Here is a 71382-nt window from a genome sequence, read left to right on the forward strand (position 1 = left end):
CGTTCTTTCGAAATTGATCTCCACCTAGAATAAAAAAATCCAAAAGTCTTCAAACTTGAAATTTCCTCCTTCGCGTTCTCCAACAAATTCCATTACGGAAACTAACAAATACAAAACAAAATCCAAGCAAAAGCTTGAACATACGAACAAAAAGTTCGAATTGCACTCCACCCAAAGAGATTGAGTACCAAGCTCCACTGCCTCACATAACCTTTAGAGGAGTTCAGAACAACGATCTTCTGCAATCTACTTTCCAATGACCTTCCTTATAACAATAGCTACAAGTGTTCTTTCCAAGTTTGCTCCTTTCCTTATTCCTTCCTTGAATTATCAAAGCTCCATCTTATGTGTTAGACACTTTATTCTTTAGCTCTTTAGAATTCAAAGCGACTTTAACATCTTCCAAACTAAGACTTTCTCTACCAAATAGCATGGTATCAACAAAGTGTTCATACGAAGGAGATAAAGAACACAACAAAATTATCACATAATCCTCATCACTAATTTGGTCGTCCACACTTTTCAAATCCATCATAAGTTTATTGAATTCATCAACATGCTTATGAATTGATGTACCTTCATCCATACAAAGAGTATGCAAACTTTTCTTCAAATACAACCGTTTAGCAAGGGATTTGGTCATATACAAGCTCTCCAATTTTAGCCACAACTCCAGTGCAGATTTGATGCTACCAACTTCACGTAAGACTTCATTCGATAAAGTCAGCAGGATTGCTCCAAGTGCCCACTTCATAACGTCTTCTTTTTCTTCATCAGTCCACGAATTCGACAAAGCCTTCACATCCTTTAGCATTTTTAAAAGCCCTTGTAAAACTAACAAAGCACATATCTTCAATTGCCAAATACCAAAGTCATTGCCGGCGAACTTTTCAATATCAACTTTCACCGACGACACAGAAGGCTTCATAGTGACTGCCAAGCAAAGCCCAAGCTGAAACTTGGCTCTGATACCACTTGTTGTACTTTTATGCGCAAACGGAAGGAAATTCTAACAAAGTACCAATATCAACGTCGTAGGTGAAAACTAAAACAAACAATCTCAAACTAACGCAAGAGATTTACATGGTTCGGCGTAAAGTCTACGTCCACGAGCAAAGCACGACGAGAAATTTCACTAAACAAACAGAGATTACAAAAGAGTATTTAAACTATCACAACCCAAATCCCACAAATTACAAACCCTAAACCAAATGAGCAGAGAACCCCAAAACTAACGGAGAAGATTCTCCCAAATTGCTCTCTAACTCACAAACTCACAAATTGACTCTCACTAAATTGCCACACGAATGAGCCACACAAAATACACTAACCCTAAGGTCCTATTTATAGTGCATAGGACTTAGGTTACAATAAAAATCCTAATAGGAAGTAAATACAAATCCTAATCAAATAGGTAATTAGCAAAATCTCTCCACCAAGGAAGCCAACTAAGAAGTCAAAATCCAAACCCAAATAGGACACCAAAACCAAATAGGTAACACAAACTTAATTTTTTTTCATCATCTTAATTTTGAGCCATAAAACCCAACAATGTTGGAGTACTAGTGCGGACTACTTGTCGTATGGAGTGGGAGTCTTGGAAACTAGGACCATAGGAGCTGAAAAAGTATTTGCGGGATGAGTTAGTAGTAAGTGTGAATTAGTAAATTAATATTTTTTTTTTGTTAAATAGCGAATGATTGATTAATAATTAATTTTGTTTTCCATAATAGGGTAATTATGTTATTGATGAAACTGATCCAAAGCTGATAAAGTTGATCAACAACATGTGCAGTGTTTTCAGGAGTGGAAGTATGATGTCGACCGACATGCAGAGTTAGAGAGAATTCTTGACATACCACTGTAGTAGACGTGTTATTTTATTTTGGGGTTTTTGAACATTAGTCCTTGCAAAAGATTAAAATTTAAAAAAAAAACCTGATGCTAGATTAAATATTCAATTTAATCCCTTGAGTGTACTTTTATCAAAATTTACATTCAATTTTTCTTATTTAATGTGTATTTTTATTTAATCTCTCCATATTAAATTTTAATTTTATTAATATGCACATATTTAATTTTTTTTAATTAGAAATGAACGTAAATGAGAAAATATTAAAAAAAAAATTGTGATACAAAAATATATAGATACATAAGTGTACAAAAATGATTGTGCCAAAATATATAAAATTGACTTTTTTGTACCAAAATATTTGTACCTACATGATTGTACCGAAATATATTATAATGAACCTAAATGTATGTACTGAAATGTATTATATTGAATTAATGTACCTAAAAGTCAATACCGAAATGTATGTACCAAAATGTACGAACCTAAATGTCAATACCGAAAATGTATGTACCTAAATATCAATACCAAAATGTATGTACCTAAATGTATTTACCGAAATAATAATTGAATTAATGTACCTAAAAGTCAATACTCAAATGATCAAAGTGTACGTAACGAAATGCATTATATTGATCGAAATGCATTATATTGAATCAATGTAACTACATGTTTGTACCGATAGATATACCAAAATATTCAAATGTATTAATGTACCTAAATGAAGAACATACAAAATTGTTATCGGAATATATATTATAAAAAATTTAGTTGCCTAAATGTAGACATTAAAATATATTATGGTGAATGAAATAAAAATTAAATGTAAATGTAATTAATACATTAAAATAAAAATAAAAAGATAAAATAAAACATCAAAATACAACTAATAAATGATATGATTAAATGTGCTAGGGACTAAAATTGGATTTTAATCTTACAGATGGTTATAATCTAAAACTCATCTTTTTTAGGGATTAAAATGAAGATTTCTATTTTATTTTTTGTGGACGAATATTGATGTTTGGTTAAGTATGCAATTGTGGACGATATTTTGAAGTATTTCGTCAAGGTTTTTAATTATGTATTTGTGGATGGTATTTTTAAGTATTTCGTTAATGTTTTAATTATGTTTTCTTTAAATATGTGGATTTAAAAAATTAGTGACAAGAAGTAATTAAAAAATAAAATAAAGAGATTAAGCGCGACGAGGATTGCGTAGCGCAAAATGCGGAAAGCAAAGGATTGGCGCCAAAATTTTTGAAGGCATATGTTTTGGGCGACGAAGCTGGCAAGAAAAACACGGTAAATGGTGACGGATTGATGTCAAATTCTTTGCAGGAATATGTATGCTTCGTCGCGCAAGAAGATATCATTTATGCTCAGAAACCTAGCAGCGAGAGAGGCAGAAACTGCAAAACAAATTGCAGACTGCCTATTTCCCTTCTCCCTCAGCTCTCACTGCCCTCTTTCTCCCTCTCTTGATTTCCTCTACCTCCATCTCCACCTCATATCATTTCCTCGATCTCTCCGGCTATATTTGGTAAGCGATTTGAATTTTTAAATTATGTTTTTAATTGTGAAAGTAGACTAACAAAATTAATTTTATGTTATATAGGTGTTGTTTTATACAATTACCGGTGAAAAACAAATTTGGGGCTAGATATATTTTCTTCAATAATTTAATTTCTATTAATTTAAGTTATTTAATTTGTGTTTAAGAATTTATGTGATTTAATTTATTTGTAAGCAAATACTTTTGTACGTGATGTACAAAAAATGTTCATATTATACGAAGTCCATTTGAGAATTAGTTTGATTTCGCGTAGTTGGCCGGACACCTAAACGGAATTAGACGGAACTTGGCATAATTGGGCGGGGCTGGGCGAGACTAGGAGGCGGGCATATGTGGAGAACGTCAGAATCTGGAAAAAAAAATTACAGGGTTCGCGCGATGAAGCAGACGCCTCCCTTTTTTCTCTTACTCTAACCTACGTTTTCCCTCCATTTTCTCTTTAAGATGGTTTCATTATCTTCTCTTTTCCTTCTTTTACATCATCTCCTCTTCTGACTCACTTTTCACACAAAAAAAATGCATCTTTTGACTCTTTTTAATTTTTATTTTTGTAGGTAATATTTTATGAATCTTTCTTTTTTTAGACCACACCATTCACCTTACATATATATTCTTCTTTTCAAAGTTATATATTATATATTTTATGAATATTTTATGAATCTTTCTTTTTATTTTATGTTTATTTATATATTATATAATAAATTTAATTTAACTATATAGTAGATTTACTTAAATTTTCCTAATCCACCTAAGCGCTACGTCCCAACTCACTGCCCGATTAACAATTGGCATCTTTTAGAACCTTGATATTTACGAAAAGATGTGGATTCCAATTTGCAATCTTCATCTGAGTGGAACAACTTTCAATGGCTGAAGCAAATATATCCTCATTATCAACGACTGCCACATTATTATCACTTTCGTCAGAAGAAGAATTGAGCATCAGTTGAAACAATTGTTGTTTCAAGCTCTCATCAATATTAAGATTATTAATTTTTTTTCTTTCATAGTACACTCAGTTATGTAATGTCCTATTTTTCCGCACTTGTAGCAAACCATTGGTTTCTCTTTGCTACTGCTTCTTTTTCTTTTAGAATGAATATTTTCTTTCTAAAAGTCTCATAAGGCTTTTTTGGACGACGATTATCATCATCATCCCCTCTCGTATAATGTTTTTTGTCCTTTTTGTAAGGCTTTCTTGCAGATGATTTGCAATAGGTTCAAAACCAAATTGATCGACAAAATGACGTACTTCTTTCTTTCTCTTAAGTTTCAGGCAGATGGGTCATGGGCCCACTCCAATAACATCGATATTGTCTCTACTTGGCCACCTGCTCAATCCATCAGGTGTGGAGTTTTAATACAAAAGGTTTCAGTTTTAGTTAAAGTAAGGTAATTCTATTTAAAGGGCTTGTTCTCAAGCCTTCTGGCCGATGTGGGACAGAGGAATTCTAACACTCTCCCGCACTTGAGACCCCATTTTATGGGTCACACGTGAAGTTCCACACATCGGCAACCACGTGGAGCCAAGCCGGGGCTCACCCGTTCATGCGGGGCCAATGGGGACCCGCCCATTCATGTGGCATCTCTTAGCCTACGTGGAGCCAAGTCGGGGCTCACCCATTCACATTGGGCCAAAGGGGACCCATCCATTCATGTGGCAGTACGACCTCATCCCCTGGCTCTGATACCATCTTAAGCCTTATGGCCGATGTGGGACAAAGGAATTCTAACACTTTCCTAAGGCTGTTTGCTTTTTAAGCTGTCATTTAAGCTTCATGTCATTACATAGTGCTAATTCTCTAACACAGATTTCACTGGCTAATTCACCTTAAGTATACCTATCATAAGGTATGACACCGCCAAATTTGTTCCTCATTCTATTTCTTATCGTTTCCACACAAAGAGAGGATAATCCAGAAAGAAATTTCTATTAACAATCAAGTATAGTGAAGACTTTAGCATAAAACAAACATGTTTGTACCATCTGAGACAAAGTTGGACATTTAAGATTCATTAAAAGCTCTCTAGATCAGTCTTGTTGGAGTTAAGTAGTTTTAACGAAATGAAGAGTAATGCTATAGATTAGACTATTGACTGCATCTTCTTGCAGAACAGGCTCACCATTATTATCTCCAACTACGCTTGTAGCTACAATGATTTGTTCTCTAGCTTGGTTGCTAGATGGAAATTTCACCATCCTTGAAGTTGTCTTATAAACCGGGCGACTATGGCTTGAGCAATTTCTCTATTAGAGTAGCAGTTTAATTTACTGGCGAAGGGAAACATCATCATGTGTCTCACGGTATTAATGATTTGATTTTCAGTTTGCCCATCAATATTTCATTCAACTATTGCTTTTCCATCATATTTGATGCTTTCACCCATATCATTTTCTTGCATATCAACTAATCAAAGCCAAGGATAGTAATTTTTTGTTGGGGGTGTTCTTTAAATCTTTTTCCCAAATTTTATCATATTTAGTCCTAGTTCAGGACCCGTATTAGTAAATTGTTCTTCTAAATTTGAGAGGTTAGTTTCAGTAATCAATGAAAATTTAGAGTTCTTGTCAGATATTCTTATAGAATTTATTCTCTTAGCTAAGGCATTTATAAAATCATTGTCATCTGTCAAAGTTTTTCCTAAACTTGTGATCTTTTAGGTGAAGAAGTTAAGTTGGTTTAAACATGGCTGGACTGGGCTTGTTATTTGTGTTCTTACTGTTAGAAGCCTTTCCAACTTGATGGCCTAGGTTCCCAAATTGTTGCATTTATTAAACCGTTTGTTTAAAACGAATTGTCAATTTTGGATGTCTGCTTGCCTAATAAAGGAATAGGTTGGTATAATTATTTTGTTGTAGAACAGCAGAAACTCCATTAAATAGGGAAGTGATAGTAGCTTAACTATCCTGAGCCATTTTAGGTACTTCCTTATATTGAGAGGCAAAAGTTCCTCTTTTATTCACTTGAGTACCCTTTTTTGGAGGGTGAATTAACTTTTCTGCTTTTCCCTCCTTAGTGATATAAGTTCTGAATAGATTTTCATTGACACTTATATACTCAGCATATTCAGAAAACTTCCATTTTTTGGCACACCATTCATACCAAGTAAAGAACCTTGCACTAAACTCATTTTCTTTCATGAACTGAAAATGGGCTTTCTTTAAGAAAGCTTGCTTTTCTTGATTATAAGTGTTTTCGAACCATTCTCCTTTTTTAAGTATTTTCTTCACTAAGATAGTCTAAAAGGTCGTACCCAGTGCACAAGGCTCCCGCTTTACGCAGGGTCTGGGAGAGGTGAAGGTCGTACCCAGTGCACAAGGCTCCCGCTTTACGCAGGGTTTGGGTTCGAACTTTGTTATGACAAAGATGTTAGAATCCACAACAGACCATCACGGTTTTGGTTGTGGAGGATTTCTTAAAGGGGTAGTGGCTCCAGTGTTTCAACTTTATAAAGTGAAACTTGTACTTGCTCACTAGTTTGCCTAAGACCTTCAAAAACAATTCTCTCATGATCTTGCTCATAAGAGTTTGATCTTGTTGTTGGCCTTCTAAATGAATTTGTTCGAGAAAGAAGGGGTCTTGGTGCGTCAGAGAATCAACGCTTAATTTAGAACCAACACTTAAACTAGCCATCCTATCATTAGAAAATTGTATTTCAATGTCTCCATCTTCGTATTGATTTACATGACTAAGTTCTCTATCTTGAATTGGTTGAGGCAGAGTTGCATTTTGCAATCTCCATCTTTCGAGTAAATTCATTCCACCTTATCATTTTAGGTACCACTATATGGGGTTTTCCTATGTTAGCTTGGAACATAATGGTTTGTCCCTTAGTATCCAGAATTTTTTCCTTAGGTACAATGGAATTCATCACCTTATATGAAATTCTATAGATCACAACTAAATGTTATGATCATGGTTCTAATCATACCCTTACGTAATGTTTGTGAAACAATTGAAATAGATTGGTCCTTTACTAAGAGATAACTCTAGTAATCTCAACATGGAATTAACAAAGTTTCTATGTCATTTATCTCTCCAACATAGTAGAATAGAGGTATCTAACCTTGTTTTTGTTAACGGTTTTATTGCTACTTGAATCAGACCAATATGCAAATAGTTACTTTTTCGCATATGTTGATCTAGTTGATTTTATAAAAGCAATTGAAAATCTGCACTAACACCATTGACAGAGACCCTTTTTTCAACCATCTTAGTTGACTAGTCAAATCTAAATTCATACAATCCTTTATTGTATATATCATATACACGGACTTTAGGTATGTTTCAATTTTCAAGTCATTTTTTATAAACCGTTACTTCTTCAGTATTATTTACTCTCATGGTCCTAGAGCTACCACTGTTATAAGAACCACTACTGTCTAGGTCATGTATCGACAACACTACTGCTTAAGCCTAACAAACACCTGACCTCAGCTAAATGACGATACGGCTCACTGATATAACCTAGTTTCCTAAGGGTCATATAAAAAAACCCATTTCTCACTTCAAGTTAGTTGGTAATTATTTGGTATGAAACAAGTCTGTGACAATAAACGGCGTGAGTTGCTTTATAAGTTAACACGCATTGTAACACTTGTGTTATGTTTAAGGTTTACTACATAGGACTTAAGGTTTGTTACTAAGGACAAAGGTATCAAATAGTATTACCGACATTGAAAAATCACATTCATTTTGCACATTTTCTTTTTGACCAATTATAAATGTGTGCGTATATATACATACACTTCATTGTCTCACCTCCCATATTATCTTATTTTAAGGTTCCATCACATTTCACGCGAATCATCGAGTGACTATACAATGACAATATTGGAATATTGGAACACCAAAATTACTACACCACCTTCTCTTCTGTCTGTCTTTTAGTCTTTGATCCAAAACGAAAACGTGGGCAATCAAACAACAACATACGTAGGACCCAGTATAGTCGCAAGGGAAGCTTGGCCGTCTATATCGTTGACTCCGCCCCTTCTCCGCCCTCACATGGATTGCGCCGGACCAATAGGAACGATGCATTGCATACATGGGAATAAGTCAAACTCACTTCTTTGACAAACAACACTTATCTCTATATTCTGTTTTCTTCTCCAAGAAAACTATCAAAATTTCAACCACCTCTGTTTATTCTTTTCCTTGGAATTTTTCTATGAGTTTTACCATTACTTGTAGTAAATTTCAGTAGGTGTAGTGCTACTAACTATCGTTAATTATGTACTAAATTTTTTTGGCGAAGGTCAAATCAAAGCTATATGTTAATGATGCAGTTAATTATTATTTTACGATCGCATGTTACAATTCTTTAATTAAAATCTGGAAAATCTCTACTACGTACACTTTGTTTCTCATGCAGCTTTTAACTTCTATGTATCTTTTTTTTGTTTACCTACATAATATTTTGATGAGATGATTCTAACAGACATCTCTCTCTCTCTCTCTCTCTCTCTCTCTCTCCTGAAACTGTAAAGCCACGTGGTATCTTGACGCACCACCTGACCTCACTCCTCTATTCTCTACCATACATATTATTTCATGATGTTGTTGGTACAAGATCTCACTCATTTTCTCATGGTCTTAGTCCAAACTCTTTTAAAGCCGAGTCTGTTGCATCTCCTATGACTTCAAACTTCACTACCCCCTCTCTCTTCTTGTGCTTATTCCTTTCCCCAAACCCTTTAAATATTTATGTGGACAAAGGAGGACGACGACTTGCCTGTCCATAGCTCGCTCTTGTTATTCTTCCTACCACAGTCATCGTCTTCATCTCCAACATCGTCACTCTCAGCAGACCAAACCTATAATTAATCTAAACGTTACGTGTATACAATATCCGTCATGGAATCTGCAGCTAGTGATCATTCTATTCACAACTGCAGATCAATTGAAGCACAGCATGTCGTACTTTCTCCCGAGACGGCGGATGATCACGATCATCATGGGAAGCGAGTTGTAGATGAATTAGACTTCTTTGCTCATAAGGGTCGTTTGAAAGAAGCTAAAGATCACACGGCAGAAGTTAAAGAAGAATGCGATCATCACGGGGTTGGTCAAGAAAAGCAACTACCCGACGTAAATGTGTGAAACCACTATATATAGCTGGTTACTTATTATTGACTACTTCTATATTTTGATTTTTTTTACACCATCTGACTTTTAGTGCTATTGGGTTTGTTGTTTTTTTTGTAATTTTTATAATCATAGACTGGATTGAATCTTCTTACAACATACACCAGTAGCGACAAATCATCCATGGATGTTGGAACTTCGTCGTCCCGTAATATGGAAGACAAGCATAGAACAAATGAGGTACATCTAACATAGAATATTTAGTCAGTGTTTTTGCTTCTCAGCTTTGAAAAATCGATATGATGATGCTATTCCTACTCCTATATTCTCTGATAAATTTTTTTCCGCAAGTGTTTTTAAATAATAAACTATTTTGATCCTAATTTGGATCGATATTCAAGTGAAAAGTTATAATATTTTGGGTGCAGTTGGCAGTTCTTCAAGCTGAACTAGGCCGTATGAATGTAGAAAATCAACGGTTGAGAGGTGTGATTCATCAGGTTAACACTAATTACCAGGCGTTGCAGGTGCACCTTGTGAAACTGAAAAATCAAAAGACTGATCAACAAGCTGCAGAACAACACAAGGTATATATAGAACAAATATACAAAATTATTTTTCAATTACGTTTCTTTATTAATTATGTCTTTGATTAATTTTATTAATATCATCACGTTCATGGCTTTTTTTAGATGAACTTAAATGGATCAGAGGTACTAAAAGAGAAGCAGTTGATGAACGAGTTCAATAATCTTGCTCCAAGACAATTTATGGATATGGGAAGGGCTGAGAAAGATGAGCTTTCACAGTGTTCTCATGAAGGCTGCAGATCCCAAGATTGTTCTGGGTCGTTCCCTCGAAACAACATAGTCGAGTCAATGGAGTGCTGCAAGGGTACTAGTCATGTTCACAGGGATATTAGTGGAAGAAGTAGTACTACTGGGGCAGAAGACAGCCCTGACCACGAATTTCAAGGGTGGATTCCTAATAAGGTTCCCAAGTTGATGAGCCCTCCTAGGGAAGTGGATCAAGCCTCATCCGAAACCATATCCATGATTAAAAAAGCTCGGGTTTCTGTTCGAGCACGATCTGAAGCTTCCATGGTATGAAACTCGTTACCTTGACCTCTGCTTGACTAATATGATGAGTGTGTATATGCATAAAATATTGGCTTAATAGCCAAAATGGTCTCTGAGATTTGTATAACTCATCACTTTGGTCCCTAACATTTCAAATCAATCAAAGTGGTCCCTGAGATTGTCCACTATCCATCATTTTGGTTCTTTCGTTAAAAACTTCGTTTAGTGTCCCGGAGCTCTTGGCTGGAAGTTTGGACAATTTTCAAAGTTTCGTAACTCAATCGTTTCTTAATCAAATTCGACCCATAATATATCAAAATGAAGATAGGAAAGTGTAGAACAAGATTATACATATTTGAAAGCCCAACGGTAGCTGGCGATAGCCGGAAAATAGCCTCAAAGTTGACTGGTCTGAGGAAAAACTGGAAAACTCGCACGGAAACTGGGATAAATTTTAAACATTCATAACTTCTTCAGTACTCAACGAAATCAAGTGATTCAAAAATGAAAATCATACTTTTCGACAAGAAAAAGAGAATGGTACCTTTTTAGATGGCTATATCGCCGTGGTTTGGCCGGAAAACAGCTCCAAAGTGGCTGTCCAAGGCCACTTTGAGGCTATTTACCCAGTTTCCGACGAGTTTTCCAGTTTTTTCTCAGACCAGTCAACTTTGAGGCTATTTTCCGGCAATCTCCGGCATCCATTGGGCTTTAAAATAGGTATAATATTATTCTACACTTTACTATCTTCATTTTGATATATTATGGGTCGAATTTGGTTAAGAAACGATTGAGTTACGAAGCTTTGAAAATTGCCCAAACTTCCCGCCAAGAGTTCCGGGACACTTAACGGAGTTTTTAACGGAATGACCAAAATGATGGATGGTGGACAATCGCAAGGACCACTTTGATTGATTTGAAATGTTAGGGACCAAAGTAATGAGTTATGCAAATCTCAGGGACCACTTTGATTGATTTGAAATGTTAGAGACCAAAGTGATGAGTTATGCAAATTTCAGTGACCATTTTGGCTCTTTACCCTAAAATATTACCTCACTCGTAAAATGTTCTCTCGCTAGACTATCTTTTTTTTGCTACCTAATTTGTCAAATTGTGTAATTGTTTCATTGGTCAAGTTGATTCTTATCTATACACATGGTGATCCAAATTTACAATCTAAAACATAAGTTTTTATATGACAACATTAATCTCAAAAGAATATTAATTACCCTCCCACCATGATCCACTCTCGTTGAAATTAATTTTCCTAATCAGATGCATGACAAATTATATATACCTGTATATAAACATATCCTTTTTCGAACATTTCAAAAAGACCTTGATTCCCTAAAAGATGCAGAAAATATGAACTGATGGAATATAATTCAAAGATAGAGAAACCAATAAGACCAAGAGAAGTGTACGGCTCGTTTAAGAATTTCATAATCTTTTCTCTCGATATCTACCTTAGTCTTGATTGTCTTAGCTATTTGAAGAAAGTCAAATACACAGCCTAGCAGTCATAATATTAAATTCGAACGTGCAGATATCTGATGGATGCCAATGGAGAAAGTATGGCCAGAAAATGGCTAAAGGAAATCCATGCCCTCGAGCTTATTATCGTTGCACTATGGCAACTGGTTGCCCAGTTCGCAAACAGGTACACCTTTTTTTTTTCTTTTTAGATTAACAGTCTGATAACACACAACATGTCAAAATATTAATTTGGCATGAGAAAATCAGTTTTCCTAACAAATGGACCTAATTGGGTTCCTCATTACCAGGTACAAAGATGTGCGGAAGATCGAACAATACTTATAACAACATACGAAGGTCAACACAACCATCCACTCCCTCCAGCTGCAATGGCCATGGCATCTACTACATCAGCAGCAGCATCAATGCTTCTATCAGGCTCAAATCCTAGTGCCGATGGCCTAATAAGCTCAAACACCTTCCTAGCAAGAACAGGATTGCCTAACTGCCCACCAAGCTTGGCAACACTTTCGGCTACAGCCCCATTTCCTACTGTCACCTTGGACCTCACTCGCACTCCCACTTCCTCAGAGATGCCACTTGGCCAACCAAACCAGCACCCTTCAAATTTTCCCCACAACAATCTTATGTCTGTGCCACAAATTCTAGGTCAAGCCCTTTACAACCAACCCAAATTCTCGGTTCTCAATAGCCTTCAGGGGTTGGATAGTACTACACACTCACTGGCTGACAAAGTCAGTGCAGCAACAGCAGCCATCGCAGCTGACCCTAATTTCACAACGGCTCTGGTAGCAGCCATCACCTCTATCGTTGGCAATGTTCAGTCAAACAATAACACCAACAACAATGTTTCTCCAGGAAACGATAGTGGCAACAATACATGAATAAGTCATTTTCATTGGTAATGATAAATATGGATATGAAGTCAATTCTTAGATATTTAGCTTGAGTGTAATAAAAGACTCTCATTGATTCAATGTCTTTTTATTTATTTTTAATTTTCCCCCAATTTATTTTAAATCGTACATATGGCCTTATATAGAGTTTCTATAATAAGGATGAATATCTTTCTACAACTTAAACAAGTTAAAACTACAATGCATTTTATGATGGGAATCGTTTATATTTATTAGATCTTCATTCAAAGGTCATACTTTCAAAAACTGTCTAAATTCAAAACTCGCTGATCATCTACAATATGCAAAAACGCATGGTATGGTACACAAAGCTGAAATAAAGTACAAATAATCAAATGGCTTAACAATTATTGATTTCGAAAGAGCTGCTACGATAAGTTTGGGTTTGATAATTATTGGATTGATCTAGTTATGGATTGTATATTTTCTGTTTCCTTGTCCTTCCTTATTAATGGGAAGGCTAATGGTTATATCTACCCTAGCAAAGGTATTAGACATGGAGATCCCTCCTTGCATCTATTTTATGCATGCAGTCACTTGTTAGACAGCTAATGAGATAGCAAACGCGATCAAGTAGGAATTCTTTCATCACATTTTGGTTATAAAATTGCCAACCTAATGTTTTCTAAAGCCACTACCAAAGTTGCTAGAAATGTTCTAGATATTCTTAAACTCTTTTGCTGAAGATTCTGGGAAAAAATAAACTTCTTTAAATTTCCAATTAAATTAGTAATGCTTGTAGAAATTCTATCGCAAATCTGTTACAAATACAACACAAAACTACAATAAGAAAGTACATATATAGGGATGTACAATGTATAATTTTTTTTAAAAACCTGCAAATTCGGAGTTAATTTTGAGAGGTCAAAAGAAACTAACTAGTGGAAAACCAATTCTCTTTCAAGAGCTAGTAAGCTAACCTTAATCAAATCTAATTTAACTGTATTCCTAATACGTGAAGGCAATGTCGTTAAATATGACATTGATAATCAGTTACAATATCGTCTTTCATGTTGTTCGAGTAGCTATGTGCATTGTTGCTGATCAATTTCAACTCCCTTGTACTGTACATTCACTTTAATAAGTAAACAGCTTCAACAAGAATCTAATTCTGATTCCTCCTCGTTTCAATTCCTCATCAATTCAATTCCTCTATTTTAATTATGATTACGTAAATGAGTTATTAATGTTTCAATCATCTGATTTTTAATCAGACACGGCCTAAAACAAAATACATTGTATAAGCTCCTCCATATTCAACTCAAAAGAGTGGGCCAATTTATCTTGCGCTTGAGACTTAGCATTGAGTCATTGGGCCGAAAGAATCATGGAAGTTGAGATGGGCTTGTGCCATACGGACCCAAAGCTAATCATCAGACTCTGTAGTCTTCACCACACAGGAGCACAGCTCATTTTCCTTCGTTATTCTCTCTTGCACGAAAAGAATAAAACGACTTCTGCGGACGTGATGATCAGTCATCAAGAACACGTGTACGTATGAGATTGAAAGTTGTCGGCTTTGGAAATCCAAACGGAAATATAAATATCTTGTCCAGTGGGAAGTGTATGGGGGAAAAGCGCACTCCTTTCCTTTCTCATCGTCTTCCTGCCTACATACTGTGAGTCATTTTCTTCCTGTAATTTCCTTTGTAATTATCGCTTTCAATTTATAATTTTTTTTAGGAATTCAATTCGAAACCGTAGTTTCTATCAAAGCAGTGATCAACAGGTACCATAGATTTTTGTTTTTCGGGAATTTATTTTTAATTTTTTAGAGATATGTTTTCTGTCTGTTTGCGTTATAATTTGTTCTGATAAACTTTGATTTCGTGCATAATTGATCAGTAATCGTTGTGTATTTGTTTTATTTGATATGGTTGTGGTTGATTACGAAAATTGGGTTTATTTAACTGAGCTGACCTGACTTTTTTGTAATTTGAACTCTGATTTTGTTCTTTTTATCCGAATTTTATTCATTTTCAAGGAAAATAAACGGTGGTTGAAGAAAATATTAAGTAAAAGAGTGCAGTGTTAGACAGCGATGACCTGGTTTCTGTCTGCGACGCTTTTTTGTTGAATTTTTTGATTGATGTGTTTGTGAGCAAACTCGACTGTGACTCCGGTGGAGTACTGTTGTGATTGCGTTTCACTAGTTTAAGGGCTTAGAGGTTTTTTTTTTATTTTCGTCAACAAGGGTTTAGAATGGATATGTTTTGGTGATTGATGGTTTTTTTTTTTTTTTTGGTCAATTAAGGAGACGGATTTTTTTTTTTTTTTTCTGCATGCAGTTAAACATGGAAACCAAACTCAAATCTGTTACAGCGACGCTCTTTCTGTGCTTCTTCTTGTGTCCGTTGGTTTTCTGCGAGTCCAATGATGGGTTGCTCCGGATTGGTCTCAAAAAGAGGAAACTTGATCAAAATAACAGGGTTGCTTCCCAGATTGATTCCAATGAAGGAGAGGCTCTGAGAGCTGCTCTCCAAAAGTATCGTCTGGGTGGGAATTTGGCTGATTCTGAGGACATTGATATTGTATCTCTCAAGAATTACATGGATGCTCAATACTTTGGTGAGATTGGTATTGGCACTCCCCCTCAGAAGTTCACTGTGATATTTGATACTGGTAGTTCAAATTTGTGGGTGCCTTCATCTAAGTGTTATTTCTCGGTGAGTTTCTTTGTCTTAGTTTTGTTATCCTTTATATGTTATTAATAATTTAATTTCCTCTCTTCGTGATGTTAGATTGGAGACAATGTAACTATTTTGAATATGAGTGCAGATTGCGTGCTATTTACATCCGAAATACAAGTCAAGCAGTTCGAGCACCTACAACAAAAATGGTTTGTTTCTGTCAGCATGATTGTTTATTCTATTTTATTGTTGTTAGTCCAAGGGTTAATGCATGTACTCGTTGGTGGAATTTTCCTTTTCATGACAAGAGACGATATTCTGGTTTCTTCCATTATGCAGGTAAGCCTGCAGCCATCCAGTACGGAACGGGAGCTATTTCTGGGTTCTTTAGTGAAGATCATGTAACAGTTGGTGATCTTGTGGTTAAAGATCAGGTTAGTTTAGCATTTTAGTCATACACATTGAACTTCATGTTGGTGGTTTGCCCTTACTAACACAGGCGGTTTGTTTCAGGAATTTATTGAGGCAACAAAGGAACCCGGCATCACATTCCTGGTAGCCAAATTTGATGGCATACTTGGACTTGGATTTCAAGAGATTTCAGTTGGAAATGCTGTACCTGTGTGGTACGTTGTGTCTCCTGTGTTGTTATTATGAGTTTCTGCTTTGTTTAGTCCTGAAGGTTGTGTGTCATTGACTCCCAAGGTAAGTTAACAGCACAGGTTTCATTTTCTGAGAATTCTAACTATAGGAGTTCTGCAGGTATAACATGGTCAATCAGGGTCTCCTGAAGGAACCAGTTTTCTCATTCTGGTTTAACCGTAATGCTGACGAAGAAGAAGGAGGTGAAATTGTTTTTGGTGGAGTGGACCCCAATCACTACAAGGGAAAGCACACATATGTTCCTGTTACACAGAAAGGCTATTGGCAGGTTGGTGTTCTGAACGTTCATTGTGTGATAAAAATCGAGTTTGTGAAAAAATTCTAATATTGCCCACTCTATTGCTCTTGTTGGCAGTTTGACATGGGTGATGTTATGATTGATGGTCAAACTACTGGTAAGTGAAAGATATTTTATATTTGCTTTCTTCTTTCTTATACATGATATTTGTTTAGTACGATTTTATTGACTTCTAGCTGATGTAAACATACCTATTTCAGGATTTTGTGCTGATGGCTGTTCGGCAATTGCTGATTCTGGAACTTCTTTGTTGGTTGGCCCAACGGTGCGTATTTGTGTGTTATTATGTGTTTTTTTTGTTCTGGAGTCGAACAGTCTCCGTTTTACTTAAGAAGATAGTTCAGAATTTGTTAAGGGTGGCCTTAATGCATCTCCTCTAAGAGGAATTCTATTCATTTTCGTGGTGTTATTGTGTTGCACATCATATATGGGGATGCAGTCCTTTTCTTTCTGGTTTTTTTTTTTTTTTTTAAAATGTTGTTTTCAATTGTGGGTTTCTCATCAATCCATGCAAATTTTATTCTCTAATTTTTCTATTTTATAGTGGAAACATACGGTGCCCTTGGATTTTGAGCTGGTACTTCAGCTGTTATTGCTTTCCTATTGATTGATTATTCTTTAGACGAGGAAAATCAATTATTTTTTACAACATATTTTGTTGTAACTTTGAGTCTGTTCCTGGTTTGAGGGTTAACGTATTTGCGTGTGGATGTGCATGTTTACGTGTTTATTGTTTGTTTTTTATTTGTTGTGCGTTGTTTCTCATTTACAGACTATTATCACTGAACTTAATCATGCCATTGGAGCCTCTGGGATTGTAAGTCAAGAGTGCAAGACTGTAGTTGCACAATATGGGGAAACCATAATTGAGAGAATTTTAGCAAAGGTACAATTTCTATGCTCCCATTGTTATGTAAAATCAATCAAAAGCTTGGTTTGGGGAACTCGAGGAGATTTATATACGTACTTGTTGATTTCTAAGTAACTGTATTTATTACCTTTATTTTGGCAGGATCAACCAGCGAAAATCTGCTCTAAGATTGGTTTGTGCTCATTCGATGGGACTCGTGGTGTTAGGTTAGACTCACTTTGGTTTGAGGGATATGATAGAAATATGTTTGCTTTGAACTATCTTAACAATAACAAGGCTACTTATGATACATGTATTTGTTTCTTCAATCAGTTTGTCATCTATATAATTTATTGTATTTCCAGTGCACTCTGTTTATTTATTTTTGCCAATTTGACTGGTCAGTATTGGAATCAAGAGTGTTGTGGAGGAGAACGCTCACAAGGTTTCTGGTGGCTTATCTGATGCGACGTGTTCTGCTTGTGAGATGACGGTTGTATGGATGCAAAACCAGCTCAAGCAGAATCAGACACAGGAACGAATTCTTGACTATGTGAATCAGGTGAAGTTACCCTTTCTCGGATATGTTTCTCTAGGTTGCTATTTTGTGGTTTGCTCATAATCTGGTTTGTAAATGCAGCTCTGCGAACGGTTGCCTAGCCCAATGGGAGAATCTGCAGTTGATTGTGGTGGTTTGTCTTCCATGCCCAATGTTTCCTTTACAATTGGTGGAAGAACATTTGATCTCACCCCTGAGCAGGTGCCATATAATGTTTAGATATGCTTTCATTGTTCTGACACTTAAAGTTATGTTTGACGGTGTATCTTGTGTTATCTCTTCCAGCCACTGACCTGTCTGTACATGCACAGTATTAACGGTGGCTTACTTGATTGCATTACTAATATATTTCTTTCATGTTTTTTTTTTTATGGAAATCAGTATGTGCTCAAGGTAGGCGAGGGAGATGTAGCACAATGCATTAGTGGATTTACTGCTTTGGATGTCCCACCTCCCCGCGGACCTCTCTGGTACAATCTGCCATCTATTATAGACTTCTATTTAGGAATTTTGTTTGGGTCAATAAATATTTCATATGTTGGTATAATTTGATGGACATCTCAATTCTAATATCGTCGATGGAAAACAATCTTCCTCTTCAACTAAGGTCAATAAAACAATTTTCTTCTCCAACTAAAGTAAATATCGCTCGCTAAAATTTCTCTTCATTGACCTAATCCTAACATTGAAATATCTTTGTGACCGCAAACAAATTACCCCTCAGTTTTACGATCCTCTTGCTTTTGTCAAGATAATTGTGGTGATATACTTTTGTTTCTCCAATGGAAGTTGTGAAGTTCGTTGGTTGCATGATCCTTTCTTTCTTGTTGGCAAGAGAGCGACTCGAAAGGAAATTACTAATGTTTTGTTTTTTGTGACAGGATCTTGGGAGATGTATTCATGGGTCGCTATCATACTGTGTTTGACTATGGCAATGAGAGAATCGGTTTTGCGGAAGCTGCATAGATAAATATTAGCTTCGCATGTGCAGCTTGTGCTCCTCGCTTATTCTCACTTTTACATATTGGAGTTTCAGAGTATCCTATCTAGTACTGGGTCTGGGAGTAACCAGTGAATCATAATTGCATGTAAATATACCAGTGTGTGGCCTTTATTCCGATGTATTTTCAACGTTGCTCTGAGACTGAGAAAGTGGATACTTTCCGACACTCTTTTCATATGCGATACATTTGATCGATCGTTTATATACATGTACTTACGTTTGTGCCACTGTACTATGTAAGCTTTGTTGCCCCCTTGAAACGTCTTGTCGTTAGTCTAATGGGGAACTTGATTTCCTGCCCTGTAACTTACTGAATGCTCAAGATTTATATAGGTCTTATGGTCGACTTCTCGTGGATGCATACGTGATACACTTCTGTTAGGCTGTTTCTCATTGCCTTGCCCTGGCTGTTCAATTTTGGCGTTCTACGTGTGCCCTTGAGGATTAGTTGAGTTGATATCCCGGGATTCCCCGAGTTTCAAATTTTAGATTCTAAAACCCTATGGAGCGATTTAACGATTAAAAATTAGGAAAACTAATGAAAAAGGCTTGAAAACTTTGAGTTTGAATGATAAGGACAAAATAAAGGGTAAAGTGAATAGTATCAGGATTGACTTTTTAGTGTAAAAATGTGGTTTTTCGTTAAAGTGAACAGTACCGGGTGCTTTTCGTTAAAGTTCCCTTAAAAATTTCAGAATATATAGTTACCCTGAAAACTGATTTATTATTCCTGTGCAATCGTCTGTTTTGTAGATCTAGTTTCGTATGTTATCGTTTTGGTTCTTTCGGTTTGCCGCTGACTAAAGAGTTTCCTTCATAAGAAAAGAAACAATAAAAAGGGGCAATGCATAAAGCATAAACAAATTTTAGTTGGCAAGGGATGCATCTTCTAACCAAGTTATGAAAGCATCAAGCTCATGGATTGGGATTGATGGGGGCAGAGATTAGAAACCAATTAAAATTAAGACGATTGAGAGGATCCTATTTTTTTTGCAAGAGATGAGATCGCTTGTGGATTCGCTCTATAACGTTGTTTAATTAAAGAGTTAATAGCATTTCAAGATGCAGTTAGGATCATTTTATCCCTATATAGGCCCGAGATTGAGTCATGCGGGAGCGTGGTGAATGATAACGACAAGACTAAACATGATGAGTAGAGACGAGCAAACGAGGAATCGTGAAATTTTATTTGATGTAAAGTGAAGATCTTATCTAGAATAGTGTTGGGTGTGATGTAAGATAGACAAAAAGGGAAAACTTCTCCCTTATCTTTAGATCTAACATAAAGTAGCAAGAGAGTAGCCCCTCAAGAAATTCACATTTCCTGCTTAAAAAAATATTGGGAATAGTTCATTAAAACCCATGCGTTGTGAATGTGATTAAAATTCGAATGGAGATTGAAGGAGAGTAGATTTTCACATGGGATGTCTGAATTTCCAGCAGTATGTAGTGAAGGCAATACAGTAAGGCCAAAGCCTCATAGCATTCATTTCATTTGTAGTTGTAAATGTGACCTCATCACATGGTAACGTTTGTTCGTAAAGCTACCTAGCTACTTAGCTAAGAAACGTTTTATTCCCAAAGTAGTGAATATTTGGTTGCTTCTTGACCAGGCAAAAATGTGACCAAGATGCACTCTCCTATTTTATAGTATATCAGTATTATATCAAAACAACTTTAATTTGGATTCACTTAAAAGAATGAGGGCTCCTCTACACATCGTAGTTTAAGTAGTTCGGATCTACTGGTTATATATTTTTTGAATTTTTCAACGCACATCTAATCGTTAAATTCGGCATCGTATGTCATTGTTGTAGTCTAAAATTTTCGAAGAATGAGACGTGATTGATATGTTGATGTTAAATTTAGAGCTAGAGCTTATGGGGAATTTTCTGGTATGTATTCTTCTTTTTATGAAGGCATATATTAGCATGTGAATTTTTGAAGAATGAGATTGTACTCGTTAAATCCCTTAATTCTTTAGCGCACATCCAACCGTTAAATTCAGCAATTTATGTCACCGATGTACTCTAGAATGTGAATGCAGCTTAAAGCATGCTCATTAACTTTGCCTAAACTCGAGCTGTACTGAAAATTCAAATAAGCAAAAAAGCCAGTGCTATCCAATATGGGTTGGGCGGTTGGTCCCTTTCTTCACAAGCTGACCGGTTTGAAGAAAAAAACAGGGGGGAAAAGAAGACGGGTAAATTTGGGAAGACATAGTTTGGTAATGTGGGTCTCTCTCTCTCTCTGGTATCTCTGTGTGCTTATATAGCTGTAAAGGAGATAAGTTTTCAGTGCCTTGCCCCCTCAGACTTCTCTACGCACCGACAGATTGGATCAATTTTTTATTTTTTTTTTTAATTTCCTTCCTTCACGTTGTGATACCACTTATGCCACTTTCTTGCACCAAGAATAATTACCAGGGAGGATTCAAATTGATAATGTTGGAATCATCTAACATTGAAATTTGAAAACAAACAGTGGTCCAACGGTTAAACAATTTCTGATATTTTTGATATTTTTCGTAAATGATCTTTAAAGAGTGATATGAAAAGTAGACAGTTTTAATAATTAAGTAACATTGTAGAATGAGAATGAGAGTTGAGAAGGTAAAACGAGAAGGTTGCTAACATCACCTGTATTAGAATACTGGATTTCAAATGTATGAGCAAGTGCTGACGGCTTAAGCTACGAGTTTTTTGGATTAAAAATTTATAATTCGGTTGGATTAGAAGCTTTCTAGTTTAGTTGACCTTACCTCAAATTCTTTATGTACATTAATATAGGTTGAATATTCATATTAATGCCCCAGTACTATGAATCTTCAATTTCACATTGTCAAGTATTGTGCTGGTTTCGCTCTCAAGTTTCCACAAGCCCCAAAAAGAAATTTAATAGCGTTGACATAAGGTCACAAGATTAGAGAACAAGCCGTCACTTAAGAACACATGTCATCACATTTCACATATTTTTCACTATTATCGCAGTTTAACAGTTTGAACTCATTAAATCTTAACATCAATTGTGTACGTAAACATATATGAATTTTACGATAGATTCGATATCAGTTGAAAATTTCTTTACGTGTATGGACAACGACAAAACCGGTAGACTCGATCAACCTAATCACAAACCTAAACAACGTTATCTCATTAATCCATTTTACATAGATTCCGGAGGAGTGTGAAGGAGTGTGAACTCATTCAACCCATGTAGAGCAAGTCATAGTGCAAAAGTAAGCTCCATTCACACTGAAAGAAAAAATATTCAAAAACCGCGTTGAAAGAGAAAGACGATGCATCTAGAGGTTTGTTAAGTACTTTTTGGCGCCGCCGAAAAAAAAAAAGAATGCCGACTTCTCCAAAACGCAAAAGCACTTAAGCAGCATATTCCCCTCTTCCCCCCATAATCTCCTCTTAAGCCCGCAATCTTGGCATGTGGCTTCATGTGTCGCCATGTGGGTGGCGTTATTACAAGCCTAAGTAACTGCGCTCCAAGACGGCCAGAGCTGTCAAACGCCCCTCTCCTTTTGCCACGTGGCTCGATTACAAGAAGCTTTAACAGTTAATTATCTGGTTAATTAACATCTTATTTTATATACTTTTGGGGTTTACTTTTTGGACCCCCCAACCCCAATGTCACGTATAAATAATGAGCATTTAGCCATTCAGGCATACATTTCAAAAATCGCCACCAAACATAAAACTCAAAACTCTCACATTTTCTCTTCTGCCATGGAGCACTGGACCCGAGGACCGACCGTCGGCCGCGGCTCCACTGCCACAGTCTCCCTCGCCACCAGCACCATCTCCGGCGAACGATTTGCGGTGAAGTCTACCGAGCTCTCCAGCTCGTCTTTTTTGCAGAAGGAGCAATGTTTCTTGTCCAAGCTAAGTTGCCCCCATATAGTTAAGTACTTGGGCTGCAATGTTAGCATTGAAAACAACGAGCATATGTACAATCTCTGCATGGAGTACGTATCCGGCGGCACGCTTTTCGATGCGATTCGGAGGCGGGGAGGGCCGCTAGAGGAGGCCATGATCCAACTGTACACACATCAAATTGTGCAAGGATTGGAGTATTTGCATGAGAATAAGTTGGTACATTGTGACATCAAGAGCCAAAACATTTTGGCGACCGAAGAGAGCGCCAAAATTGCCGATTTGGGTTGTGCTAAATTGGTACAAGGAGTTGCAGAGGACGAATACTCTGTCGAGGCAAGTGCTACTATTTCGGGTACGCCGGTGTTTATGGCGCCAGAGGTTGCTCGCGGCGAGGAGCAGGGGTTTGGGGCTGACATATGGGCTCTAGGGTGCACAATTATAGAAATGGCAACCGGTGGCGGGCCTTGGCCGGAGATAAATGATCCGGTTTCAGCTATCTACCGGATTGGGTTCTCCGGTGAGGTACCGGAGATTCCAAGCCGACTTTCGAGCAAGGGTAAGGATTTCTTGAGCAAGTGTTTGATGAAAGATCCAAGAGAGAGGTGGACAGCTAAGCAGCTTCTTGAGCATCCATTTCTGGAAGAGCATTTGGGGTCCAAGTTCAATACAGAGCAAGTAATGGGGTCTCCAATTAGTGTGTTGGATCAAGGCCTTTGGGATTCATTTGAAGGATCTGAAAGTCCAACGGGATTGCAATCTGTTGAGGTTGAAGGTGTTTGTTTGAATTCTCCAACAGAAAGGATCAAGAAACTGATTGGATTTTCGACATCTTCATATGCACCCAATTGGGAATTTGACGAAAGTTGGTCAACTGTTAGAAGCAATGGCGACGAAGAACTCGAAAACTTGGATGTTGCAAACAACAATGTCGTCTCAGACGATGAAGTTTTTGCTGCAACTTCTTCAACTGTGGCTTCAATTGTTCTTGAAGAGACTGAGAGTTTAAACTCCGATGAGGATTTAGATTTTGAATTTATGATTAGTAATAGTGTGATAGAAGATTATTTTGTATCATACCATCTTGAAATTGAATCAGATAATCAGAATTATGATTTTATTCACTCCCATTGTTATCATTCGTGTCTTAGTTTTGCCTGCCAAAGTAACATTAGTGGAGTTTCTTTTCTATTTTGTTTTAGTTTTAGTAGTTCCAACTTCCAAGGGCGACAAGCCTATAGCATTGACAAATCACCGACTAGCTACCCGTTTAGCGATCCTGCTGCTCCCAATACTAGAAGAGGTCTCAAACTTGAATTGTCAAAGTTTCATAGTTGATTCAACGGCTCGCTACTAATCAAACATTAATATTGTTCATAACTTAATTATCGTTGCAGTCTAATATGCCAATGGTGTTATACAAAAGGCATCGATGCAATTTTTCATTTTAAGGAGGATTTTATTTTATCAGGTTTCGGATGTGGAGCTTTACATGTTTCGACAGGAATGCTCCCTCTACTTAAGGACCTTAGTTAGGGTACCAAACTGTGACTTTTGATTAGTTGTCACTCTGATTATTTATATATTCCTAAGCTTAATTAAGCATACACATAACCTGGATCTGCATGTATTTATTCACCCCTTTTGGCCTCTTATGCCGTCTCTATACACAAATCAAGAGGAGCTGTCTCTCGTGTTATCCAGAAGGAGAAACAAGGCCAGCTTGTTCTTTTAATTTTTTGATTTCTTTTTAATTTTTAAACATATCCCAATCATTGATCTTAGGAAGATTGCATTATTCTATTGTACACCTAAGTTTTGCAAGCTAGGCCAGCCTTTTTGTTTGCATATATTTTCTTTGAATATTCTCCTCATGACAACAATATATCATGTGGGCATTAGGCTTTTCACTGACATGCATGTGAAGGGTTAAATCCATTTACAGTCTGTGAAGAGCTAGCCATAGCCAGTGAATTGATCTCTGCTCTGATGTTCGATTTCTTCCCTTCTGCAACTACAACAGTGGCCAGCTTCGGGCAGGCGGTTAAAAGGAGGACTTTCACGGCACGACACTAGTATTATAAACCTCGCTCTCACATACTACCGGAGATTATTCAAGTCTTCATATATATTTTGGCTTGACATAGAAGTCAATTTAATTTATTGAGAGGTTGATGAAGCTTCCTGCGTGAACGAAGAAGAGAGACTTTTGTTAGACAATTGAGAGGAGTCAACAAGTTTGTTCCCACTACCTATTCTCTATCATGGCTTTGTAGCTGAATAATATTCAAATTCAAAGTTTAATTCTTTCCCCATTCTAATATCATGGGTGGGGAGGGGGGGGGTGCTCAATTCGCAAATAAATAGTACACATCCACACACTCTCTCTCTATAATATATGTATGTTATATGTATCAACTACCAACTTTTTCTCTGACTCATAATTTCATTTTGCTCTTAACCACCGACACATGTATAATTTGTATGGATAATTCTTGTATTACTTAACAAAATCAATTTCTAATTGATGCATCAACTGTCATATAATGTAATTCACCAAGAGAATCTAAATTATAACCTACTATGCATGGACACGACGGTATCCTTTCGTACTCCCGTGTCGTGTCGTATTCCTTCATGGCCATAGAACAATTCTTCTTGTGAACTTAACACACCATTCAATAGTCTTATTAAATTGGCATTACCTAACCTCCTTTGGCAATTGACATCTAGTGGAAGAAGTAAAGCGAATGTGTTCTATGGCACAGCAAGGGGATGGAAGAATTAAAAGGGTGTTTGTTTTAATAAAAGGAAAAATGCATGCAACTAGGCGTAGAGTATAAACGAAAAGAGACTTTAAACAAAGTCAACTAATTTTAAGACGTCAACTTATTAATAGATCCATCCAATCCATGATGAAAATCGACTTCTGGAAGAGTCAAACATGTTGGCTCTTCACTATTTCCCTTCATTTTCTCTTTGTGGTATTGAAAGGTCAACACAGGACTCGCAAGACCTAAAGGCTTTTAACAAACAAGCAAAATTTATGCGATCATCCTTGCGTAATTGTGACGTGTCAAATATGTCTCTACTCAACGGCAATGCTAGCTTACCATATGTTTGGTGAATTGGGAGAGATTTTTCAGATCAGCACCATCTATTCGAACACCCTATCGAAATATAAGATGCATTGTTATTTCACCTAATATTGGTATTCTCTCGTACTCATCTGTAAATGGAAAACATGTATATGTGGTTCATTTGATGATTAGGATTGAATAGCTTGATGGTACGCTCGCTTTCTGGAAGATGGAGTTATCATATCTCATCAAATTGCAGACACCAAATTAGCCTGTTCAAAGGTTTTGCATCTTCATTCTTCACACCTACCGGAGTTAAACTAGCCCATGAGAGCTCATGAGCCAATTTTACTCCCTAACTTAATTATTTTTTTTGTTAGGGTTTGAATAGGAAAATAAAAGTCACATTGAAACTTGACTTCTCATAACTTAAATTTTTGTTATCGGTTTCGTTGACCATTTGATCACTGCGGGTTTTGAATTAGTTCGCCTGGTTTGTTTTTTTGTTTTTTTTTTCATTTACTTTCCTTTATATTTCTTAATAAAATGGTGAAGGAGGGACGGAGGGTTTTTTTTGGGTGTAATGGTTCTCACCTCAATAGGGAGAGTAGGTACCTTGCACGCGACCATTGCCGAAGGGCTAATCTCGCCTAATTTTTCTTTATTGAACTTGTAAAAAAATTATGTGTTTGTGCATTGGACTTTAGCAATTAGGGTCTGATTTTTATGTAGACTCAAAGTTTGAATCTCTCTCTAAGCAATTTATACCTTTAAAGTTGATCAGTATTATTTGTATATAAAAATCGACCAACTCCCATTTATTAAATTTCAAGCCCAACTTACGCATGCTCCCAGTTTATCACATTGCGTGTTATCAATAAAAGAAATTGCACTTTGTAAGTATGTATTATATTTACATGAGACCCTAGTAGTTCATCTATTCTATGAAGCAATCTAAAATTTAGCAAGCTATGTATGCATTAATATGTCAGTGATGATCAATCCATGTTGATTTGAATTACTGTTTGGGGATTAATGAGAAACTTTGGTATTGACCAATTCTACTATTAATGTGAACTAATCAGTGAATTCATTATTGGGAGCTTTTGCTAGCTCATTTGGTTATTCTTCTTCATAAGTCAGCTTTCGGCTGCCTTATCTATCATCTGTGTTGCCTTCTTCACTTCTGCAGGAGCAGTACTTTCCCTGTGCTCTTGATCCTTTTTCAGATTCTTCACTTCTTCAACACGTTTTCGGAGCAGATAGAGCTCTTTGATATAGTAGTGTAGTCTATCTATAACCATTGCCAGGAATAAGGAAAACCCTGTGCAATGACAAACATTCCAAGTATAATTAGAGAAAAAAGGCATAATTACAACTAGCTAAATAAAAACATATAAATTATGAACAAAAGCTAGCCTCTAACTATAAACCGGTGTTTGGCATCGGCCTAGTTGTATTCGTTACCTTGCTGCAAAACCACTGAACTTATAATTAAGGCAAACTATGTATTTTTTAATTGGGACAGAAGGCAACATGGTACTTGTTGTGATTACGTGAAGAATATATTGTCCCACGTCGGAAATTTAAAAAACCTCTCAAAGGTTTATAAGGAGTTGGATGACTCCACCTATTGGATTTAGGGTGCATGGAGCCTCAACTTTCTTCACTTCCGACTAAGCTTTTTCTGCTTCGAAGAGTTATGTTTTACAAGACTTAACATGACATGAGATTGGTTACAGAATTGCCAACAGAAAAGGATTTTCATTCATCGCCCAAAAATTAGATACATGCAATCATCAAAATTGAAAACTCCAACAACTTTACCCTAGCAAGGTTACTGATATAGTTTTTCCCCAAGTAAATTTTAACGAAAAGGGTTACTATGGACATAGCTTACCAATGAGAGATGCTTCTAGGAGACGATGTGCCATAAGAACCTCATCTGTTGGATTGACAAAGCCTGTCTCTGTTAAACGATTCTGAACACTGAATACACTATATATGGTGGAGCTAAAGAAGACGAGAATGGTTCCTCCCACGCTCTTCGCCACCAAGGGCCCTCGCCCTTGCTTCGATCGATCTAACCCCACGATCACCAACTTCCTCACAGGGGTTTGGAACAAAAGGCTCAGAATCAATGCCATTTCAGCCAGCACGAGTGTAAACAAAACTTGATTCATATTGCTTCTGGTAATTAGCAACAAAGTTAATTTGTTTTTTTCAATGATTTTGCTAGCTAATTACATGAAGGTGAAGGATGTTGAAAATATAAGGTTTAAAAACCAATGGTGTAATAAATGTATAGGGTTTGTTTTGTAGGTGTCCTGTGCGATATGTTTCTTCTGAGTTACCAGGAGATTCAACAGCTTGCTTCTGCGAACTTAAAAATCAAAGAATTGTACTTTCCACGATTACATGAGGCAGGGATAGAATAATTTCATCATGTCCCCAAGGACACACTTGGTATATGTGTCTCTTAGGGATCGGACATCTTCTTGTTTCAGGAAATGAGATATTTTTTTCAAATGGTTCTTTTAAGTCATTGAGAATAAAGGGGGCTTCAGGTTAAAGTGATTAACCTCCTTTCTTTAACAAATAATTTTGTAATAACATCAAATATTCTTATAAATGGTGGATTGTCCTGGTAAATAAAGTTTTTTTTTTTTAAATTAATGTGTTTCCGTTTTTTCATTTCCCCCTTTCCTAAGGCCATCTCCAACTGAAGGGTCCAGAGGGCCGAAATAACTCAAAAACAAGCTCCAACAGAGGGCTAAGCCAGAGGGCTTGTGGGCCCCACGAAATCTGAAAGGGCCAAAGGGCCAGCCCCAGGCTGGGCTAGAAATTTGAGCATTCCTGTCGGATATAACCAACCGACAACAATATGAATATTCCTGTCGGATGCTAGGCCAAATTTTCAAATGCAACGGCTAGCTGACGTCAGCTAGCCGTTATTTTTGAATTTTTTTTATAGTTTTATTTTTTTTTTTGCAAAATCTTTTTCCTTTAAATTCTATTTTTTTTTTCTATAACTTCCTATAACTTCTATTTTACAAAATTTGTTTCATATTTTTTTTTTTAAATTTTACTTTTTTTCCTATAACTTCTATTTTACAAAATTTGTTTCATATTTTTTTTTAATTCTATTTTTTTCCTATAACTTCCTAAGCCATTATACAACATTAAATTAAATTAAGTAACATGAAACAACATTAAACAATATGAAACAACATTAAATAACATTAACCAACATAAAAATTATACAACATAAAAAAAACATTTAACAATATGAAACTTAAACAACATTTTTAAAAACATTTAACAACATAAAACCGCCTACTCCATGCTTCTTTTGGCCCAAAGATGTGCAACAAGATCCTGTTGTAGGTACTTGTTTGTGGCATGGGAACATATCATTCTATAGCGCCTCATGTACTCATTTATAGAGATACTATCAGTTCTTGGATTGAAAGGCAAATTAGACCCACCATATATTTTTGCACGAGCCCTTCTTGACCTATTTGGATCGTCTTGGTCGTCATCGGACTCTCCATCAATATACCTATCATGCTTATCCTCCACTATCATATTGTGTAATATGATGCAAGACATCATGATGGAGTCCAAATTTTCTCGACTCCACCTTCTTACCGGTTTGCTGATGATCTTCCACCGTGCTTGTAGAATACCGAAAGCTCTCTCAACATCTTTCCGGTATGCCTTTTGGTGTAAGGTAAACAACTTTTCCGCATCAATCCTAGGGTTTGGAATTTCTTGGACAAGTGTTGCCCACTTTGGGTAGATGTTATCTGCCAAGTAATACCTCATATTGTATTGACAACCGTTGATGTAGTAGTCAAGTTAAGGTGCTTTACCTTCCGTGAGGCGATTGAAGAGGTGTGAACGCCCAAGAACTGTAATTTCATTTTGGGATAACTCCAAGGAAAGCATGCCAGATCCATGTGTCATATGAGACAACTGCCTCTAACACAACAGTTGGCTTTCTCGATCTTCCGCATAAGCCTCCTTGCCATCTAGTAGGACAATTCTTCAAATCTCAATGCATGCAGTCTAATGACACTATTATGCCCGAAAACCCACGGTCTTCAGCTTTGCGAATAAGCCAATTCATATCTTCTTGATTTGGCTCGTGAAGGTACTCGTCTTTGTAAACATGAACAATTGTGTCACAAAATTGTTCAAGAGTATCAACGCATGTAGACTCAGACATACCATGGGTTTCATCCATCGAATCAACTGGGGAGCCATAAGCCATCATTCGGAGTGCAATAGTAACCTTCTGATGAGGTGAGAAACCAGAGTGGCCTGCTCTGTCCCGCTTTTGTTGAAAGTATGGATTGACCTGCTGGACATCACGAAATAAATGCTCGAAAAAATGATGCCTCATCCAGAAGCGATGTCTGAAATCATCTTCTGTGTATACCGAGTTAGGGTTGAAGTAGTTGTTCATTAGATTGGCATGCGTCATCGCTCTGTTTCGTGGTTTGTAAGAGCGACCAGCAACAGAGCCACCCCATTGAGGTTGTTCCTTAGTTGGCTGACACACCATGGCCACAATTATGGCTACTGCTCTGTTTTGTTTGTTGTGCCTTACTTGAACTTCTTCATCAGATTCCTCATCTTCTCGTCTCATTTGCGCTCATTTTTCTTCCAATTTGGAATTGGATGAGGACCGCCAGTTGGAATCCGAAAAGGATCCAAAGTTGGAATTCATTGCAAACTTGAATTGAAATAGATTAAATTGAAATAGATTGAATTCAAAGTTGTGTGAATTATAGCCCAATATCCACCCTATTTATAGCAAAAAAAATTCAAATCCAATGGTTAGCTGACGTCACTTAGCTGTTGGATTTGAATTTAAGTTGTAGTTTTAAAATAAGAAATTATGTTTGGCCCTTGGTTGGAGACTTTTTTGTGACAGGGCTAAAACGAGCCTTATGACCCTTTGGCCCTCAATTGGAGATGGAGGCAAATATGACCTTGTACTGTTCATTAATCTTGGAGGGCCAGAGTGCTAAAACGAGCCATCTAGCCAGTTTTCGGTTGGAGATGGCCTAAGTTTCCTTAGTATTTTGATTAAAGTATTAATTTTGCTATACTAAAGTGAATAAACCATCAAATATTGTTGCATTATGGAGTATGGCCTACTAATATTAAGGGTGTTAGCTTTTTAGTCAGAATTAGGGGTGGGGACGGGCCAGGCCGGGCCTAAAATTGAAGGGACCGGACCCGCTTGAAAATACAACCGGGCGGGGCGGGGCGGGTTTTACTATTTTCAAACTGAGAACCGGACCTAACCCGACTCGTATAAAACAGGCCGGTTCCTACGGGTCCAACGGGTACCCTGTTTTTTTTTTCTCTTCTAATTTCCAGTATCCAAAACCCAAATTCCTAGTCGAATTTGGACGAGTCTTTCTGGACCATGGACTCGAAATCGGAGAACACAAATAGCACCGATTCGCTGAGTTTGATGAGCAAGTTGAGCGCCTGAGAACGGACGGCAACCATGGATTCAAAGCCGAAGATGGATTCGATCTCCGGCTAGTTCTCGGAGATCGCAATGTACATGTCAAGGAGGCAGAAAATGTCGAGAGAGTTCTTCTTGCTCTTTACCGCCACTAGAACTTGCGGGAAGCTGAAGAGCAAAGTCGCCGCCTCGCGTGAAATGTCCGTGAAGCAGGACTCGCGGATCGAGGCAGAGGATGAGAACACGTGGTCGCAAAGGATTCGCTCGCCATTGAAGAGTGTGGAGATCGAGATCTTCACCACGTTCAACCAGCTCTTATATCTCAGATCCAAAACCTCCCGGTCCATCTATTTGAAGAAACAGAGGGTGTGTGGAGGAGTTAGAGGCAGAAGAGCCAATCCATGTATCGTTCGTCAGGGGAAGAATTTGTGAGGCGGCGGCATCATATCATTTATCGGTGGGGTGCTCCGGGAATGAGAGTTGCAGAGATGGGGGGAAGAAGAAACAAAGAAGATGAGTGAGGGAGAAGGTTCGAGAGATTGGGGGAAGGGGAAACACGGGGAAATGGGTGAGGTGTGTGTGTGGACTGTTCTCGAGTGAGAACTGTCACGGCCCATAGGGAGGAACAAAAAACACGTGGGCCTGGGAGACAGTAACAGTACCTAACACAGGGTATTTTTGTAAACGGGCCGGTTCGGGTACCCATTTTTCTATACTTCTGGAATCGGCCCAAACCTAAAATTTCAAAGGCCCGCCCCGCCCAGCCCCGTTTCTCTTTTTTAAAATTAGGACCCGCCCCGAACAGCTAATACCCGCCCCTACCTACTGGCCCAGGGCCCGTTTGCCCACCCCTAGTCAGAATAGTCTTTGGAATTGACATAACTTCGTACTTTAGTCATTTGACAAAGAAAATCGATAGAAGTGACCCCTAAGTTTGTCCACCGTAAAGTATTTTTGTCATTTCAAGAAAAATATGTCAATATCTTTATTAAGTGAAGGGGTTGGTTTGTAAAAAATGCCATCTAAAAAGTAGTCATGTAATTATTTACATGACAATTTTACGATAATATTGACATATAACTATGAACAAATTCATAGGCCACTACTAATATCATGACTGTTCAGGCAAAAAAAAAAACCTAAAACAAATAATGAATTCAGCGAAAATGTTGCGCTGCAGTATATTTTAAGACACATGCCAAAAACAAATAGCATTAGCCTGTAGGTCCCAACTCTACTATCGACTCTGCAGTTTGTACTTTGTACTCAGACTCAGGCGGGGAACACTATCTGCAATGGAGGCGCCACCATTCGCCTCTTCCACCAAGACGCTACCGTTCGCTCAGCCTCCCCTTCCTCCCTTCTATTCCTTCCCAATACTCGCCTCAATTTCAGACGTCCCACAAACTTCTCCGTCCGTGCCTCCGCCGCCGCAGATTCCGGTGCCCCCTCTCCTTCTCCCTCCCCTCTCTCTAATATGTGTTTTAGTAAATCATTAATTTCAATAATAATTGAGTCTGTTTGAATAATGAAACAGCGGTGACTCTGCTCGACTACGGCGCCGGCAATGTTCGCGGCGTGAGGAATGCCATTCGCCACCTTGGCTTCGACGTCAAAGATGTAATTTTTCTCTTCTTTTTTGGTCAAATATCTATCTTTTCTTGGTTTCTCTTTACCTGAACGCTGACAATTTGCTTACATTTGCATCAATGTAATATACTTGTAAATAATATCTTTTGTAATGTTGGGTAAATTGTATTCCTTTTGTGTGTTACAGATTTTATTAGAAATTTAGAATAGAAAACAAAGATGTCGGAAATCAGTTTCGTGTAAAGGATAGTAAATAATTGAGTTATGTTTTAACAGAAGTTCGAAATGTAGGTCCAAACTCCGGAAGACATTCTGAATGCGGAACGCCTAGTTTTTCCTGGTGTGGGTGCTTTCGCTGCTGCCATGGATGTGCTGAATAAGAATGGGTATGTGTTTCTTTTCTTTTATATCGGATTCTACTAGGATCAATTGTTCGTTGAGTCCGTACAAATGGATTAGTGACAAAGAAGGGATAAAGTGCATATTCGGAGAATGGGAAATGTGATTTAAGTTACTCATGATCAAAGAAGCATCGTGACAATGATTGGTAGTTAGTTTATCTCTCACTTGTAACTAACCATATAATAGTTGCTTTTTAAATGGTGGAGAAATTTCAGACCTTTAATGTTTTTTTTAGGATGGCGGAAGCAATCTGTTCGTATATGGAGAAGGATCGACCCTTTCTAGGCATTTGTCTTGGACTTCAACTCCTTTTTGAATCCAGTGAAGAGAATGGACCAGGTCAGTGCTTCATGCCTCATTTATCACCCACTTTGTTTTTCAATTTTTGTAATAAATCATCTAGATGGATCTCGTCGTGGAGTATTCACTTATAGTTAGTTGGATGGAATGATTTAAAAGACATTGGATTTCTAAATAAGGCTAACTATAAGAACACAAATATCACGTATTGAAAAGGATTTGGAATAATTTGATACAATGTATTAGAGATGGAACTCCGCCTATGTCTTACATGGCCGGTCCCAAGCCCGGATAAAGGAGGAGGGGGAGGGCGTCAGGTAGTCGACAGCCGGCACTCCATGATCACGTCGAATCCTTATGAAAATGAATCCAGAACAAAATCGCGCTAAAGCTAGGGCGTCACCCGTAAGTGGCGCGCTGTGTGGCCTGAGCACAGTGATAAGTGAGCAAGGGTCGCTGTATCTCCATCGGCACCCGGATGCAGTGTTAAATGAGCAAGGGGGCCATAGAAACTTCTTTTTGAACGACTCCACTCAAAGTTGTTTGGGAGCATATGCTCCTATCAACTTTACCCGGGACACACAAAAGAAGTACTTTGATCCTATTAGACGGGGGAGGGTGAAGAAGCTAGGACAGAAGGGTAGAGTTCAAGAGAGCAAAATGCGTTTAGGAACGTGGAATATAGGAACCTTAACGGGAAAATCTATGGAAGTAGTGGAAGTTATGGTGAGGAGAAGGATAAATATTATGTGCCTACAAGAAACTAAGTGGGTTGGTAGTAAGGCAAAGGATCTAGAAAACTCAAGGTTTAAACTTTGGTATTCGGGCACAAATAGAACGAGAAACGGTGTTGGCATCATCGTGGACAAGACCTTGGTACAAGATGTTGTAGATGTCAAGAGGGTAGGAGATAGAATCATGGCAATCAAGATTGTAATAGGACAAGAACTTATCAATGTGATTAGTGCGTACGCACCTCAAGTAGGGTTGGATACGAGTTCGAAGGAGAAATTTTGGGAAGATCTTGGAGACTTGGTGCAAGGAATTGCTCAAACGGAGAAGTTATTTATAGGAGGAGATTTAAATGGACACGTGGGCAGGGAGACAGGCAACTATGGAGGTTTTCATGGTGGCCATGGTTTTGGGGAGAGAAACGAGGATGGGGAAGCTATCTTGGATTTTGCAATGGCATATGATCTCTTCTTAGCCAACACCTTCTTTAAGAAGAGAGAAGAACATGTGATCACCTACAAGAGTGGGTCGTCAAAAACACAAATAGATTTTCTTCTAATGAGGAAAGGGGATCGTATAACTTGTAAGGATTGCAAAGTTATACCAGGAGAGAGCGTGGCTAATCAACATCGCTTGTTGGTGATGGATGTACATATCAAAAGAGTAAGACAAAAGAACAAGACTTGGAAGTGCCCAAGGACTAGATGGTGGAATCTAAAAGAAGAAAAACAAGCCATTTTCTAAGAGAAGGTAATCACCCAATGTGTGTGGGATAGAGAGGGGGAAGCTAGCCAAATGCGGGATTCCATGGCTAGTTGTATCCGAAAAGTAGCAAAAGAGGTATTAGGAGAGTCCAAGGGCTTTGCCCCACACCAAAAGGAATCTTGGTGGTGGAATGAGGAGGTACAAACGAAGGTGAAGGCTAAGAAGGAATGTTGTAAAGCCTTATACAAGGAGGGGACCGATGAAAATGGTGAAAGGTATAGAAAAGCGAAGCAAGAGGCGAAGAAAGCTGTCAGAGAAGCTAAGTTAGCGGCTTACGACGATATGTATAAACGACTAGATACCAAAGAAGGAGAGTTGGATATCTATAAACTATCTAGAGCAAGGGAAAAGAAGACAAGGGACCTAAACCAAGTGAGGTGCATCAAGGATGAGGATGGAAAGGTTCTTGCTACAGAGAACGCGGTTAAAGACAGATGGAGAGGTTATTTTCATAATCTTTTCAATGAAGGACATGAAATGAGTGCTTCTTTAGGGGAGTTGAGTAACTCAGAAGAGTGTAGAAACTACTCTTTTTATCGTCGAATCCGGAAGGAAGAAGTGATTGTAGCTTTGAAGAAGATGAAGCATAAAAAAGCAATAGGCCCAGACGATATACCAATCGAAGTGTGGAAACTTTTGGGAGAGACAGGTATAACATGGCTCACTGACCTTTTCAATAGGATTTTGAAAACGAAGAAGATGCCAAATGAGTGGCGAACGAGCACTTTGGTGCCTATCTACAAGAATAAGGGCGACGTACAAAATTGCATGAATTATAGGGGTATTAAGCTAATGAGTCATACAATGAAGCTCTGGGAGAGAGTCATTGAGCATAGATTGAGGCAAGAGACACGGGTTTCGGACAACCAATTCGGGTTCATGCCAGGGCGCTCAACCATGGAGGCAATCTATCTCTTACGAAGATTGATGGAAAGATATAGAGATGGGAAAAAGGATTTACACATGGTCTTTATAGATTTGGAAAAAGCGTATGATAGGGTCCCAAGAGACATTCTTTGGAGGATTTTACAGAAGAAAGGAGTACGAGTAGCATATATCCAAGCTATAAAGGATATGTATGAAGGAGCAAAGACTGCCGTAAGAACTCATGAAGGACAAACCGAAAGCTTTCCCATAACTGTAGGATTACATCAAGGCTCATCCTTAAGTCCTTACCTTTTTGCGTTGGTAATGGATGAGTTAACAGGACATATTCAAGATGATATTCCTTGGTGTATGCTTTTCGCAGACGATATAGTGTTGATAGATGAAACTCAGGAAGGGGTAAATGCAAAGCTTAACCTTTGGAGAGAAGTGTTGGAATCTAAAGGTCTTCGCCTAAGCCGATCAAAGACAGAATATATGGAGTGCAAGTTCAGTGCAAATGGAGGCCAAAACGAGTTAGGGGTGAGGATCGGAGATCAAGAAATGCCAAAGAGCGACCGTTTTCGTTACCTAGGATCTATCTTGCAAAAGAACGGAGAATTAGATGGAGATCTCAACCATAGAATACAAGCTGGATGGATGAAGTGGAAGAGTGCATCCGGCGTGTTGTGTGACCGCCGTATGCCACTGAAGCTCAAGGGAAAATTTTATAGGACGGCAATAAGGCCGGCGATGCTGTATGGCACAGAATGTTGGGCGGTGAAACATCAACACGTACACAAAATGGGTGTAGCGGAGATGAGGATGCTTCGTTGGATGTGTGGGCACACGAGAAAGGATAAGATTAGGAATGAGGATATCCGGGGTAAAGTAGGAGTAGCCGAAATTGAAGGAAAGATGAGAGAAAATCGGTTACGGTGGTTTGGACATGTGCAAAGAAGGCCTACTGACGCTCCGATTAGAAGATGCGACAATGGGACAGAGGTTCAGGGCCGAAGGGGTAGAGGAAGACCTAGGAAAACTTTGGAAGAGACTCTAAGAAAAGACTTAGAGTACTTGGATCTAACGAAGGACATGACACAGGATCGAGCACAATGGCGTTCTAAGATTCATATAGCCGATCCCACTCAGTGACTTGGATTTTCCAAGTCTCCAACCGAGAAGTTTTCCTCACTCGGGAAATTAAGGGAACACTACCCCAACCTACATGCTCCACTCAGAAAGCTTCAACATACAAGCTTCAACAAAAGAAAATTCAAAGAACTTAGCGAAGAAGGCTTTGGTGTATTTAACACAATACGTTGAAATGAAGGAAAGCTTATTTATTGATATCCCCGATAAGCTACAAATATGTACATATACATGAGTCAAAATAAACACACAAGAGGGAGCCTTCACAAAGGTTGCTTAGGAGAAGTCTCAGCAGTCGGTAGAGCCCCAGAAAGAGAAGGCACTGGAGGGGGATCATTTGGAGCCTCAGTACTGGACAGAACCCTAGAAGGAGGAGGCATCAGAGGTTGATCATTTGGAGCTTCATTACGCGGTACAGCCCCAGAAGACGAAGGCAATAAATGCCTTTGGAACAAACCCACAAATCTCTGATGATCAAGTAAAACCTGACCATCAGTTTCCTTCATCTGGTCAAGCTTCCTCTTCATGTTTGTAGCATAGTCATGTGCGAGCCGGTGTAACTGTTTATTCTCATGCTTGAGCCCTCTAATCTCCTGTTTGAGACTCATCACTTCAGCCGCCAATGATTCAACTTGGCGGGTTCGAGCAAATAGGCGTTGGGCCATATTAGACACAGAACCTGCACACTGAACACTGAGAGCCAGCGAATCCTTAACAGCTAACTCATCAGACCGTTTGGAAAGTAGTCTGTTATCTTTGGGAGTGAGAAGGTTCCTGGCCACCACCGCAGCGGTCATATCATTCTTCATCACGGAATCCCCAACGGTAAGAGGACCAGTAGGGGAGACGAAGGATGGGCGCCATATGTTGTCTGGAGAAGGCGGGGCTGCCTCTTCAACAAGGTTCAAGTCAAAACGACGGTCGGAGGGGCCAGACATTTTCAAAGGTGTTGAAGAGAGAAGAGGTCGGACAAATCAAGATCTTAGAAGTGCAAGAATGAAGCTTCTACTGGTGGAGATTCAAGTGTGCTTTAGAACTTAATGCCAGCCCCTATAAAAATCTGCACTCGACGGAGCTTCAGAAATCGAAGAGGCGCCTGCTCAGAAATCGAAGAGGCGTTTGCTTTCTCAAAAGCTGAGCTGCTTAGAGATCACGAGGGTTGATCTCAGAAATCGAAGAGGCTTTTGCTTTCTCAAAAGTTGGGCTGCTCAAAGACCACGAAGGCCGATCTCAGAAATCGAAGAGGTGCTCGCTTTCTCAAAAGCTGGGCTCCCCAGAGACCACGAGGGCCGATCTCAGAAATCGAAGAGGCACCTACTTTTCCAGCCTTGTCAGCACCTGTCACACGCACACTCAGCTTTGCGGAAATTATGGGCATTCTGTCGAAGACTTCTGGGGAAGTAGAAAACACATGAATCTTACTGTTCAATCACCCACTTCCCACACGCAACAATAGCTCATGGGTACCACAGATAACTTTGCCAAAGTTCTCTGCCAAAGTTGAGCACGTGAAGCTTGCAGCTCCCACTACATCGCTCTGACCAAGAAGGGTAAAAGAATAGCAAAGAAACAGCACTAACAAAGTTTAGACCCATAAATTTTGAAGGTCTAGCTACCATATTATTACCCACAAGGGTAAAGGAACAGTACCACTGCTGGATAATTGGAAAGCCCCTGTGTGTCAACCTCTGTGCTTCGTGGCAAGGTAGACTAGCAAACATGCCCAATCTTTACTCACATTCGAGAAAACACTCCCAATAAGATTGCTTGCTCCAAAATCGAAGAGGCACCGTCCTCCGAATCTCGAGAGCCAGACTCCCAACATGACTACTTTATTAAAAATCGAAGAGAGGGTAAAGGAACAGTACCATTGCTGGATAATTGGAAAGTCCCTGTGTGTCAACCTCTGTGCTTCGTGGCAAGGTAGACTAGCAAACATGCCCAACCTTTACTCACATTCGAGAAAACACTCCCAACAAGATTGCTTGCTCCGAAATCGAAGAGGCACCGCCTTCCGAATCTCGAGAGCCAGACTCCCAACATGATTACTTTCTCAAAAATCGAAGAGACACTGCTCCCCGAATCTTCGAGAGCCAAACCCCCAGCATGATTGTTTTCTCAAAAATCGATGAGGCATCGTTCTCCGAATCAATCGAAGAGGCGCTCGCTTTCTCAAAAGCTGGGCTGCTCAGAGACCACGAGGGCCGATCTCAGAAATCGAAGAGGCACCTACTTTTCTAGCCTTGTCAGCACCTGTCACACGCACACTCAGCTTTGCAGAAATTATGGGCATTCTGTCGAAGATTTCTGGTGAAGTAGAAAGCACATGAATCTTACTGTTCAATTACCCACTTCCCACACGCAACAATAGCTCATGGGTACCACAGATAACTTTGTCAAAGTTCTCTGCCAAAGTTGAGCACGTGAAGCTTGCAGCTCCCACTACATCGCTCTGACCAAGAAAGCAGCTCCCACTACATCGCTCTGACCAAGAAAGGTAAAAGAATAGCAAAGAAACAGCACTAACAAAGTTTAGACACATAAATTTTGAAGGTCTAGCTACCATATTATTACCCACAAGGGTAAAGGAACAGTACCACTGCTGGATAATTGGAAAGTCCCTATGTGTCAACCTCTGTGCTTCGTGGCAAGGTAGACTAGCAAACATGCCCAACCTTTACTCACATTCGAGAAAACACTCCCAACAAGATTGCTTGCTCCAAAATCGAAGAGGCACCGTCCTCCGAATCTCGAGAGCCAGACTCCCAACATGACTACTTTCTCAAAATCGAAGAGAGGGTAAAGGAACAGTACCATTGCTGGATAATTGGAAAGTCCGTGTGTGTCAACCTTTGTGCTTCGTGGCAAGGTAGACTAGCAAACATGCCCAACCTTTACTCAAATTTGAGACAACACTCCCAACAAGATTGCTTGCTCCAAAATCGAAGAGGCACCGCCCTCCGAATCTCGAGAGCCAGACTCCCAACATGATTACTTCCTCAAAAATCGAAGAGACACTGCTCTCCGAATCTCGAGAGCCAGACCCCCAGCATGATTGCTTTCTCAAAAATCGAAGAGGCATCGTTCTCCGAATCTCGAGAGCCAGATACCACAGACCACTTTTTCAAAGTGCTCTGACAGAGTTAAAACATGTGAAACTGACAGCTCCCACTACCGTGCTATGACCAAGCAGGGTAAAGGAATAGCATTACTACTTGTTGTTAGGGAGACGCCTATATATGTCAACCTCCATCCCCAACGGACAGGCAGACCTGCAAAAATGCTCAACCCTTCATCATATCTGAGAGGGCACTCCCAACGAAGCCTTTCGAAATATTCAGCTTTCTTTCCCCCCGATAATACCTCTGCAAACAAGCTATACTAGAGCAAGAATATCTCATATCATCAGGGTTAAAAGCAAGAGTATCCCATATCATGCTTTTTCCCTGTCTTTTCCTTTGGCCTTGTTTTTACCTGCAAGACAAGGAGAAAGAGAGCAATCAGTCAGCACTTGGAATCAAGCTTCCAGCCAGGAACTGACTGTCTGGAACCCCTTACCTGATTACTTACCTGGCATTGCTCTCGAGTACTCATCTTCAACATCTTATGTTTCCAGGGAAGATTCCGCATCTGCTTGAGGAACAGATAGGGCAAGTGCGAAGGATACAAGGAAGCATGTGGAGACAAGCGTAACAGCACACGTGCCGATACATCCATTACTCTGTCAAAAGCAAAAGTATCCCATATCAGCAGGGTGGAACGTACTCTAGATTTGATGGACTTGTTTTGACCCTCAAATTCTTCAGTCGGCCTTATACTCTGGAGGAAACCAGAAAACCCTCCAGCTCAGTTCAAGAATAAGCCTGTGGAAAGTTACTTCTTCAAAAGCAAAAGTATCTCATATCATCTCTTCTCATTTTTCTTCTCTTTATCCTTCATGCTGTTGCAAGATGGGGAGAAGGTGAACAATCAGTCGGAGCTCTGATTGCTTACCTTGTCTGTCACCTCTTTCAGCAGACCCCCTAGCTCGGCGACTTGGGGGACTCCTACTACATGGTTTGTATCGCGCTTGACCAAGCCTGAAACTACAAGTAAGCTTCAAGTGAAATTGATACATTACCTTGTGCATCTCCACCAGTTAAAGATACCACCCCTGGATGGAGGAAAAGTACTTCCAGAGAAGATGCCACATCTACCTATGAGACAGATAAGGCAAGTCAAGACGACACCACACTCCGATACTTAGAAGTTTCGTGATTACGAGATCATTCTCCCACAATATTTCCTAATGTCATTTGTACTAAATCATTCACTTGTACTCACTAAAGGAGAGCTTGAACCTATGTACTTGTGTAAACCCTTCACAATTAATGAGAACTCTTCTATTCCGTGGACGTAGCCAATCTGGGTGAACCACGTACATCTTGTGTTTGCTTTCCTATCTCTATCCATTTATATACTTATCCACACTAATGACCGGAGCAATCTAGCGAAGATCACAAAAAGCGACCGTTTTCGCTACCTAGGATCTATCTTGCAAGAGAACGGACAATTAGATGGAAATCTCAACCATAGAATACGAGCTGGATGGATGAAGTGTAAGAGCGCATCCGGCGTGTTGTGTGACCGTCGTAGGCCACTGAAGCTCAAGGGAAAATTTTATAGGATGGCAATAAGGCCAGCGATGTTGTATGGCACAGAATGTTGGGCGGTGAAGCATCAACACGTACACAAACTGGGTGTAGCGGAGATGAGGATGCTTCGTGGGATGTGTGGGCACACGAGAAAGGATAAGATTGGGAATGAGGATATCCGAGGTAAAGTAGGAGTAGCCGAAATTGTAGGAAAGATGAGAGAAAATCGGCTCCGGTGATTTGGACATGTGCAAAGAAGGCCGACTGACACTCCGGTTCGAAGATGTGACTACGGGACAGAGGTTCAGGGCCGAAGGGGTAGAGGAAGACCTAGGAAAACTTTGGAAGAGACTCTAAGAAAAGACTTAGAGTACTTGGATCTAACGGATGACATGACACAAAACCGAGCGCAATGGCGTTCTAGGATTCATATAGCCGACCCCACTTAGTGGGAAAAGGCTTTGTTGTTGTAATGTATTAGAGATGGATTTGCGGTTGCTGTATAAAATGATTCATCTGACATGAATGATTCTTTTCGTTCCATGTATTGTAAAGTCCAGTTAATGGATTTAGTTATATAATGGTACCTAAAATCCCTAGAATAGAAATCACTCTTCCGATATGATAACATTTTGCTTTTCATACTGGCATACAAGCAAATGTTGAGGATGCCGCAATCCAGTCGTGAGTTATCATGATAATGAAGGCCTCTAGTTGTTATGTGCTATCATAATTAGCGACAATTGTGGGAGAGAGCTTGGTTTAAGGAGATAGTGATAGAAACAAATTAATGTGAACTTAAATATATCTAACAACATTATAGCCTTTGTATTTTTCTCTATTTAACTTAGTTATAGTTGAACTGATGTTATACATGTCTCAGTGAAGGGTCTTGGCTTGATACCCGGAGTGGTTGGGCGTTTTGATTCATCAAATGGTTTTAGAGTTCCACACATTGGATGGAATGCTTTACAGATTGAAAAAGACTCATTAATTTTGGATGATGTTGGAAGCCATCATGTCTGTTTCGTTCATTCTTACAGAGCCATGCAAGTTTGTCTTATTCTCCTATTTTACATAAAGTAGTTTGTGTTTCATGTATCTGATACATACTTCTACTAAGAGTACATTGATTTGTACATTTACTGGGTGTGACATAACTGTGTACCAATTTTCAGTCAGATGAAAACAAAGACTGGGTTTCATCTACTTGCAACTATGGAGACAATTTTATTGCGTCTATTAGAAGGGGAAATGTGCATGCAGTTCAATTCCACCCAGAAAAGAGTGGAGGCAAGATATCATTCCTCTCTCCCGTCTGTTAGTAGATTTTAATGGTAGTCCAAAGTGTACAGGAATTGTAGGAATGTTTCATATCTTGTTTCTTTTAGTAATAAGGTAGCAGATTTTATCTCACATGACTTTCGTAACACCTATAGCGAGGAACTGAAGCAGAAAACTGAAAGTCAAAGAGGCTTTTAGTTAGAAGCCCCAAACAACATTTAATTTTAGCCAAAATTCAGAAAGACAAAATTAAATGCAAAATTTACTCAACTCTCAAAAGTAATGAAAGAAATGAAAATTAAACTCATGAAATTTTCTGTAGACTTTAAAAACTTATCATTTTCTTGCCTAGAATGAAGAGATCAAGTTCCTGTTTAAGGGTTAGGTGGTGGATCATTCTGACCTTTGCTGTGTAATTTTGGCATTCTGAGATCTATTTTATGGACTTTTGTTCCAATTCACTTTATCCATACATGAAATGTGCTTTAGATGTATTTTCATGATGTGAAGGCCTATTATTGACATCAATATTGACTGAATTTGAATGTTTAGATGTTGGTCTTTCGATATTGAGAAGATTTTTGTATCCAAGGGCAAATCTGGAAAGGGTAACCTTTGTACTTATGAGAAATATGCTTCCCATACATTGACTACGTTTAACCATCTAACAATCTGAGATGTTCTTGTGAAGACAGAAGCCCACTGAAAGGAAGGCTTTGAAACTTGCTAAGAGGGTAATTCTTATTGACTTATTTTATAGTTTATCTTTTTAGTGGTGGACCGGGGGGGTGGGGGGGGGGGGAGTGGGGGAAGGGGATTCAATTTTAATCCGACCTATAATATTGTAGTCCAACTTACAATATCATATGTTGGACTCAGATTATCACTTAGCTCGTTGTCTGTCATATGCTGACTGTTAAGGTTGTCCCTAAATTGTATTGCTTAGGTGATTGCTTGTCTTGATGTGAGGACGAATGACAGGGGAGATCTTGTTGTAACCAAAGGTGACCAATATGATGTAAGAGAGCACTCAAAAGAGAATGAGGTATTGCAACAATTCTTGACACTTATACGTTTTTGGTGATTTTTATACCTCGTTTCTGGATACAAATCGTCATGCTTACAAAAGATATTATAAATCCCATGAGTGAATAATAATTTATGTCAGTCAAAATTTATAAGATCTAGTTCAATAAGCCCCACTTATGGATCTTACTGTAGATTCTTTGCTCGTTTCAAGCACTTCTGGTTTGATAGTTGATACCATTTTTTCCCTATTTGAGCATGTGACCTGCTTTAAAAAGGATCAGAAGCAGCACCCGAAGAAAGCATATCTTTGTTTTGATGGAATATTGTTATTAGTTAAAAAGAAAAGGGTTACTTTTTCTATTCATTGGGGTTCTTGTTCTATCATGACTATTCAAGATCTTACTTGATATCTTTTCATATTCTTGATATGGTTCAAATTATTTTTGTTATATCATGCAAATTGCTTTTATGTCTGCTAATCAGAAACTTTAATAGGCGAGAGAACTTGGTAAGCCTGTGGAGCTTGCTCGACAATATTACAAAGATGGGGCTGATGAGGTATGCCTCCTTAAGTTTGAACAAAATTCACTGCTTATATATTATCAAAGAGCCATAGTAATCTGCTGAAGTCTTGGTTTTGAAATTTTCAGGTCAGCTTTCTAAATATTACTGGTTTTCGAGACTTCCCTCTGGGCGACTTGCCCATGTTACAGGTTTGCAATAGAAAATCTGTTAATGTTTGACTTGAATCTTTCAGCTGTGACACAATTGAGAGTTCTCCGATTTTAAAGCTGGATTGTTACATGTTAATTAATTTCCTATGCTTTCATGCTTTGTAGGTATTGAGATATACATCAGAAAATGTTTTTGTACCATTAACAGTCGGAGGTGGCATCAGAGATTTTACAGATGCAAATGGCAGGTATAATCTTAGGTGTAAAATTTTGATGGACCAATAATTGTCTTTTCTTGCACGTTTCATCCTTCCTGCATATGTTTTTCTCTAGAGAAACTCAATCCAATATCTTCAACTCAAATTATATATGCCAATTAAATGTATCAGTATGGAGTCTATGGACATGGATTATAGGTTCACTTTTTTATTTTTCAGGCACTATTCTAGTTTAGAAGTTGCTTCGGAATATTTCAGATGTGGGGCTGATAAGATTTCTATTGGAAGCGATGCAGTTTATGCTGCAGAAGAATATTTGAGAACTGGAGTATGCAATAACTTTCGCTGTTTCAAATTCAGATCTGTACAATCCACATCTATGCATGCCTCTCTCATGGTTGTTCAACTGACTTTTCAGGTAAAAAGTGGAAAAAGTAGCTTAGAGCAGATATCTAGAGTTTATGGAAATCAGGTAATATGTTGTCCAGTAGATGCATCCTTGCTTAACATTCTTTTGAGTTAATCTGCACAATTTGACATGGTATAAGAAGTCTCAGTATACATTTTGTTAAATTCCAATTAATAACAGCAATGCAAAGTGCCAGTCACTCCCCCAAATTTATCATTTTCCTTAGCTGGAATTGTCCCTGCATCCGTTTTTGAAGCATTTTTTTAACCCTCTGAGAATTCATTATGGTTCTTGTAGGACCATAACTTAGGAAACAAGAGTTGATAAAGAAGCTTATCTCATTTTGTTCTTTCTGCTTTTATGTGTTCTGAATTTATTGACGGTGAAGACTTTCTGTATGGAGTCTTGACTGACTAATTAGTCATGGTCACCTAGACGGTTGTAATTATGTCTGCCATTATGTCTTAGTCTTGCAGAAAGCATGGATCAATGTTTTTATTTGATGCAGGCTGTGGTCGTGAGCATTGATCCTTGCAGAGTGTATGTTAAAAATCCAAAAGATGTAGAGTTCAAGACTATAAGGGTAGCAACCCAAGGTAAGGGGCCATAACTTCAAATTTTTCTTTCCTCGTTTCTCCTACTTGGATATGCCATTGATCTTCATGTTTTATAGAGTAAAACCATGTGTTAAAATTTCTAGGAAAGTTGTAAAGAAATAAATTCTCTTATTGTTAATTTCAGGTCCAAATGGAGAAGAATTTGCATGGTACCAGTGCACAGTAAGTATTCTTTTCCTTTGCTTTCTTTACCTATGTACTACTGTTCAAAGTTAAAACATGATGCATTTCTGAAGCATGCATATTACATGGAATTGCTTCATTTAATTAAAATCCCCATAAAAAAAAAAAAAAAAGCAACAAGAATCCCATGAACCTCCGTGTCTGGGAATTTCCTTTAAAGTATGCGTAGTCTGGCATTAATTATGAGCTCTAGAGACATGATTTGGAGTATATATTGTTGATTTAAGATAGTCGCTGGTAGAGTTTTAAGTTCTTCACAAGGGAGAAAGGAACTTAGAATAACTTATGTCATTTATTTTTACCGCGCCCACATGGCTTTATCTGTTTGTGCTCCATTGAATTGTTCATTATTCTAATTTAACTTGTATTATGATACACTGTGAGACATTTCTGTGCTTCAATTGTATGTTAAATATATAATTGGCTGGACGAGAGGATGAACTTGGTTGTCAGATGCAACAATTAGAGATCCTTATAACAAGATTTTCCTGATTATATCTTGAAAATATCTGTTGTATGTTCTTCAGGTTAGCGGTGGCCGAGAAGGCCGACCAATTGGAGCGTATGAGCTTGCAAAAGCAGTTGAGGAGCTTGGAGCTGGAGAAATACTGCTAAACTGCATTGATTGTGACGGTAAAGATTACTATTGCTTTCCTCAAAACTTTTTCTGTTACAAGTTAATTTCTTTTTCGAGCATAACCCTTCTTTATAAAATGTATACATAAAGTTATTCATTTGTACAATGAATGCTATCTTTCCCCTTCTAGTTTTAGTTTCTCAAACTTCCCAAATGTTTGAAACTATATATTTTGTTCTGGAAGGCGTTGCTGTCATTTACAATTTTCTTTTACTTCATTCTCAAACTAGTTTGTTGGATTTTCACGCTTATGCTGAGTCTTCAATGCTTTCAGGTCAAAAGAAGGGATTTGATATAGATTTAATAAAGCTGATCTCAAACGCTGTGAACATTCCTGTGATTGCTAGTAGCGGTGCTGGTTCTGCTGAACACTTCTCCGAGGTGTTCAGGAAAACAAATGCATCGGCTGCCCTAGCTGCCGGCATTTTTCATCGGAAGGAGGTATAGCTTTTGAACATTTTATATGACTTGTTAGCATCTAGGTGCTGATTATCATTGTTAATACTCTGATTATAATCCTTGCAGGTGCCTATTCAGTCAGTGAAGGAACACTTGTTAAACGAACGCATAGAAGTCAGAATCTGAACCCGGCGTTGCCGAAAGATGTAGCTGACCGACTCTTTTTAATCCCAAAAAGAAAAACGTTTTAAGAGATGTTGGAGTCCGTCAGTCTGCTAAGCGGAAACATTTTAACTCTTTGACCCCGAGCATGTGCCTTCATGTTATGGCACAGGGCACCCTTAAATTTTGTGGATTTTTGCAGAACTAATCGTATGTAAATTTTGCAGTCCTGCATTTTACGGTATGATGTTATGCATTACTCGGCAAGTGAGACTTTTCAATATTTGAATTTGAACCCAAGTTTATTTGTGGCTGAGTAATTTAGCTCCTCCGGTGCATTCCTTCGCCATCTAAGGTTAAATAAAAAGAGAGAATATCATATCTCGTATTTGACCGTTAAATAGTGAATGTATTAAGTACATGCATATAACGCAACCAGTTGCAAAGTTTTGATTCAGCATTTGCAAATGGGGGCTTTAGATCGATCCAAAAAATCAACGAAGTTATTAGGTTATGTCCACTGTTATCTTTCCTCCACTTTTATTTCTTTTATACTCATTAGATATATATTTTTTAAATATTAGAGATAAATAAAAATCTTCTAATTTCATGCATAACATATGACCGTAACTTAAGTAATAAATATATGAATTATTTATACCTATAAGTAAGATATAAAACTTAACTAAAATGTACAAATACATAATATACTTACAAGCAAGATACATTAATTTGTGTTACATCCCATTTATAGGGTTTTTTTTTTAATTTTATAATCTACCTCTGTAAGCAAGACACATTATTTAACGGATTGTCTGGAATTGGCTAACGGATGTAAACACAATGACCAATTTGGCCAAATTGAAAACACAGAGACTAAATTGGCTGATAGAGTAAAACACAAAGGACCATTTTGCCTTTTTTTTTTTTTTTTTTTTTCTGAGACAGGTTGATTATAAAAAGAACTATCATATAAGAAGATAAATACAATTAACCTATGATATAAGTTGATTATAAAAATTAAAAATAAAATCTATAAATAGAGTTTAGAGCAGTGAGAAGAACGAGAAATTTATTTTTTATAATAAATTTTATCATTAAAGAGATAATTATTGATAATAAAATTCTAAAATATGGGATTTGACTCGTTTTAATAAAATGAACTATTCCTAATAAACTAAATAAATTGATCTTGCAAGTATAATTCTTCATTGAATAAAGACTTGTATTTTATCAAAAAGAAGAAAGACTGTAATTTGTCCAATTTCCAATTGTGTTCTAGCTAAATATACAAAACCAAAATTAATTAAAAGAGCTTGCTTGCAAACTCCTCTTTGACCTGCTTCAATCTGGAAGCCAAAGACTCAGAACTCGCCAGATCTCTGAGCTCCGAAATGCTCCTTCCGAGCTGAAGCGCCACTTTCACTTCGAACACCTCCCCATTCTCCCTCTTTCCCCCAACCTCCCCTTCCTTCAACGCCGACTCTATCGTCTCCTCCATCAGCTTAAAAAACCCAGCAGAACTCCTATACATCTCAAACACCATCCCCACCTGCCCGCCGTGCTCCAAACTATTCACCACCACACCCAAGCCCCCACACACCACAGCCAGCACCGCACCCCACCACCCGACGAACCCATCACACCCTACAACCCCCGCCCCAGCCGCCGCAAACACGGTCAGCATTGGCCCACACATTGCCAGAACCTTGTTCACCTTCAGCACCACATTGCTCAGCCTCACGTATTCCGCACCATCTTTTCCTCTCACCACACCCAACACGCCCTTCATTTCCTCCTCCAACTTCTCATCCCAGCCGTTCCTCTCTACCTCCTCCTCGCCCGCCTTCTCATGCCCAGTCCCGTGCTCCTCCGGCCACCACACAGCGGGCTCCACGTGGGACGGGAACTTCTCGATCATGGTTCCCAAAAGAGGAAGTGGGTAGGCCTTGTCCAATGCCAGCACCTTCTCCATTGCAAGTTTCACGTCCTTTGAAGTCGGAGTTTTCAGAAACAGCGTCGTTTTGATCTCTTGGTGAAGCCGTTTGAACAGCCTGGAAGCGTTTCTCTGTTCTTCCGCCAGCTGGGAAGGCTGGATTTTGTTCATCACCAGCAGAATCCCGGTGACGGAAATGTAGAGGAGGCCAGCAGAGAGCTTGAGGGGCAGAATGGACGCTCCGGATCCTGCTGCTGATGCGAGTCCGGCCATGATCGCCGCCGTGGCTGTCATTCCGTTCACGGAGTTCAAAAGTAGGGCGTTCCAGTTGTCCCTCTGAGCACATATGTTCTTATGCATTTCTGCTCTGTCAGACACAATCTCCATTACTGCGTACAACTCTTGCACCAAATTCGAATCCGAATTTGGTTCGTTACGATTTGATTTTTTCTTGTTTCCGAATTTTGGGTTGTGTTCTAAATCAGTTGAAGTGGCTGCTAGATTTAATTCATTCAAAAGGAGCTGTCTAGGAACTGAAAGAGAGGATGATTTTTGGAATTTTGGTATGTGAAGAGTGGCTTTTGTGTTTCTAAACGTAGCTGAAGAAAAACGAGAAGAAGAACAAAAAGAAGATTGAAGCGTAGCCATCGAGAAATGCTGCAAAATTGGTAGGATTTGCCACTCTGCTATCAAACTTGAGATTGATGGTGTTTTTGGTGAGGAATTGGTTGAAATTTTATAGAGAGGGAATTGAGAGAGTACCACGAAATAGGCGTAGGGTCTTGTTTTGTGTTTGACTCATGTTTGCACCTTTTTCCGGACCCTTGAGCAGATCCACGTTGTGAGGATTTCGGATTATGTAAATCGTGTCCGTTCAGTTTACATCGTGCGGTAAAAAATTATTTTAAATATTTTTATTAAAAAATAAATATAAATAATACTTGATAAAAACTGATCGCACGATATACAATGAACGGACACGATTCACGAATTTTTGAAATCCTCGTAAAGAGGAACCCGCGAGGATCCGAACTCGTAAGTTTGGGGCTTGAGAGAGTCAAATTTTGAACACTCTTCTAGGTTGTCTTGTAGTCCATGTCTCTACAGACGACTACGAACCAATTAAAAATGTAATTGATGTCCGAACTGAAATTAAAAAATTATCATGTGTTGCATGCCAATATAACAGTCTTCACTTTTCAATTGAGAGTGAAAAGTTTGGTCCAAGGTTTAACGCGGGTTTGGTGATCTACTACTAACATGTGAAACTAATCTCAACTTAAATCACCTGTGTTGATGTAGAATTGGGTTAATATCGAATCAACTTAGATCTGACCTTAAAAGTATATAAACACACAAGAACAGAAAATATATCGTGATTCACCCTGAGTTGAGGCTAAGCCCACATTGGTCTAGCCTCTAGTTTTACTGAGTAAATGTCGGTAACATTATACATGAAGACTTGTTGGCTTGAGAGAGTAAACAGGCTAGAGTTCCCTTCTCTAGTGAGAGTGAGGGGGCCCTTTTATAAACAAGGGGTTTGCCCTCGCCTTTTACACCGCTCATGTCTGCTAAATAGTGAGGCTCAAATAATAACTTGCAAAACCAGTAGGTGTGGAGTTCTATTACAAAAAAAGCATGGGTGAAATTAAAAAAAAAAAAAAAAAAAAAAAAAGACAGTCAATATTAAGTGGCATTTTAGCCAAAATGGTTCCCGAGATTTGCATAACACATCACTTTGGTCCCTGAGATTGAAAATCAATAGAAATGGTCACTGAGATTGTCCACCATCCATTGTTTTGGTCCTTTTGTTAAAAACTCTGTTTCTTAACCAAATTCAACCTATAATATATCAAAATGAAGATAGGAAAGTGTAGAACCAGATTATACCTATTTGGAAGCCCAATGGTTCCAGGAGATGGCCGAAAAATAGCCTAAAAGGTGACTGGTCCGTAGGAAAACTGGAAAACTCGCCGAAAACTAGGTAAACTTTAAACGTTCATAACTTTTTCAATACTCAACGAAATCAAGTGATTCAAAAACAAAAATCATACTTCTCGATGAGATGAATAGAATGGTACCTTTCTTGATGGCTAAATCACCATGGTTTGCTCGAAAAATGGCTCAAAAGTGGCTGTCTTGGTCTCGAGTTGGCCACTTTCGAACCATTTTCCGGCCAAACCACGGCGAATTAGCCGTAAAAAAAGGTACCATTCTCTTTGTCTTGTTGAGAAGTATGATTTTCATTTTTGAAAATCCATTGGGCTTCCAAATAGGTATAATCTTGTTCTACACTTTCCTATCTTCATTTTGATATATTATCAGTCGAATTTGGTTAAGAAACGATTAAGTTACGAAGCTTTGAAAATTGCCAAAACTTTCGGCCAAGAACTCTAGGACACTTAATGGAGTTTTTAACGGAATGACCAAAATAATGGATGGTGGACAATCTCAGGGACCATTTCTATTGATTTTCAATCTCAGGGACCAAAGTGATATGTTATGCAAATCTCATGGACCATTTTGGCTAAAAAGCCATATTAAGTTATTGTCTAAATCTTACGTAGAGAAAATTTAGATTCCTACTAGACTTACTAGACTTTGTATTACTTGGGGAGCAAGTTATTCTCTCCCTATTATTCCTGTAAATAAGGGCCCTAAGCATGAGGAATGTTAATCACATAATCCTCAAGCCTTTCTCTTCTCTATCTCTTTCCTTTCTTCTTCTCTATTCAAATTTAGGTCTCTCAAGTGGTTATGTATATTAGGACCATCCGTGAATGTCTACCAGGTGGTTATGTATATTACGACTATTCGATCTATTGAGGCACACATGTGGCCGACTCAACCGCTAGGCTTGCATTGGAAATTATGTTGTGGGATGACCACTTTGGACACCCATGGAACTATGATGTGCCATATTCTAAAAACAATTCATGGGCATCCCCTTCCTTGATTTATGGACATCATTGATCGTTGCATTTCATGCGAAACATGTTCATTGGACAAGTTGTTTACTCATCAATTCACGAACAAGATTTGAACAGATCCTCCATCTTTTCTACCGCAAATTCAGAAGAATATTTATGGATTGATCCAACTAGCGGACCAATTAAATAATTTATGGTTTGGTTGATATATCAAAACATTGGTAACATGTTTATCCACACACAACACCGTTTTTCTAGGTTTCTAGCCCCAATATTAGGTTGTGGGCTCACCACCCCGATTATGCCATAAAGGCTAGAAGATTGGATAATGTTGGAGAGTTTACAGCGAAGAGTTCAATGGTTATTGCATTTCCCTTGGGTACATAAGTTGAAGATTTAATTCCTTATGTTCACACCCAAACAATCTCGTAGGAACCATTAATTAACACCTTTAAATGATTGTATGGATCTTGGTAGTGAGTGGACCAAGCTTTCGGTTTTCTGCATGCTATTTTTGGCTTTATTGCTGGTTACTGGGTATGAACCTAACGTTTCGTATTTATGCGTTTGGATGTGCATTCTATGTGCCAATTGTGCCACCAATGTGAAATCTCGTTCCGGGATTTCACTATTTAAAATTATGTATCTCATATGTAGTATTCATATTCGTAGTTTCGACGCGTTTATATTTATGATGTATAAAATTTTAATTTGTAAGTAAAAAGATGAAATTGCCCCTATTGTGTTAAACGAGATTCTTTGTGGACGTACTTGATATTTTTATAATTTTTCAGATTTCTTTGCATATCTAGATAGTACGTGTTGATACAAACGCGTGGGCGCAAACGGAACTTAAATTGGAGTTCAAACGAATGAGTTATTAAAGAACAAAGTCAAGGGCAAAATGGTCATATAATTATTAAATTTGGAAGGCTCCAGATTTGTTGGAGTAGGAATGGCTGGGATGAAGCCACGTGTATGGCAATGATGGAAAGGTGAGAAGAGAAATGAGGTGTGAAACTGCCCAATCAGGGAGAAAAGGAAAGGGGAAAGAAGGGAGATGAGAAAGAGAGGAATCGGAACTCAAAACCCTTGACCTGACGACCTGGTTCTTTCATAATTTTCAACGCCAATTCTGGCATTTTTCCGGCTATCCAAGGCTCACCACCACTTGCAATCTACTCAGCATCATCTAAGCTTCCATTTCCACACAAACTCGATGGCGATTGGACATGATTTTACGATGAACAATCGTCGTCTTCTCTGGCACCCATGGCGGAGATACGCCGCTCTGGCAAGCTTCACCATCGAGGACCACCACCAAAAGACTCCTCTCAATCCCAGGAGCAAGGCCCAAGCGTTGGATGAGGTATCGGAGTTCGTTTTGGTGACGAATCAAAGCTCACCATTTTTGGGGTTTCCGAAGCTTCGAGGGATTTTCCGGCCACTTCTCAATCGAACTAGGCTTCAGCCCAGGTATGAAAAATGTTCCTCTCCTTGAGTTGTACATTTCTGAAAAATTTGGTGAATTTTAGTGTTGGTCGGAATTTGGGGTTTCCATTTGCCGAAAACCGCCACCCGCGGCGGCACATGGCTGGTGGGGCGACACTGCCTTTTTAAATTAAATTCGATGTTTTGATTTCAAATTTTATAACCATTTGATATAGTTCGATAGTTTGAACCTAGTATGAATATTATGTCACTTAACCATTTTATGATTCAACGATCCGACCGTTAGATTGTCACCAAACCTTAATATGTTATGGTACGTAATATTTAAGGACCATAGGAACTAACGGATTGGGAATTCAATGTACGGATCTTCCCAAATTGAATTTCTAAGTTTGTAAAACCAAACATTGATAGCAACCTAATTCTAGCAATTGGCAGAGATCCGACCGTTGGATCGTTCCTAAATTTTAGAATATTGTTCTAGAAGATAAATAAGACCCTTGGAAAGTTACAAATCGGAAATCCATGGGCGGATGTTCCAGATTGACTTGTATAGGGTGTGGACCCCACCTTTGACAGATACTTGACTTTTGGTCAACATGCTACGAATTGATCTTAAATATTAAAATCAATATTACTAGAGACTATGTAGGGTTTAGTGGGCCTATATTGGTTAGTGAGTTATCCCAGATAATATATACATCGGTTTACGTGTATGGAACGTCATATTGTGATATATATGTGTTTAATTATCTTCTTAATAATGTGAATGATAAGTATGATAAATATTATGACAATGTGATTCTATAATCCTATTAGAAGTATTCTATAGAACTTATATGCTTGTGTGACATTTTAGTTGGTGGCCATGCGAAGTTGATGGTGTAGGTGACTACGTTGTAACTCATAGAGGTTGAGGTATGTGTAGGTTGTGTGTTGAATTTACTACACCATGTAGCAATGGTACATGGATGGTCCTGCTTGGTATATCCGCGATGGGAGATCATACGTATTTAGGGGTGATCATGCTTGGTATATCCGTGATGGGTGATCATGCTTGGTATATTCGTGATAGGTGATCACCGCCTGCACGATTAGACTATGCTTATGGTTCTGCTTGGTATATCCGCGATTGGGGACCATACGCATTCTAGGAGTGATCATGCTTGGTATATCAACAATGGGTGATCACTACCTAGAGCTATAGGATACAATCATGCTTGGTATATCCGCAATGGGGGACTGTTAGGGGTGATCATGCTTGGTATATCCGCGATGGGTGATCACTGCCTACGTTGTTAGACTATGCATATGGTTCTGCTTGGTTTATCCGTAATGGGGGACCATACACATTCTAGGAGTGATCATGTTCGGTATATCTGTGATGGGTGATCACTACCTGGAGTTAGGATGTGGTCCTGCTTGGTATATCCACGATGGAGGACCATACGTATTTCAAGGGTGATCATGCTTGGTATATCCACAATGGGTGATCACTGCCTGCACGCTTAGATTATGCCTATGGTTTTGCTTGGTATATCATAGGCTCTGCTTAGTATATCCGCAATAAGGGACCATACACATACTACAGGTGATGAGGATTGGTTGTATTTGGAACATTTCGGTAGGTGCCATATTTTAGTTGGATTCCATTGAGTGGTCCAGAATCTTTGCTCTTGCTCATTTTCATAAGGTTAGTCCGACCCAATGGGGAGTAACCACAGTAGACCTTGTGAATATAAATGAAATTCACCATGTTATTACTTATAATCCAAGTGGGGATTTATGTAGAGTTCTTTAATTAAATTCGTGAAACGATATGTTATTTCATTGATTGATTAACGTAGTTAGATGTTAATATCGTGTATCTTTGATTCATGGATTTGATTAATTGACGTGATTGTGGAGTGTCGTGGGATATGATTGTTATTATTATGAATAGATTAATAGATCAATGTGGCTTGAGAATAATATTGTGCTTCGTTGGTTCTTTGATATGTTACATGTTGTGGATTGAGGTATCATGATGAAAACATAATGATTTATATGATGGATGGATGAAATGGAAATCTTGAATGTCATGTGGGTTTGTTATGTAGCTCTGGACCTAGTAATTTCATGCTTGTCAAGTTCTAATGATTGATTGAGGAATGTTATGCCTTTCGGCTTGAACGAACTGTGATATATATCAAATTGTAGCAAATGGTGGACTGCAAATGGCTTGATCATTTTTTAGGGTACGTAGGCAGTCTAACGAGGAGATTAAATGCAACCATAAAGTATACAAAAAATTACTATGCGATTTGATTCTCGAGTTATGCTTTGCCCTATCCCGGAGGCGAGGTAAGTTAGAGATACGGGTATTTGGAGATGTTACGTGTCGATCCTAGATGAATGTCGAGATCGAGGCGTGAACACAACCAAATTGGTGTTAAAGGGGTTTTTTTTTTTTACCTTAAAGGTATTATGGATTTGGTTTTATTCTATCCATATGCATCTCGAAATGAATCAACCCCCCCTTGTTTTTAGGAATGATGCTTACCTTAAGGATTATGCTAACATAGACTATCTTAGAATCCAAACGGATTATGCTTACCTTGTGGGATATGCTGACACAGACTATCCACACAAGGCAAACAAATTATGCCTTTACCATTAGAAACATCGCAATATCTTAGAGGTCCACTAAACAAAACTTAGTTGTAACGTCTTTGAACCACGAGCTCCTTACCTTGCATGAAGCCACATGTGTGCATGAACCGTCGTTCAGCATATTCAAAGTACTTGCAATTTTTCATCCATTGTTGTGTCCCAACAACGATCCATGGAAACAACATTGCATGTGTTAACTAGATCAAGCAATGATACATCAACGAAGTCAACGCCAAGCATATTGCGTCATTCTCATATCATCATAAGCATTAGAAGATTGAAGTCAAGCAAATATCCGATCCCAAGACAACCTTGTCGACCTATCACATCCCGGCTCATGCCCCCATTATATCCAGGGCTTGACTCCACCGTAGCACGATATTGTCCACTTTGAGCTCCGACCACGCCCTCACGGTTTTGTTTCTGGGAACTCACACAAGAACTTCCCAGTGGGTCACCCATCATGGGATTGCTCTCGCGCAAACTCGCTTAACCTCGAAGTTCCGATGGAACCCAAAGCCAGTGAGCTCCCAAAAGGCCTCGTGCTATATGAAGGTGGGCATGTACATATAAGGCACATCACCTCCTCTCCATTGGTTAATGTGGGATGTTACACGACCTCTTCACGAAGTCATTTCCGAAGTCAATCCTCCAAAAGCTTGTTCGAGGAATTGGTCTACGAAAATTTTCTCATTTGCAACACTTGTAGTTCTTAGGGAGAGTTTGTCGAACTCATCAGAAGTATCCTGAAATATACTTACTTGACTCTATTATACTTTTTTCCCTTAGTTTGAACCTGACGAGGTTTTGACAAGACACCCATTCTGGAATGGTCATACTCTTGTGTGCATTTTATACTACTTACCTCTTGAAGATGTTAAGTATTGACATGTTGCATTAACTCACCTCTTTCTTGTTAGACTATGGGCTTTCTCCTGTTAGGTTTTACCATAACCAAATTTTGGTGAGACTTACTCCTATATGTAATTTCTAAGTGAGACTCGCGTGTTTTCCAGCAATGCCTACAAGACATCAACTACTTTTATCTTCAGCCTAAAGATCTGATGCGATTACTACTTGAGTATTTATACACTAAAAAGTTAGTGTTACAATTATTATTGGTATAGTGTGATTGTGTAAATCCTAAATAGATATAATTCAGGAATCCTTCAATAGACTAAAGGGTGAGCGCTACAATTACTATTATCATTGGTAACTAATACAAATCAATATAATTTGAGAAGAATAATTCTTGGGTACTCACCCACGAGTGAATACCCATATTACTGACTTAAGTACGTAATCCAACAGGAAAAAAGACACGTGTCATTTAAACTTTCTGAAAAACTAGCCAAACACCCATTATCATGATAACCAAACACACTAAATTTTCAACAAATCATATAACCAAACAATGACCTTCTTCCTCACTTGACTCTATTATACTTTTTTCCCTTAGTTCAAACCTGACGAGGTTTTGACAAGACACCCGTTCTAGAATGGTCATACACTTGTGTGCATTTTCTACTACTTACCTCTTGAAGATGTTAAGTATTGACATGTTGCATTAAATCACCTCTTTCTTGTTAGACTATGGGCTTTCTCCTGTTAGGTTTTACCATAACCAAATTTTGGTGAGACTTACTCCTATATGTAATTTCTAAGTGAGACTCGCATGTTTTCCAGCAGTGCCTACAAGACATCAACTACTTTTATCTTCAGCCTAAAGTATCTGATGAGATTACTACTTGAGTATTTACATACTACAAAGTTAGTGTTACAATTATTATTGGTATAGTGTGATTGTGTAAATCCTAAATAGATATAATTCAAAAATCCTTCAATAGACTAAAGGGTGAGCGCTTCAATATAATTTGAGAAGAATAATTCTTGGGTACTCACCCACGAGTGAGTAACCATATTACTGACTTAAGTACGTAATCCAACAGGAAAAGAAACGTGTCATTTAAACTTTCTGAAAAATTAGCCAATAACCAAACACACTAAATTTTCAACAAATCATATAACCAAACAATGACCTTCTTCCTCACCAAAACCTACTACCAGACCGTCCAATCTCATGAAGATTGAAGAGTATTCAAAAGGAACACTCCTCACCCGTCAAAACGAACCATTTTAATTTAGAGAAAACTCAATTTCATGAGTCCAAAAATATGGGTTCTTTTTGCACAGGGAGAATACTGTGGCTGGTTGTGATGGGGTGGAGTGGGATGTTTTATTCTTGTTTCTACCTTCATGTGAGATGCAGGTCCATGAATTCGGGCTAGGGACGGTGTCTGGTGGTGGTGGGAAAGAACGACGCCTAGTGGTGCTGGGCGAGGGGCAGTGGCTGGTGGTGGTGGAATATGACGATATCCGGTGGTGGCGGGACAGTGGAAGAGGACCATGGTCGGCGGCGGTGGGAGAGGATCGTAGTTGGCGGTGGGAGATGTCTGTATTTGGTGAGCGAAGACGAAGAGGGATGTCTGGTTAGCGCAACAATGAGGTGTGATTTTAAATGACGTGTCCTTTTATTATTGGACCTTGTACATAAATCAGTATTTTGGGTACTCCCTAGTGAGTACCAAGGATTATCGATTTGAGAATATGGTCATATTTCATGACTATGATCGGCTTGGGATCAAGAGATAAATTTGTACTACATTGGATTACGTACTTAAGTCAGTACTATGGGTACCAAGTCCTGGGTTCGGCCCGGTATCACGAGTCTTGGGTTGCGGGGTTGCTGGTCGGAATGTCGAGCAACGGTCTAATGATTTAAAATGACAAGTAAGGGATAAAAGTTTTAATGAATTTATCCGCAATAATCTTTGCTTCATACCGTGAGAAGTTCATAATCAACTTAGTTGTAATAGCTCAAATGGCCGGCAAACTTACTAAAAAAGATAATAACTTTGTGTTGAATTATCACCTTGTTCTTTATGTTGGACGGTATCACCTTATTCAAAAACCATGTTCCACGATATTAAGAATTTCAACATAGCTTTATAAATGTACCACATGTAATCCATGTTACTACCCTTATCAAAGACAACATCGAATCACATTCAACAATTTATTGAATTCATATTTTACCAATATGTTTAATGGTCCTATGAAACATCAGCTTCCTATTTCGGAGCTGGTATTTGCACTCTAAAAAATTCCTTCAAGTAGAGCTTCTTTTATATTTTTTACATAAGAGTGCATGATGATTTTTTTAAAGTGTGAAAAATATCTTCATATTCGTATATTGTAAAGCAAAAACATCTAGACAACGGGGTCAATCAACTATGAGAATTAGAAAACGCAACCTGACAAGCTGAATTGAAGAATCCACCTAGGATCTCACTTAACAGATCAAAATCGTACCAAAATTCATGTCTTACGTATTCATTTTCCTCTAGCATATTAAATTTTTCCCAAAGACCCGAATCAAATCACGTACCACTACTGATGGGAGCTTCATATGTCGAGGAGAAGCCTCCGAGGGTCCTCCGCAACATCTTTTTATACGACGCAAGAAGAAAACTGCCTCTCTTCCATCAATAAGCCTACTGTCATAGGTAAGAGCAAGGTACAAATGATTGACCGGGGGACAATGTTGCCTCCAGCCACCATTGGGCGGTCAACTATTGAGTGCATACCCAAGAATGCCAACTGCCAAAGTAATCGCTTATGTGAGGTTAAATTTTCAATGTTGGTGTCTACCCAAAATAAGAATTCCATTTGTTCAAATACGATTGTGTCAGAGAAGCACCAGACCTGAGGGGGGTTGGTGATGGGGGTACTTAGAAGGCTTCCAGAAACTCCACCATTGGATATTGTAAATGTACCTCCAGCCATCTCATCCATTGATATAGATCCATCATTGGCCTTCTTTGAGAGGGTGTTGATTGATAGGATTTTTACTGCCTACATAAATAGGGTTTAAATCACATAAAATACTTGTAAGAGTAAATAATGATGTAGTATAGATGCTCAAGTAAGGTTGTTCTCCACAAGAATTATTTTAATAATTTATGTAAAAACAATTCCTAATTAACTACTTAAAACTAAAAATTGAGAAAAGAGATTTTGAAATTGGGTAATATTAAAAACGAATTTTAATTAAAAACAAATAGTAAATTCTTCCAAAATTAATACGATAAAAGAAAAGAGTTTTAAATACCAATTTATAAAAACACTAGGGTTTCACCATCACCTAGTAATCCTATGTATTTTTACCCATTACTTATGATCTACACATGCCATTTTGAAGGTTAGGTTTTCCTAATATATATTCTACTTGGAACCTCCAACATAGAACGTATATCTAACATACAATCACTCCAGACGTTCGGATCAAATATAAACATGAGAGACTCATTATGTTTTATGAAAACCCTTTGAAAAACCATGCAACCCTTAAGACGTGGTATTCATCTTAAGCGAAATTACAATTATTAACCACAAAAAGCCGCCAGCGTCAATTTCAAGGAACCTTCTAACCAAAATTGCATCAAATTATTTTTCTAAAGATTCTAATGGTGATCAAGCATTAAGACAATTAGACAGTTTAAAATGGTGATCAATAATTCAAAGCATGCATGCAATCAATCATAAGCAATTAAATAGAAATTACATATTCTTGCTAAGACTCGTGGTCTCGCCCTAGCAAAAAGGATTAGCTACGCATATTCATAATTAAAATCATAAAAAATATTATTATAAAGAAAATGATTAAAAATACCTTAAAGTAAAAGTCTGAAAATCCTCAAGAACCCTAGCCAATTTCTTTGTCTCCAAAGTCGCATAAAAGAAAAGGTTCAACAAAACTAGGGCCGGCTAAAACCTTATATCCTACGCTAAAGCCATCGCATAATCCCTAAAACATAGTCTTTTGTTCCAACTAGGAAACCAAATAATAATAAAATATCTTAGAAAATAAAGTCTTAATTAAGCTAGGAGAATCTGCCAATCCAACCACATTTTAGCCTCAAATTTCCTCAAAATCCAGCCCATGATAGCTTGTTTTGAAGATTGGAACGTTCTGAAAAAATTCTCCAGAAGGCCTCGAACCCATCAGATGTCATCTTGGGCTCCAAAAATGCAATTCAAAACCCAAAACGTCACTTTTCCAACACCACGCACTGCTCTTTTATTTTATCGTCAGAAAATCACCGCTTGTTAGAAAAATTCCAAATTTTGATACAATCAAGCCAAGTGACTCACGAACTTCTCCAACTGGAATTACTCCAAAATTCATCCATTTGATAACATTTTGTTCCAGAGGAAGCCAAAAGTCCTATATTGAAAATACAATTCAAAGTATCAAAATTCTTCCAAAATAATAACCAAAATATATCAAGAATAGAATTAAATATATAATATAAAATCAACTCATCATTGATCTCCTTATCTATCTCAGCAAAATTCATTTTATCAGCGTTGCGGATAACTGCCAAAACGAGGCCCTGCAAGAAAACAGTATGAAGAAACTTAATGAAGCAATTAAAATGCATAATTATTTATCAAGTACTACCAGTCTACTGTGTTTCTACTCATTTCAGAACATAATAACCATGACAAACATGTATTTTTGCAAAAAGGTTACAACTCCTGAGATATTAAAACAAAATAGTTTGTCAACAATCAGATGTTGTTCTGGATGCTAAAGTTTAAGATCAAACAGATGAAATGATAAGATTACCGTCACAGATCCTGAGCTGATATGATATGTGACATTGTTTTTTTTTTTAAATGAATACCACATTTTCACTCAAAAATCTAAAAATAGATTTCTGGATGGGATCTTACAAATGTAGAAGATTGGAGTCCACTGACGGCAGCCTGTTAACAGAAAATAAATAAAGATAAATGATTATAAAAATGCAAGCAACATGTTAGTCTGTGTTTCATGTTAGCAATCTCTGAAGAAGAGGGCCTGCTCCACATTTGTGTGATAGGATTTTTACCATCTACAAAAGTAAAGTTAAAAATATTTAAAAATACTTGCAAGAATATAAGGTTATCGTAGTATAGCAGCTCAAGCAATATCGTTTTCCACAGGGATTGAATGAATAATTTGTATTTAAACTAATCCTTAGCTAATTATTTAGAACAAAGGTTTGAAATAGTTGATTTTGGAATTTAAAATAATAAAAACGAATTTAAATAAAAATAATTAAATAATTGACAAAGTAAAGAAAGTAAAAGACAAAGGTTTTGGAAAACAATTTAAACACTAGGGTTATGCCGTCACCATTAACAATCCTACGCAATTTAACTAATTACTTATAAATTTCTACATACATGCTTTGAAGGTTAGGCTTTCCTAATGCATACTTTCCTCATAATGTTCAAGCGAAAACGTATATCTAACATGCAACCCGTCTGAGATGTTCAGATCAAATACAAACATGCAAAGCTCATTAAGCTTTGTGAAAACCCTTTGAAAAACCATGCAACCCTTAGAGTGTGATGTTCGCCTTAAGTGAACTTACAATTACTAATCACAAGAAGCCATCTTCAATTTCAGGGTGATGTTCCAAGAGAAATTGCATCAAATTACTTGTCTAAAAACCCTAATGGTCACGAATCACTAAGACAATTAGATAGTTTAATCACGGTGATTAATAATTCAAAACATGCATGCATCCATTCATAAGCAAATTAATAAAATCACATATTCATGATAAGGCTTGTGGCTTCGCCCTAGCAAAAGAACTAGTTACGAACAATCATAATAAAAACTAAAGAAAATATATTAACTAGGAAAATGATTGAAAACACCTTGTAGGTAAAAAGTCTGAAGTTCTCCAAAATAATGCGTCTCCCTCTCAATGTTGCGTGCTTTCTCTCCCAAAACCCTAATGGCTAAAAAGCCTTATTTATACTACTACAAATTAAAACCCTCATAGAAACGGTTTTCTAAAAACTAGGAAATAATATAATAAAAGGATAACTTGGAATTACATTCCTATTTTGACTAGAAAATCTGCCCATCAAAGAGATAGCCTCGTTTTTGGACTTTCAGGGCTCCAAAAATGACTCAAATGAAAGATTAGGACCTCCTCTTCAAGTTCCAAGAAGAGCTGAAATCCAAAATCCATCATCTTCTAGCCCAAAAGTCCCAAATAAGCTCTGCAACCCAATTTGCCAGCACTGCACACCAGACATAAATTAATTAGCCATGATCAGATGCTTCGAGATAAAGTTATGAAATTTTGACACAACCTTCTTGACAGATTCACAACCCGTTCCGATTGGAATCACTAAAAAATTCCACCGTTTGATTACTTTATGCTCCAAACAAGTTGCATGTCCTACATTAAAAACACATAGCAAAACATCAAAATAAACCAAGAATAAAGAATAATATATAGTATAAAATCGACCCATCAGCCACCAACATTCCTGAGAAACAGTCAAGCCATGAGAACTTCCTTCTTTTTCTTTTTATTCAGATCAATAAAGAAAATTTAACTAGACCAACGGAAACATGAATATTCGTAATAAAATCAAATACAAAGGGGGCAAAAACAGGATTCAGAAAGAGACCGTAGACGAATAAAAAGATGCCAAACCTAGTTCGCAACTAAACTCCAAACGGTTATGTCGGCACTCAGTTAAGCAAAGCATCGGTAAAACAGGATTCAGAGCAAATGCGCACCATAAACTTCAAACAGATGCAGCGCAAGAAAGAGAGGTTTGCCCCCTAAGCGCACTTACTAGCTTTATATATTATCAATCATTTACGCATACAAATAAATTATATGTTTGTCTAAATACGTACGCCACTAGTATACACAATCAGACTAATGCAGAACAAACGTCTCGTGAATGCAAAGCACACAATGCAATGTACAGTCGAAAATAAAATAACATTATTCTATCCATACTGTTTGACATTTCTTACTATTCCATTCTCCATCTTTTGTTATATACATACATACATACATACATACATACATACATACACACACACACATATATGATCCATCCACAATATTACCACATTTTTGTAATTGTGGAGAAGTCAATTTTTAGTGCACTTCACTTCTCTCATATCCAGTCATAAACATGTAATAAATCCCTATTTTGAAATCCCTCAAATTCAGATGGACCTTTTCATTAGGATAATGCTAGGAAAACTAGATTTGGAGATAAAATTTGCAAATTAATGATGTATCACCAATAGAAATGACACGTTTATCAACACTTAAATAATAAACCAATTATCAATTTTCATGTCTTTTAGTTTTCAAAATTTTATCTCCAAATTTAGTCTCCCTAACATTACCCTTTTGATTATATTTTTGACCTCATCGGTGGTCCCAAGTCCTTCGAGTTTGGGATTTCAAACTCAAAATTGTTTAATATATACCTCTAATAAAGGTGATTTTTCCACACCATAATTATTTTTGAAAATTGTTATTAGCACTCCAAAAATCTCATTCTACACTCCTCACAAGTGTATTTTTTTTTCTAATTATAGAAACTTTGGAGTGCCAAATGAGATTTTTTTTAATGCTAATAACAATTCCTTTATTTTATTTTTATCAAATTGAATAAATCAAATGAAACAATGGACATAGCTAAATAGGGATGTGTGAAATATTGAAGGGTGTGTGTTTATCGGTTTCCCACCTATAATCTAATAATAGTAATGACGATGGCATCAATAGTAGGAAAATTTTCAATGTCTAAAATATAGCTACTTGGTGTCAAAATTCCACTAACTCCGCCTGTGTAAGTTTATCTTACATTGCCAGTCCCACGCCCGGGTAAAGGAGGAAGGGGAGGGCGTCAGGTATTCGACAGCCGGCACTCCTCGGTTACGTCGAATCCTTATGAAAATAAATCCAGAACGAAATCGCGCTAAAGCTAGGGCGTCACCCGTAAATGGCGCGCTGTGTGGCCCGAGCACAGTGATAAGTGAGCAAGGGTCGCTGTATCTCCATCGGTACCCGGATGCAGTGTTAAATGAGCAAGGGGGCCATAGAAACTTCTTTTCGAACGACTCCACTCAAAGTTGTTTGGGAGCATATGCGCCTATCAACTTTACACAGGACACACAAAAGAAGTACTTTGATCCTATTGGACGGGGGAGGGTGAAGAAGTTAGGACAGAAGGGTAGAGTTCAAGAAAGTAGAATGCGTTTAGGAACGTGGAATATAGGAACCTTAATGGGAAAATCTATGGAAGTAGTGGAAGTTATGGTGAGGAGAAGGATAAATATTATGTGCCTACAAGAAACTAAGTGGGTTGGTCTTAAGGCAAAGGATCTAGAAAACTCAGGGTTTAAACTTTGGTATTCGGGCACAAATAGAACGAGAAACGGTGTTGGCATCATCGTGGACAAGACCTTGACACAAGATGTTGTAGATGTCAAGAGGGTAGGAGATAGAATCATGGTAATCAAGATTGTAAAAGGACAAGAACTCATCAATGTAATTAGTGTGTACGCACCTCAAGTAGGGTTGGATATGAGTTCGAAGGAGAAATTTTGGGAAGACCTTGGAGACTTGGTGCAAGGAATTGCCCAGACGGAGAAGTTATTTATAGGAGGAGAATTAAATGGACACGTGGGCAGGGAGACAGGCAACTATGGAGGTTTTCATGGTGGCCATGGTTTTAGGGAGAGAAACGAGGATGGGGAAGCTATCTTGGATTTTGCAATGGCATATAATCTCTTCTTAGTCAACACCTTCTTTAAGAAAAGAGAAGAACATGTGATCACCTACAAGAGTGAGTCGTAAAAAACACAAATAGATTTTCTTCTAATGAGGAAAGGGGATCGTATAACTTGTAAGGATTGCAAAGTTATACCGGGGGAGAGCTTGGCTAATCAACACCGCTTGTTGGTGATGGATGTACATATCAAAAGAGTGAGAAAAAAGAACAAGACTTGGAAGTGCCCAAGGACTAGATGGTGGAATCTAAAAGGAGAAAAACAAGTCATTTTCAAAGAGAAAGTAATCACCCAGTGCGTGTGGGATAGAGAGGGGGAAGCTAGCCAAATGTGGGATTCCATGGCTAGTTCTATCCGAAAAGTAGCAAAAGAGGTATTAGGAGAGTCCAAGGGCTTTGCTCCTCACCAAAAGGAATCTTGGTGGTGGAATGAGGAGGTACAAACAAAGGTGAAGGCTAAGAATGAATGTTGTAAAGCCTTATACAAGGACAGGACCGATGAAAATGGTGAAAGGTATAGAAGAGCGAAGCAAGAGGCGAAGAAAGCTGTGAGAGAAGCTAAGTTAGCGGCTTATGACGATATGTATAAGCGACTAGATACCAAAGAAGGAGAGTTGGATATCTATAAACTAGCTAGAGCAAGAGAAAAGAAGACAAGGGACCTAAACCAAGTGAGGTGCATCAAGGATGAGGATGGAAAGGTTCTTGCAACAAAGAATGCGGTCAAAGACAGATGGAGAGGTTATTTTCATAATCTTTTCAATTAAGGACATGAAAGGAGTACTTCTTTAGGGGAGTTGAGTAACTCATAAGAGTGTAGAAACTACTCCTTTTATCGTCGAATCAAGAAGGAAGAAGTGGTTGTAGCTTTGAAGAAGATGAAGCATAGAAAAACAGTGGGCCCAGACGATATACCGATCGAAGTGTGGAAAGTCTTGGGAGAGACAGGTATAGCATGGCTCACTGACCTTTCCAATAGGATTTTGAAAACGAAGAAGATGCCAAATGAGTGGTGAAAGAGCACTTTGGTGCCTATCTACAAGAATAAGGGCGACGTACAAAATTGCATGAACTATAGGGGTATTAAGTTAATGAGTCATACAATGAAGCTCTGGGAGAGAGTCATTGAGCATAGATTGAGGCAAGAGACACGGGTTTCGGACAACCAATTTGGGTTCATGTCAAGGCGCTCAACCATGGAGGCAATCTAACTCTTACGAAGATTGATGGAAAGATATAGAGATGGGAAAAAGGATTTACATATGGTCTTTATAGATTTGGAAAAAGCGTATGATAGGGTCCCAAGAGACATTCTTTGGAGGATTTTAGAGAAGAAAGGAGTACGAGTAGCATATATCCAAGCTATAAAGGATATGTATGAAGGAGCAAAGACTGCCGTAAGAACTCATGAAGGATAAACCGAAAGCTTCCCCATAACTGTAGGATTACATCAAGGCTCATCAATAAGTCCATACCTTTTTACGTTGGTAATGGATGAGTTAACAGGACATATTCAAGATGATATTCCTTGGTGTATGCTTTTCGCAGACGATATAGTGTTGATAGATGAAACTCAGGAAGGGGTAAATGCGAAGCTTAACCTTTGGAGAGAAGTGTTGGAATCTAAAGGTCTTTGCCTAAGCCGATCAAAGACAGAATATATAGAGTGCAAGTTCAGTGCAAATGGATGCCAAAATGAGTTAGGGGTGAGGATCGGAGATCAGGAAATACCAAAGAGCGATCGTTTTCACTACTTAGGATCTATCTTACAAAAGAACGGAGAATTAGATGGAGATCTCAACCATAAAATACAGGCTGGATGGATGAAGTGGAAGAGTACATCCGGCGTGTTGTGTGACCGCCGTATGCCACTGAAGCTCAAGGAAAAATTTTATAAGACGGCAATAAGGCCGGCGATGCTGTATGGCACAGAATGTTGGGCGGTGAAGCATCAAGACGTACACAAAATGGGCGTAGCGAAGATGAGGATGCTTCGTTGGATGTGTGGGCACACGAGAAAGGATAAGATTAGGAGTGAGGATATCCGAAGTAAAGTAGGAGTAGCCGAAATTGTAGGAAAGCTGAGAGAAAATCGGTTACGGTGGTTTGGACATGTGCAAAGAAGGCCTACTGACGCTCCGGTTAGAAGATGAGACTACGGGACAGAAGTTCAGGGCTGAAGGGGTAGAGGAAGACCTAGGAAAACTTTGGAAGAGACTCTAAGAAAAGAATTAGAGTACGTGGATCTAACGGAGGACATGACACAGGACCGAGCACAATGGCGTTCTAAGATTCATATAGCTGACCCCACTCAGTGAAGAAGGCTTTGGTGTATTTAACACAATACGTTGAAATGAAGCAAAGCTTATTTATTGATATCTCTGATAAGTTACAAATATGTACATATACATGAGTCAAAATAAACAAACAAGGGGAAGCCTTCACAAAGGTTGCTTAGGAGAAGTCTCAGCAGTCGGTAGAGCCCCAGAAAGAAAAGGCACCTGAGGGGGATCATTCAGAGCCTCAGTACTGGACAGAACCCTAGAAGGAGGAGGCATCAGAGGTTGATCATTTGGAACTTCATTACGCGATACAGCCCTAGAAGACGAAGGCAATAAATGCCTTTGGAACAAACCCACAAACCGCTGATGATCAAGTAAAACCTGACCATCAGATTCCTTCATCTGGTCAAGCTTCCTCTTCATGTTTGTAGCATAGTCATGTGCGAGCCGGTGCAACTGTTTATTCTCATGCTTGAGCCCTCTAATCTCTTGTTTGAGACTCATCACTTCAGTTGCCAATGATTCAACTTGGCGGGTTCGAGCAAATAGACGTTGGGCCATATTAGACACAGAACCTGCACACTGAACACTCAGAGCCAGAGAATCCTTAACAGCCAACTCATCAGACCGTTTGGAAAGTAGTCTGTTATCTTTGGGAGTGAGAAGGTTCGTGGCCACCACTGCAGCAGTCATATCATTCTTCATCACGGAATCCCCAACGGTAATAGGACCAGTAGGGGATAAGAAAGATGGGCGCCATATGTTGTCTGGAGAAGGCGTGGCTGCCTCTTCAACAAGGTTCAAGTTAAAATGACGGTCGGAGAAGCCAGACATTTTCAAAGGTGTTGAAGAGAGAAGAGGTCGGACAAATCAAGATCTTAAAAGTGCAAGAATAGAGCTTCTACTGGTGGAAATTCAAGTGTGCTTTGGAACTTAATGCCAGCCTTTATAAAAAGCTGCACTTGGTGGAGCTTCAGAAATCGAAGAGGCGTCTGCCCAGAAATTGAAGAGCCGTTTGCTTTCTCAAAAGTTGGGCTGCTCAGAGACCACGAAGGCCGATCTCAGAAATCGAAGAGGCGTTTGCTTTCTCAAAAGTTGGGCTGCTCAAAGACCACGAATGCCGATCTCAGAAATCGAAGAGGCGCTTACTTTCTCAAAAGATGGGCTGCTCAGAGACCACGAGGGTCGATCTCAGAAATCGAAGAGGCACCTGCTTTTTTCAGCCTTGTCAGCACCTGTCACATGCACACTGAGCTTTGCTGAAATTACGGGCATTCTATTGAAGATTTCTGGTGAAGTAGAAAGCATGTGAATCTTACTGTTCAATCATCCACTTTCCACACGCACCATCAGCTCATGGGTACCACAGATAACTTTGCCAAAGATCTCTGACAAAGTTTAGACACGTGAAACTTACAGCTCCCACTACATCACTATGACCAAGAAGGGTAAAAGAATAACAAAGAAACAGCACTAACAAAGTTTAGACACATAAATTTTGAAGGTCTAGCTACCATATTCTTACCCACAATGGTAAAGGAACAGCACCACTGCTCGATAATTGGAAAGTCCCTGTGTGTCAACCTCTATGCTCCGTGGCAAGGTAGACTAGCAAACATGCCCAACCTTTACTCACATTCGAGAAAACACTCCCAACAAGATTGCTTGCTCCAAAATCGAAGAGGCACCGCCCTCCGAATCTCAAGAGCCAAACTCCTAACATAATTACTTTCTCAAAAATCGAAGAGACACCACTCTCTGAATCTCGAGAGCCAGACTCCCAGCAGGATTGTTTTCTCAAAAATCGAAGAAGCACCGTTCTTTGAATCTCGAGAGCCAGATCCCCGACAGGATTGCTTGTTCAAAAATCGAAAAGGCATCGCTTTCTCAACTTCGAGAGCCAGATCTCCTTGGATAAAGCTTGTCTGTAATCTTCACACGCAACATCAGCTTTCCATATACCACAGACCACTTTTTCAAAGTGCTCTGACACACGTGAAACTGGCAGCTCCCACTACCGTGCTATGACCAAGCAGGGTAAAGAAATAGCATTACTACTTATTGTTAGGGAGACTCCTATATATGTCAACCTCCATCCTCAACGGACAGACAGACCTGCAAAAATGCTCAACCTTTCCTCATATCTGAGAGGGCATTCCCAACGAAGCCTCTCGAAATACTCAGCTTTCTTTCCCCCTGATAATACCTCTGCAAACAAGCTACACCAGAGCAAGAATATCTCATATCATCAAAGTTAAAAGCAAGAGTATCCCATATCATGCTTTTTCCCTGTCTTTTCCTTTGGCCTTATTCTTACCTGCAAGACAAGGAGAAATAGAGCAATCAGTCAGCACTTGGAATCAAGCTTCCAGTCAAGAACTGACTGCCTGGAACCCCTTACCTGATTACTTACCTGGCATTACTCTCGAGTACTCATCTTCAACATCTTATGCTTCTAGAGAAGATACCACATCTGCCTGAGGAACAGATAGGGAAAGTGAGAAGGATACAAGGAAGCATGTGGAGACAAGCGTAACAGAACACGTGCCAATACATCCACTACTTTGTCAACAGCAAAAGTATCCCATATCAGCAGGGTCGAACGTACTCTAAATTTGATGGACTTGTTTTGACCCTCAAATTCTTCAATCAGCCTTATACTCTGGAGGAAACCAGAAAACCCTCCAGCCCAGTTCAAGAATAAGACTGTGGAAAGTTCCTTCTTCAAAAGCAAAAGTATCTCATATCATCTATCCTCATTTTTCTTCTCTTTATCCTTCATGCTGCCTGCAAGATATGGAGAATGAGAACAATCAGCCGGAACTCGAAATCAAACTTCCGATCTGGGACTGATTGCTTGGAGCTCTGATTGCTTACCTTGTCTATCACCTCTTTCAGCAGATCCCCTAGCTCGGTGACTTAGGGGACTCATACTACAT

The 71382-nt window shown here is 38.5% G+C and overlaps 7 protein-coding genes across 9 annotated transcripts; 4 read left to right on the forward strand and 3 right to left on the reverse strand.

The window, feature by feature from the left end:
* Window positions 1-9017: 9017 nt before the first annotated feature.
* Window positions 9018-13169, forward strand: LOC103430107 (probable WRKY transcription factor 31). 3 transcript variants are annotated; one of them, XM_008368238.4, is made up of 6 exons: window positions 9018-9526; window positions 9653-9757; window positions 9946-10104; window positions 10210-10620; window positions 12143-12256; window positions 12381-13169. In XM_008368238.4, exons 1-6 carry the CDS (start codon window positions 9287-9289, stop codon window positions 12975-12977), a joined length of 1626 nt encoding a protein of 541 aa, XP_008366460.2. In that variant the 5' UTR covers window positions 9018-9286; the 3' UTR covers window positions 12978-13169. The 3 variants fall into 3 exon arrangements, with proteins under 3 accessions (XP_008366460.2, XP_070664976.1, XP_017186358.2); XM_070808875.1 differs by having other exon boundaries at window positions 10045-10104; XM_017330869.3 differs by having other exon boundaries at window positions 9018-9520.
* A 1258-nt stretch (window positions 13170-14427) lies between these two features.
* On the forward strand, window positions 14428-19273 carry LOC103430083 (aspartic proteinase A1-like). The gene is made up of 14 exons (XM_008368217.3): window positions 14428-14629; window positions 15299-15676; window positions 15789-15849; window positions 15980-16074; window positions 16154-16266; window positions 16403-16571; window positions 16659-16698; window positions 16802-16866; window positions 17374-17487; window positions 17614-17678; window positions 17857-18013; window positions 18092-18211; window positions 18392-18480; window positions 18892-19273. The coding sequence occupies exons 2-14, from the start codon at window positions 15305-15307 to the stop codon at window positions 18974-18976; spliced, it is 1545 nt and encodes a 514-aa protein (XP_008366439.2). The 5' UTR covers window positions 14428-14629; window positions 15299-15304; the 3' UTR covers window positions 18977-19273.
* Window positions 19274-22676: 3403 nt separating this feature from the next.
* Window positions 22677-24235, forward strand: LOC103430108 (mitogen-activated protein kinase kinase kinase 18). Its single transcript, XM_008368239.4, has one exon. The coding sequence runs from the start codon at window positions 22751-22753 to the stop codon at window positions 24233-24235; it is 1485 nt and encodes a 494-aa protein (XP_008366461.3). The 5' UTR covers window positions 22677-22750.
* A 2702-nt stretch (window positions 24236-26937) lies between these two features.
* LOC103448478 (uncharacterized) lies at window positions 26938-28366 on the reverse strand. The gene is made up of 2 exons (XM_008387739.4): window positions 27878-28366; window positions 26938-27301 (listed from the first exon to the last, which is right to left on the reverse strand). Exons 1-2 carry the CDS (start codon window positions 28158-28160, stop codon window positions 27117-27119), a joined length of 468 nt encoding a protein of 155 aa, XP_008385961.2. The 5' UTR covers window positions 28161-28366; the 3' UTR covers window positions 26938-27116.
* A 1668-nt stretch (window positions 28367-30034) lies between these two features.
* Window positions 30035-30631, reverse strand: LOC103448477 (uncharacterized). Its single transcript, XM_008387738.3, has one exon. The coding sequence runs from the start codon at window positions 30629-30631 to the stop codon at window positions 30035-30037; it is 597 nt and encodes a 198-aa protein (XP_008385960.3).
* Window positions 30632-31558: 927 nt separating this feature from the next.
* On the forward strand, window positions 31559-47816 carry LOC103448480 (imidazole glycerol phosphate synthase hisHF, chloroplastic-like). The gene is made up of 20 exons (XM_029089407.2): window positions 31559-31831; window positions 32691-32907; window positions 33003-33085; window positions 33347-33441; window positions 33693-33796; window positions 42788-42957; window positions 43083-43197; window positions 43741-43796; window positions 43884-43922; window positions 44135-44233; window positions 44713-44775; window positions 44868-44930; window positions 45057-45139; window positions 45329-45437; window positions 45528-45581; window positions 46027-46114; window positions 46260-46297; window positions 46846-46951; window positions 47230-47396; window positions 47481-47816. Exons 1-20 carry the CDS (start codon window positions 31559-31561, stop codon window positions 47538-47540), a joined length of 2082 nt encoding a protein of 693 aa, XP_028945240.1. The 3' UTR covers window positions 47541-47816.
* A 1006-nt stretch (window positions 47817-48822) lies between these two features.
* Window positions 48823-49839, reverse strand: LOC103448482 (probable F-box protein At4g22030). Its single transcript, XM_008387742.2, has one exon. The coding sequence runs from the start codon at window positions 49837-49839 to the stop codon at window positions 48823-48825; it is 1017 nt and encodes a 338-aa protein (XP_008385964.2).
* Window positions 49840-71382: the final 21543 nt, after the last annotated feature.

This window comes from Malus domestica, chromosome 11, assembly GCF_042453785.1.
Source record: "Malus domestica chromosome 11, GDT2T_hap1".
Lineage (NCBI taxonomy): Eukaryota > Viridiplantae > Streptophyta > Magnoliopsida > Rosales > Rosaceae > Malus > Malus domestica.

Coding starts and splice junctions, on each gene's coding strand:
- LOC103430107 (XM_008368238.4), top strand. CDS start 9,287: ATGGAATCTGCAGCTAGTGATCATTCTATTCACAACTGCAGATCAATT. Junction 10,105..10,209: donor AAGCTGCAGAACAACACAAG/GTATATATAGAA, acceptor GGCTTTTTTTAG/ATGAACTTAAATGGATCAGA. Junction 12,257..12,380: donor GTTGCCCAGTTCGCAAACAG/GTACACCTTTTT, acceptor CCTCATTACCAG/GTACAAAGATGTGCGGAAGA.
- LOC103430108 (XM_008368239.4), top strand. CDS start 22,751: ATGGAGCACTGGACCCGAGGACCGACCGTCGGCCGCGGCTCCACTGCC.
- LOC103430083 (XM_008368217.3), top strand. CDS start 15,305: ATGGAAACCAAACTCAAATCTGTTACAGCGACGCTCTTTCTGTGCTTC. Junction 15,677..15,788: donor CATCTAAGTGTTATTTCTCG/GTGAGTTTCTTT, acceptor ATATGAGTGCAG/ATTGCGTGCTATTTACATCC. Junction 18,481..18,891: donor CCTCCCCGCGGACCTCTCTG/GTACAATCTGCC, acceptor TTTTTGTGACAG/GATCTTGGGAGATGTATTCA.
- LOC103448477 (XM_008387738.3), bottom strand. CDS start 30,631: ATGAGACGAGAAGATGAGGAATCTGATGAAGAAGTTCAAGTAAGGCAC.
- LOC103448480 (XM_029089407.2), top strand. CDS start 31,559: ATGTACATGTCAAGGAGGCAGAAAATGTCGAGAGAGTTCTTCTTGCTC. Junction 46,115..46,259: donor TATAAGGGTAGCAACCCAAG/GTAAGGGGCCAT, acceptor TGTTAATTTCAG/GTCCAAATGGAGAAGAATTT. Junction 47,397..47,480: donor GCATTTTTCATCGGAAGGAG/GTATAGCTTTTG, acceptor TAATCCTTGCAG/GTGCCTATTCAGTCAGTGAA.
- LOC103448482 (XM_008387742.2), bottom strand. CDS start 49,839: ATGGAGATTGTGTCTGACAGAGCAGAAATGCATAAGAACATATGTGCT.
- LOC103448478 (XM_008387739.4), bottom strand. CDS start 28,160: ATGAATCAAGTTTTGTTTACACTCGTGCTGGCTGAAATGGCATTGATT. Junction 27,302..27,877: donor CCTAGAAGCATCTCTCATTG/GTAAGCTATGTC, acceptor GTCATTGCACAG/GGTTTTCCTTATTCCTGGCA.